General features: G+C 46.6%; 2 protein-coding genes and 1 long non-coding RNA gene across 8 annotated transcripts; all 3 read left to right on the top strand.

The window, feature by feature from the left end:
• The first annotated feature begins 30,083 nt into the window (after positions 1 to 30,083).
• Positions 30,084 to 38,673, top strand: LOC123069809 (uncharacterized). 6 transcript variants are annotated; one of them, XR_006432995.1, is made up of 7 exons: positions 30,084 to 30,509; positions 31,363 to 32,636; positions 33,138 to 33,261; positions 34,261 to 34,437; positions 34,657 to 34,747; positions 36,812 to 36,939; positions 38,599 to 38,673. It is a non-coding gene; the product is annotated as an uncharacterized lncRNA (long non-coding RNA). The 6 variants fall into 6 exon arrangements; XR_006432993.1 differs by lacking the exon at positions 38,599 to 38,673 and adding an exon at positions 37,616 to 38,265; XR_006432991.1 differs by lacking the exon at positions 38,599 to 38,673 and adding an exon at positions 37,625 to 38,264.
• A 1,992-nt stretch (positions 38,674 to 40,665) lies between these two features.
• Positions 40,666 to 41,692, top strand: LOC123069810 (uncharacterized). Its single transcript, XM_044492746.1, has 2 exons — positions 40,666 to 41,131; positions 41,215 to 41,692. Exons 1-2 carry the CDS (start codon positions 40,895 to 40,897, stop codon positions 41,608 to 41,610), a joined length of 633 nt encoding a protein of 210 aa, XP_044348681.1. The 5' UTR covers positions 40,666 to 40,894; the 3' UTR covers positions 41,611 to 41,692.
• LOC123067494 (uncharacterized) lies at positions 41,558 to 49,645 on the top strand. The gene is made up of 5 exons (XM_044490270.1): positions 41,558 to 41,606; positions 41,685 to 42,177; positions 42,321 to 42,435; positions 42,515 to 42,746; positions 49,459 to 49,645. Exons 2-5 carry the CDS (start codon positions 41,743 to 41,745, stop codon positions 49,643 to 49,645), a joined length of 969 nt encoding a protein of 322 aa, XP_044346205.1. The 5' UTR covers positions 41,558 to 41,606; positions 41,685 to 41,742.
• The last annotated feature ends 22,444 nt before the right edge of the window (positions 49,646 to 72,089 follow it).

A 72,089-nucleotide genomic window follows, 5' to 3' on the forward strand; every position in this document is an offset into this window, starting at 1 on the left:
ATAACCCTCAGGCACAACAGGCAATTCATATCTAGGGGGAGAATCTTCATCATCACTTTCATCAATATTATCAGCTTCAATAATTTCATTCTCTCTAGCCCTAGCAAGTTGTTCATCAAGAAATTCACCTAATGGCACAGTAGTATCAAGCATAGAAGTAGTTTCATCATAAGTATCATGCATAGCGGAAGTGGCATCATCAATAACATGCGACATATCAGAATTAATAGCAGAAGCAGGTTTAGGTGTCGCAAGCTTACTGAAAACAGATGGAGAATCAAGTGCAGAGCTACATGGCAGTTCCTTACCTCCCCTCGTAGTTGAGGGAAAAATCTTAGTTCTTTCGTCTTTCAAGTTCCTCATAGTGATCAGTAGATATAAATCCCAAGTGACTCAAAGAATAGAGCTATGCTCCCGGCAACGGCGCCAGAAAATAGTCTTGATAACCCACAAGTATAGGGGATCGCAACAGTTTTCGAGGGTAGAGTATTCAACCCAAATTTATTGATTCGACACAAGGGGAGCCAAGAATAATCTCAAGTATTAGCAGTTGAGTTGTCAATTCAACCACACCTAGGTAACTTAATATCTGTAGGGAAGTATTTAGTAGCAAAGTAGTATGGAAGTAACGGTAACAGTGGCAAAAGTAACAGTAGCAGTTTTGTAGTAATTGTAGAAGTGGCAACGGTAAAGTAACTAAGCAAAGAGTAATATATGAAAAGCTCGTAGGCATTGGATCAGTGATGGATAATTATGTCGGATGCGATTCCTCATGTAATAGTTATAACATAGGGTGACACAGAACTAGCTCCAGTTCATCATTGTAATGTAGGCATGTATTCCGAATATAGTCATACGTGCTTATGGAAAAGAACTTGCATGACATCTTTTGTCCTACCCTCTCGTGGCAGCGGGGTCCTATTGGAAACTAAGGGATATTAATGCCTCCTTTTAATAGAGTACCGAATCAAAGCATTAACACTTAGTGAATACATGAACTCCTCAAATTACGGTCATCGGCGGTAAGTATCCCGATTATTGTCACTTCGGGGTTAACGGATCATAACACATAATAGGTGACTATAGACTTGCAAGATAGGATCAAGAACTCACATATATTCGTGAAAACATAATAGGTTCAGATCTGAAATCATGGCACTCGGGCCCTAGTGACAAGCATTAAGCACAGCAAAGTCATAGCAACATCTATCTCAGAACATAGTGGATACTAGGGATAAAACCCTAACAAAACTAACTCGATTACATGGTAAATCTCATCCAACCCATCACCATCCGGCAAGCTTACGATGGAATTACTCACGCACGGCGATGAGCGTCATGAAATTGGTGATGGAGGATGGTTGATGATGACAACGGCGATGGATTCCCCTCTCCGGAGCCCGAACGAACTCCAGATCGGCCCTCCCGAGAGAGTTTAGGGCTTGGCGGCGGCTCTGTATCGTAAAACGCGATGAATCCTTCTTTCTAATTTTTTTCTCCCCGAACGTGAATATATGGAGTTGGAGTTGACGTCAGTGGAGCTCCAGGGGGCCCACGAGGCAGGGGGCGCGCCCTAGGGGGGGCACCCCCACCCTCGCGGACAGGGTGTGGGGCCCCCTGATGTTGATTCTTTATTAATTCCAAAAAGTTGCTCCCTGGATTTTCAAGTCATTTCGGGAACTTTTATTTCTGCACAAAAATAACACCATGCCAGTTCTGCTGAAAACAACGCCAGTCCGGGTTAGTTCCATTCAAATCATGCAAGTTAGAGTCCAAAACAAGGGCAAAAGTGTTTGAAAAAGTAGATACGATGGATACGTATTAGTGAACTACTCCCTCCTCGTTATGGTGACCACCGGGATGATGAAGATGGCCTCCGGTGATGATTTCCCCCTTCGGAAGGGTGCTAGAGAAGGGCTCCAGATGAGATCTCTTCAGTACAGAGACTTGCCGCGGCGGAGCGGAAGTTCTAGGTTTCTTTCTAGGATTTTTGGTATTTATAGGAATTTTTGGCATTGGTTCCACGTAAAGGGGGCCCATGAGGGGGTGACGAGCCCGCCCCATGTGCCCTGCGCGGGGGGGGTGGCCGCGCCCCCCAGGATTTTTGCTTCCTTATGAGGCTTCTGGTCCTTCCTCGAAGCTTCGGTGGTCTCTTTTGGTCCACAAAAAATCACCATAAATTTTCAGCCCATCACGAGAACTTCTATTTCTGCACAAAAAACAACACCACGGTAGTTCTGTTGAAAACAACATCGGTCTGGATTAGTTCCATTCAAATCATACCAAACAATATAAAATTGTTGTAAACATGGCATGAATACTTGGTAAATTATAGATATGTTGGAGATGTATCAGCATCCCAAGCTTAATTCCTGCTCGTCCTCGAGTAGGTAAATGATAAAAGAAATAATTTATGAAGTCTGAATGCTAGCATGATGCATAAATTTGATCAATGATAATTTAAATCACCTTTTCTAGCATCATAAACAACAACTCTTCCTCATAAAACTCATCATGATAAAGTAGCAATCAATTCACATGTTATGGTTCAAACAATGTATTCTCTTGAAATTTAACAACCTATGTTCTTAGTCACCAAACAATCGCAATTCAACTTATGTTCAACAAAGTCTAAGTAAGAGCTCCACATACTCAGTTATCATATAGCCTTCTTTGATTGCTAGTACTAAAAGCATATTTTTAGAACAAATAGTATTCATCAAACACAAAGAAAGATAGGGGCTTAATGTTTTGTCTCCCAACTCATTTATCATAGAGATAATTGTCAGCAATAATAATTCATGATCAAATATATTTCAATGGCCATATGTGCCTGGATTTTTCCCCAACGCATGATGCTTGACAATTAAAGAATAATTGAGGTTGAAATGAGAATGAACACTTATTGACTAAAAGTAAAAGCAGAAAATTAAAAGATAGGCCCTTCGTAGAGGGAAGCAGAGGGTGCATGCATTTTTGAATTTTTTTGATGCGCAAGACCTTAATGCAAAGGAACGTCACATTATATTGCCCCTTGTGATAGCAACCTTTAGTATGCAATCTGTTGATTTTATTTCTTTACCATCACAAGTTCATACAACGCTTATTTTCCCTTGCAATAAAAGGTTATACATATTTTAGGAGCAATTTTTATTGCTTTTTGCACCTATGACAACTTACTTAAAGGATCTCATTCAATCCATAGGTAGATATGGTGGACACTCATGGCAAGAAACTGGGTTTAAGGGTTTTTGGATGCACAAGTAGTATCTCTACTTAGTACGAATTTTTGGCTGACAAAAGATCCTAAGAAAGCACCACATGTTGGAGGATCCATAACAATATAACTTCATGCAAATATACCCAAACATAACTCATTACGTTGTCTTCCTTGTCCAACTTCAAATAATTTGCTCAAGTTTGAAAATAATTAATGGGTATTCACAATCATAAAAGATGTCCAACATAATATATTTATATGTGAAAGTTCTCTTCCTGATATTAATCATTGATGAATTTCTTGTATGACCGATATTGCGATTGTCAAGCTTCAATAGATTTTACTTTCTAAACCCAATGTGAAACTACTACTAGGCATAATACAAGCATATGAAGCACATTGATACGTCCATTTTGCATCATGCTTTTATATTAATATTTATTGCATTATGGGTTGTTACTACACATTATGTCATAATACTTATGCCTTTTCTCACTTATTTTATAAGGGTTACACGAAGAGGGAGAATGCCGGCAGTTGGAATTCTGGGCTGGAAAAGGAACAAATATTAGAGACCTATTCTGCACAACTCCAAAAGTCCTGAAACTCCATGAAAGTCAATTTTGGAATATATTAAAAATATTGGGCGAAGAAAGCACCAGAGGGGGGCCACCCACTAGCCACGAGGGTGGAGGGCGCGCCCTACCCCCTAGGCGCGCCCCCTGCCTCGTGGGCCACCTGGCAGGCCCCCGATGCCCATCTTCTGCTATATGGTATCTTTTTCCCTGGAAAAAATCATAAGGAAGCTTTCGGGACGAAGCGCCACCATCTCGAGGCGGAACCTGGGCAGGACCAATCTAGGGCTTCGGTGGAGCTGTTCTGCCGGAGAAACATCCCCCCAGGAGGGGGAAATCATCGCCATCATCATCACCATTTATCCTCTCATCGAGAGGGGGTCAATCTCCATCAACATCTTCGCCAGCACCATCTCCTCTAAAAACCTAGTTCCTCTCTTGTATCCGATCTTTGTCTCAAAACCTCAGATTGGTACACGTGGGTTGCTAGTAGTGTTGATTACTCCTTGTAGTTGATGCTAGTTGGTTTATTCGGTGAAAGATCATATGTTCAGATCCTTAATGACATTCAATACCCCTCTGATTATGAACATGAATATGATTTGTGTGTACTTACGTTTGTTCTTGAGGACATTGGAGAAGTCTTGTTATAAGTAATCATGTGAATTTTGTATTCGTTCGATATTTTGATGAGATGTATGTTGGAAATATGCCCTAGAGGCAATAATAAATTATTTATTATTATTATATTTCCTTGTTCATGATAATCGTTTATTATCCATGCTATAATTGTATTGATAGGAAACTCAGATACATGTGTGGGTACATAGACAACACCATGTCCCTAGTAAGCCTCTAGTTGACTAGCTCGTTGATCAATAGATGGTTACGGTTTCTTGACCATGGACATTGGATGTCGTTGATAACGGGATCACCTCATTAGGAGAATGATGTGATGGACAATACCCAATCCTAAGACTAGCACAAAGATCGTGTAGTTCGTATGCTAAAGCTTTTCTAATGTCAAGTATCATTTCCTTAGACCATGAGATTGTGCAACTCCCGGATACCGTAGGAATGCTTTGGGTGTACCAAACATCACAACATAACTGGGTGGCTATAAAGGTGCACTACGGGTATCTCCGAAAGTGTCTGTTGGGTTGGCCGAATCGAGACTGGGATTTGTCACTCCGTGTAACAGAGAAGTATCTCTGGGGCCACTCGGTAGGACATCATCATAATGTGCACAATGTGACCAAGGGGTTGTTCATGGGATGATGTGTTATGGAATGAGTAAAGAGACTTGCCGGTAACGAGATTGAACAAGGTATCGGGATATCGACGATCGAATCTCGGGCAAGTACTATACCGCTAGACAAAGGGAATTGAATACGGGATTGATTGAATCCTCGACATCGTGGTTCATCCGATGAGATCATCGTGGAACATGTGGGAGACAACAAGGGTATCCAGATCCCGCTGTTGGTTATTGGCCGGAGAGTTGTCTCGGTCATGTCTGCATGATTCCCGAACCCGTAGGGTCTACACACTTAAGGTTTGGTGACGCTAGAGTTGTTATGGGAATTGGTGTGCAGTTACTGAATGTTGTTCGGAGTCCCGGATGAGATCCCGGACGTCACGAGGAGTTCCGAAATGGTCCGTAGGTAAAGATTTATATATGGGAAGTCCTATTTTGGCCACCGGAAAATGTTCGGGATTTTTCGATATTGTACCGGGAAGGTTCTAGAAGGTTCCGGAGTGGGGCCCACCAACATGGGGGGACCCACATGAACGTGGGTAGTGGGGGCAAGGCCCCACACCCTTGGTCAAGGCGCACCAAGATCCCCCCTTAGAAGGAATAAGATCATATCCCGAAGGGATAAGATCAAGATCCCTAAAAAGGGGGGATAACAATCGGTGTGGAAGGAAATGATGGGATTTCTTTCCTCCCACCTTTGCCAACGCCCCCATGGACTTGGAGGGCAAGAAACCAGCCCCCTCCACCCCTATATATAGTGGGGAGGCGCATGGGAGCTTCACCCTTGCCCCTGGCACAGCCCTCTCCCTCCCCAACACCTCCTCCTCCGTAGTAGTGCTTGGCGAAGCCCTGCCGGAGAACTGCAAGCTCCACCACCACGCCGTCGTGCTGCCAGAGCTCTCCCTCAACTTCTCCTCTCCCCTTGCTGGATCAAGAAGGAGGAGACGTCCCTGGGCTATACGTGTGTTGAACGCGAAGGTGCCGCCCGTTCGGCACTAGGATCCCCGGTGATTTGGATCACGATGAGTACGACTCCTTCAACCCCGTTCTCTTGAACGCTTCCGCTTAGCGATCTACAAGGGTATGTAGATGCACTCCCCTCTCTCTCATTGCTAGTTTCTCCATAGATAGATCTTGGTGACTCGTAGGAAAATTTTGAATTTCTGCTGCGTTCCCCAACAGTGGTATCAGAGCTAGGTCTATTGCGTACATTCTTTACACGAGTAGAACACAAAGTAGTTGTGGGCGTCGATTTTGTTCAATATGTTTACCGTTACTAGTCCAATCTTGATTCAGCGGCATTGTGGGATGAAGCAGCCTGGACCGACCTTACACGTACACTTACGTGAGAGAGGTTCTACCGACTGACATGCACTTGTTGCATAAGGTGGCTAGCGGGTGCCAGTCTCTCCCACTTTAGTCGGATCGGATTCGATGAAAAGGGTCCTTATGAAGGGTAAATAGCGATTGACATATCACGTTGTGGTTTTTGCGTAGGTAAGAAACGTTCTTGCTAGAAAGCCATAGCAGCCACGTAAAACATGCAAACAACAATTAGAGGACGTCTAACTTGTTTTTGCAGGGTATGCTATGTGATGTGATATGGCGAAAAAGAATGTGATGAATGATATGTGATGTATGAGATTGATCATGTTCTTGTAATAGGAATCACGACTTGCATGTCGATGAGTATGACAACCGGCAGGAGCCATAGGAGTTGTCTTTATTTATTGTATGACCTGCGTGTCACTGAACAACGCCATGTAATTACTTTACTTTATTGCTAACCGGTAGCCATAGTAGTAGAAGTAATGAGTTGGCGAGACAACTTCATGGAGACACGATGATGGAGATCATGGTGTCATGTCGGTGACGATGATGATCATGGAGCCCCGAAGATGGAGATCAAAAGGAGCAAAATGATATTGGCCATATCATGTCACTATTTGATTGCATGTGATGTTTATCATGTTTATGCATCTTATTTGCTTAGAACAACGGTAGTAAATAAGATGATCCCTCATAATAATTTCAAGAAAGTGTTTCCCCTAACTGTGCACCGTTGCGAAAGTTTGTCGTTTCGAAGCACCACGTGATGATCGGGTGTGATAGATTCTAACGTTCACATACAACGGGTGTAAGCCAGATTTACACACGCAAAACACTTAGGTTAACTTGACGAGCCTAGCATGTACAGACATGGCCTCGGAACACAAGAGACCGAAAGGTCGAGCATGAGTCGTATAGTAGATACGATCAACATGAAGATGTTCACCGATGATGACTAGTCCGTCTCACGTGATGATCGGACACGGCCTAGTTGACTCGGATCATGTAATCACTTAGATGACTAGAGGGATGTCTATCTGAGTGGGAGTTCATAAGATGAACTTAATTATCCTGAACATAGTCAAAAGATTCTTGAAAATTATGTCGTAGCTCGCGCTTTAGTTCTACTGTTTTAGATATGTTCCTAGAGAAAATTTCGTTGAAAGTTGATAGTAGCAATTATGCGGACTGGGTCCGTGAACTGAGGATTGTCCTCGTTGCTTCGTAGAAGTCTTATGTCCTTAATGCACCGCTCGGTGTGCTGGACCTCGAACATAGTCTGTGGATGTTGCGAACATCTGACATACACATTTTGATAACTACGTGATAGTTCAGTTAAATGGTTTAGAGTAGAGGCACCAAAGACGTTTTCGAAACATCGTGGAACATATGAGATGTTTCGAGGGCTGAAATTGGGATTTCAGGCTCGTGCCCACGTCAAGAGGTATGAGACCTCCGACGATTTTCTTAGCCTGCAAACTAAGGGCGAAAAGCTCAATTGTTGAGCTTGTGCTCAGATTGTTTGAGTACAACAATCACTTGAATCGAGTGGGAGTTGATCTTCCAGATGAGATAGTGATGTTTCTCCAAAGTCATTGTCACCAAGCTGCTAGAGCTTCGTGATGAACTATAACATATCAGGGATAGATATGATGATCCTTGAGATATTCGCGATGTTTGACACCACTAAAGTAGAAATCAAGAAGGAGCATCAATTGTTGATGGTTGGTGAAACCACTAGTTTCAAGAAGCGCAAGGGCTAGAAGGGATACTTCATGAAACGGCAGATCAGTTGCTGCTCTAGTGAAGAAACCCAAGGTTGAACCCAAACCCGATACTAAGTGCTTCTGTGATAAGGGGAACAGTCACTAGAGCGGAATTACCCTAGATACTTGGTAGATGAGAAGGCTGGCAAGGTCGACGGAAGTATATTGGATATACATTATGTTAATGTGTATTTTACTAGTACTCCTAGTAGCACCAGGGTATTAGATACCGGTTCGGTTGCTAAGTGTTAGTAACTCGAAATAAAAGCTACGGAATAAACGGAGACTAGCTAAAGGTGAGCTGACGATATGTGTTGGAAGTGTTTCCAAGGTTGATGTGATCAAGCATCGCACGCTCCCTCTACCATCGAGATTGGTGTTAAACATAAATAATTGTTATTTGGTGTTTGCGTTGAGCATAGACATGATTGGATTATGTCTATCGCAATACGGTTATTCATTTAAGGAGAATAATGGTTACTCTGTTTATTTGAATAATACCTTCAATGGTCTTGCACCTAAACTGAATGGTTTATTGAATCTCGATCGTAGTGATACACATGTTCATGCCAAAAGATATAAGATAGTAATGATAGTACCACTTTCTTGTGGCACTGCCATGTAAGTCATATTGGTGTAAAACGCATGAAGAAGCTCCATGTTGATGGATCTTTGGACTCACTCGTTTTTGAAAAGTTTGAGACATGCGAACCATGTCTATTGGTGTATACGCATGAAGAAACTCCATGCAGATGGATCGTTTGGACTCACTTGATTTTGAATCACTTGAGATATGCAAATCATACCACATGGGCAAGATGACTGAAGAGCCTCATTTCCAGTAAGATGGAACAAGACAACAACTTGTTGGAAGTAGCACATTTTGATGTGTGCAGTCCAATGAGTGCTGAGGCATGCAGTGAATATCATTATGTTCTTACTTCACAGATGATTCAAGTAGATGTTGAGTATATTTACTTGATGAAACACAAGTATGAATTATTGAATGGTTCAAGTAATTTCAGAGTGAAGTTGAAGATCATCGTGACAAGAGGATAAAATGTCTATGATATGATCATGGAGATGAGTATCTGAGTTACGAGCTTTGACACGCAACTAAGACATTGTGGAAATTGTTTCACAGTTAATACCGCCTGAAACACCATAGCGTGATGGTGTGTCCGAACATCATAGTTGCACCCTATTGGATATGGTGCGTACCATGATGTCTCTTATCGAATTACCACTATCGTTCATGGGTTAGGCATTAGAGACAACCACACTCACTTTAATAGGGCACCACGTAATTCCGTTGAGACGACACCGTTTGAACTATGGTTTGGAGAAACCTAAGTTGTCATTTCTTAAAAGTTTGGGGCTACGACGCTTATGTGAAAAGTTTCAGGTTGATAAGCTCGAACCCAAAGCGGATAAAATGCATCTTCATAGGACACCCAAAATAGTTGGGTATACCTCCTAATTCAGATCCGAAAGCAATAGGGATTGTTTCTTGAATCGGGTCCTTTCTCGAGGAAAAGTTTCTCTTGAAAGAATTGAGTGGTAGGATGGTGGAGACTTGATGAGGTTATTAAACCGTCACTTCAACTAGTGTGTAGCAGGGCACAGGAAGCCGTTCCTATGGCGCCTGCACCAATTGAAGTGGAAGCTGATGATAGTGATCATGAAACTTCGGATCAAGTCACTACCAAACCTCGTAGGTCAACAAGGATGCGTACTGCTTCAGAGTGGTACGTAATCCTGTCTTGGAAGTCTTGTTGCTAGACAACAATGAACCTACGAGCTATGGAGAAGCGATGGTGGGCCTGGATTCCGATGAATGGCTCGAGGCCATAAAAATCCAAGAGAGGATCCATGTGTGAAAACAAAGTGTAGACTTTGGCAGAACTACTTGATGGTCGTAAGGCTATTGGGTGCAGATGGATTTTAAAAGGAAGACGGACAATGATGGTAAGTATCGCCATTAAGAAAGCTCGACTTGTCGTTAAGATGTTTTCCGACAAGTTCAAGGAGTTGACTACGATGAGACTTTCTCACTCGTAGCGATGCTAAGAGTCTGTTGGGATTATATTAGCAATTACTGCGTGATTTATGAAATCTTGCAGATAGGATGTCAAATCATTGTTTCCTCGACGATATCCTTGAGGAAAGGTTGTATGTGATACAACCAGAAGGTTTTGTCAATCCTGAAGAACGCTAACAAATATGCAAAGCTCCAGCAATCCTTCTAAGGACTGGAGTAAGCATCTCGGAGTTGGAATGTACGCTTTGATGAGATGATCAAAGATTTTAGGTTTATACAAAGTTTATGAGAAACTTGTATTTCCAAAGAAGTGAGTGGGAGCACTATAGAATTTCTGATGAGTATATGTTGTTGACATATTGTTGATCAGGAATGATGTAGAATTTCTGGAATGCATATAGGGTTATTTGAAAACTGTTTTTCAATGGAAAACCTAGATTAAGCTACTTGAACATTGAGCATCAAGATCTATGAGGATAGATCAAAAACGCTAAATGGTACTTTCAAATGAGCACATACCTTGACATGATCTTGAAGGTGTTCAAGGTGGATCAGTCAAAGAAGGAGTTCTTGCCTGAGTTGTAAGGTATGAAGTTAAGAGTTAAAGCTCGACCACGGCAGAAGAGAGAGAAAGGACGAATGTCGTCCCCTATGCTTCAGACGTAGGCTCTATAGTATGCTATGCTTTGTACCGCACCGGAAGTGTGGCTTGCCATGAGTCAGTCAAGGGGTACAAGAATGATCCAGGAATGGATCATTGGACAGCGGTCAAAATTGTCCTTGGAGTAAATAAGGACATGTTTCTCGATTATGGAGGTGATAAAGAGTTCGGCGTAAAGGGTTACGTCGATGCAATCTTTAACACCTATCCGAGTGACTCTGAGTAGCAAACCGGATACGTATAGTGGAGCAACCATTTGCAATAGCTTCAAGTGGAGCGTGGAAGCAGCAGTTACAATATGACCTAGAGATTTGCGAAGTACATATGGATCTGAATGTTACAGATCCGTTGACTAAAACCTCTCTCACAAGCAAAACATTATCAAACCCCAGAACTCATTGAGTCTTAATCACATGATGATGTGAACTAGTTTAGTGACACTAGTAAACTCTTTGGATGTTGGTTACATGGCGATGTGACCTGTCAATGTTAATCACATGGCGATGTGAACTAGATTATTGACTCTAGTGCAAGTGGGAGACTGTTGGAAATATGCCCTAGAGGCAATAATAAATTGGTTATTATTATTATATTTCCTTGTTCATGATAATCGTTTATTATCCATGCTATAATTGTATTGATAGGAAACTCAGATACATGTGTGGGTACATAGACAACACCATGTCCCTAGTAAGCCTCTAGTTGACTAGCTCGTTGATCAATAGATGGTTACGGTTTCCTGACCATGGACATTGGATGTCGTTGATAACGGGATCACATCATTAGGAGAATGATGTGATGGACAAGACCCAATCCTAAGCCTAGCACAAAGATCGTGTAGTTCGTATGCTAAAGCTTTTCTAATGTCAAGTATCATTTCCTTAGACCATGAGATTGTGCAACTCCCGGATACCGTAGGAATGCTTTAGGTGTACCAAACATCACAACGTAACTGGGTGGCTATAAAGGTGCACTACAGGTATCTCCGAAAGTGTCTGTTGGGTTGGCACGAATCAAGACTGGGATTTGTCACTCCGTGTAACGGAGAAGTATCTCTGGGCCCACTCGGTAGGACATCATCATAATGTGCACAATGTGACCAAGGGTTGATCACGGGATGATGTGTTACGGAACGAGTAAAGAGACTTGCCGGTAACGAGATTGAACAAGGTATTGGGATATCGATGATCGAATCTTGGGCAAGTACTATACCGCTAGACAAAGGGAATTGAATACGGGATTGATTGAATCCTCAACATCGTGGTTCATCCGATGAGATCATCGTGGAACATGTGGGAGCCAACATGGGTATCCAGATCCGCTGTTGGTTATTGGCCGGAGAGTTGTCTCGGTCATGTCTGCATGATTCCCGAACCCGTAGGGTCTACACACTTAAGGTTTGGTGACGCTAGAGTTGTTATGGGAATTGGTGTGCAGTTACCGAATGTTGTTCGGAGTCCCTGATGAGATCTCGGACGTCACGAGGAGTTCCGGAATGGTCCGGAGGTAAAGATTTATATATGGGAAGTCCTATTTTGGCCACCGGAAAATGTTTGGGATTTTTCGGTATTGTACCGGGAAGGTTCTAGAAGGTTCCGGAGTGGGGCCCACCAGCATGGGGGGACCCACATGAACGTGGGTAGTGGGGGCAAGGCCCCACACCCTTGGTCAAGGTGCACCAAGATCCCCCCTTAGAAGGAATAAGATCATATCCCGAAGGGATAAGATCAAGATCCCTAAAAAGGGGGGATAGCAATCGGTGGGGAAGGAAATGATGGGATTTCTTTCCTCCCACCTTTGCCAACGCCCCAATGGACTTGGAGGGCAAGAAACCAGCCCCCTCCACCCCTATATATAGTGGGGAGGCGCATGGGAGCTTCACCCTTGCCCCTGGCGCAGCCCTCTCCCTCCCCAACACCTCATCCTCCGTAGTAGTGCTTGGCGAAGCCCTGCCGGAGAACTGCAAGCTCCACCACCATGCTGTCGTGCTGCCGGAGCTCTCCCTCAACTTCTCCTCTCCCCTTTCTGGATCAAGAAGGAGGAGACGTCCCCGGGCTGTACGTGTGTTGAACGCGGAGGTGCCGTCCGTTCGGCACTAGGATCCCCGGTGATTTGGATCACGATGAGTACGACTCCTTCAACCCCGTTCTCTTGAACGCTTCCGCTTAGCGATCTACAAGGGTATGTAGATGCACTCCCCTCTCTCTCGTTGCTAGTTTCTCCATAGATAGATCTTGGTGACTCGTAGGAAAATTTTGAATTTCTGCTACGTTCCCCAACAATGTATGTTGTCTCTCCCTTAGTGGTGTTATGTGAACGTCGACTACATGACACTTCACCATGATTTGGGCCCAGGGGAAGGCATTGGGGAGTAATAAGTAGATGATGGGTTGCTAGAGTGACAGAAGCTTAAACCCTAGTTTATGCGTTGCTTCGTAAGGGGCTAATTTGGATACATATGTTTCATGCTATGGTTAGGTTTGCCTTAATTCTTCTTTTGTAGTTGCGGATGCTTGCGAGAGAGGTTAATCATAAGTGGGATGCTTGTCCAAGGAAGGGAAATACCCAAGCACCGGTCCACCCACATATCAAATTATCAAAGTAGCGAATGCGAATCATATGAGGATGATGAAAACTAGCTTGACAGTAATTCCCATGTGTCCTCAGGAGCGCTTTGCTTTATATAAGAGTTTGTTCAGGCTTGTCCTTTGCTATAAAAAGGATTGGGCCACCTTTCTGCACCTTATTTACTTATGTTACTTTTTACGCGTTACGAATTATCTTACCACAAAACTATCTGTTACTGATCATCTCAGTTCTTGCAGAGAATACCTTACTGAAAAACACTTGTCATTTCCTTCTGCTCCTCGTTGGGTTCGACACTCTTACTTATCAAAAGGACTACCATAGATACCCTATACTTGTGGGTCATCAAGACTCTTTTGTGGCGCCATTGCTGGGGAGTGAAGCGCCTTTGGTAAGTGTAATTTGGTAAGGAAACATTTATATAGTGTGCTGAAATTTAGAGTCACTTGTTACTATGGAAAATAATCCTTTGAGCGGCTTGTTCGGGGTATCTTCACCCCGACCAGAAGAGCAAAGAGTTTCTCCTCAACCTACTGAACCTACTGAAAATATATACTTTGAAATTCCTTTGGGTATGATAGAGAAACTGCTAGCTAATCCTTATATAGGAGATGGATCATTACATCCCGATATGCACCTAATCTATGTGGATGAAGTTTGTGGATTATTTAAGCTTGCAGGTATGCCGGAGGATGTTGTCAAGAATAAGGTATTCCCTTTATCTTTGAAGGGAAAGGCATTGACATGGTTTAGGCTATGTGATGATATTGGATCATGGAACTAGAACCGATTGAAATTGGAATTTCATCAGAAGTTTTATCCTATGCATCTGGTTCATCGTGATCGTAATTATATATATAATTTTTGGCCTCGTGAAGGAGAAAGTATCGCTCAAGCTTGGGGGAGGCTTAAGTCAATGTTATATTCATGCCCCAATCGTGAGCTCTCAAGAGAAATTATTATTCAAAAATTTTATGCTCGGCTTTCTCTCAAATAATCGCTCCATGCTCGATACTTTTTGTACCGGTTCTTTTATGATGAAGACTATTGAATTCAAATGGGATTTATTGGAAAGAATTAAATGCAACTCTGAATATTGGGAGCTCGACGAAGGTAAGGAGTCAGGTATAACACCTAAGTTTGATTGTGTTAAATTTTTTATGGATAGCGATGCTTTTCGTGAATTTAGCACTAAATTTGGACTTGACTCTGAGATAGTAGCTTCTTTCTGTGTATCTTTTGCTACTCATGTTGATCTCCCTTAGGAGAAGTGGTTTACATATCATCCTCCCATTGAAGTAAAACTAGGAGAACCTATTAAACTTGAAGAAAAAGCAATTACTTATAATGTTGATCCTATTATTCCTGCTGCTTATATTAAGAAACCACCTTTTCCTGTTAGAATAAAGGTTCATGCTAAAGCTTTAACTGTGGTTCATAAGAGCAATGCTACAACACCTACACCCCCTGAACAAATTAAAGTTGAACCTAGTATTCTATGGTTAAAGATCTCTTGGTCGATAATATTGATGGGCATGTTATTTATTTCTGTGATGAAGCTACTAGAATTGCTAGACCCGATACTAAAAATAAACATAGACCTGTTGTTGGCATGCCTGTTGTTTCTGTTAAAATAGGAGATCATTATTATCATGGCTTATGTGATATGGGTGCTAGTGTGAGTGCAATACCTCATTCCATATACAAAGAAATTATGCATGATATTGCACCTGCTGAAATAGAAGGTATTGATGTTACTATTAAGCTTGTCAATAGAGACACTATTTCACCAATTGGGATTGTTAGAGATGTTGAAGTCTTGTGTGGGAAAATTAAATATCCTACTGATTTTCTTGTTCTTGGTTCCCCACAAGATGACTTTTGTCCCATTATATTTGGTAGACCCTTCTTGAATAATGTTAATGCTAAGATAGACTGCGAAAAGGATATTGTTACTGTTGGTTTAGGGAACATGTCTCATGATTTTAATTTTGCTAAATTTCGTAGACAACCCCATGACAAAGAATTTCCTAGTAAAGATGAAATTATTGGTCCTGCTTCTATTGTCGTGCCTCCTAATGACCCTTTAGAACAATATTTGCTCGACCATGAAAATGATATGTTTATGAATGAAAGAAGGTAAATAGATGAAGTATTCTTTAAGAAAGGACCTATTTTGAAACACAACTTGCCTGTTGAAATCCTTGGGGATCCTCCTCCACCCAAGGGAGATCCCGTGTTTGAGCTTAAACAATTACCTGATATTCTTAAATATGCTTATCTTGATGAAAAGAAGATATATCTTGTTATTAATAGTGCTAACCTTTCAGAGCATCAAGAAGACAAATTATTGAAAACTCTAAAGAAGCACCGTGCTGCTATTGGATATATTCTTGATGATCTTAAGGGCATTAGTCCCACTCTATGCCAGCACAAAATAAAATTGGAGAAAGATGCTAAACCAGTTGTTGATCATCAACGGCGGTTAAACCCTAAGATGAAAAAAGTGGTAAGAAATGAAATACTAAAGCTTCTAGAGGCAGATATAATTTATCATGTTGCTGATATTCAGTGGGTAAGTCCTGTCCATTGTGTCCCTAAGAAGGGAGGTATTACTATTGTTCCCAATGATAAGGATGAATTGATCCCACAAAGAATTGTTACAGGTTATAGAATGGTAATTGATTTCCGCAAATTAAATAAAGCTACTAGAAAAGATCATTACCCTCTACCTTTTATTGATCAAATGCTAGAAATATTACCCAAATATACACATTTTTGCTTTCTAGATGGTTATTATGGTTTCTCTCAAATACCTGTGTCACAAGAGGATCAGGAAAATACCACTTTTACTTGCCCTTTTGGTACCTTTGCCTATAGACGGATGCCTTTTGGTTTATGTAATGCACGTGCTACCTTTCAGAGATGTATGACTGCTATATTCTCTGACTTTTGTGAAAAGATTGTTGAGGTTTTCATGGATGATTTATCCGTTTACGGAACTTCTCTTGATGATTGCTTAAGCAACCTTGATCGAGTTTTGCAGAGATGTGAAGAAACTAATCTTGTCTTGAATTGGGAGAAGTGCCACTTTATGGTTAATGAAGGTATTGTCTTGGGGCATAAAATTTCTGAAAGAGGTATTGAAGTTGATAAATCTAAGTAGATGCTATTGAAAAGATGTGATACGTCCATTTTGCATCATGCTTTTATATCGATATTTATTGCATTATGGGCTGTTATTACACGTTATGTCACAATACTTCTGCCTATTCTCTCTTATTTTACAAGGTTTACATGAAGAGGGAGAATGTCGGCAGCTAGAATTCTAGGCTGGAAAAGGAGCAAATATTAGAGACCTATTCTGCACAACTCCAGAAGTTCTGAAACTCCACGAAAGTCATTTTTGGAACTAATAAAAAATATTGAGCGGAAGAAATACCAGAGGGGGGCCACCCACCGTCCAAGAGGGTGGGGGGCGCCCCCCTGCCTCGTGGGCCCCCTGGCAGCCCTCCGGTGACCATCTTCTGCTATATGAAGGGTTTTACCCTGGAAAAAATCACGAGCAAGCTTACGGGACGAAACACCGCCGCCACGAGGCGGAACCTTGGCGGAACCAATCTAGGGCTCCGGTGGAGCTGTTCTGCTTGGGAAACATCTCTCCGGGAGGGGGAAATCATCACTGTTGTCATCACCATCGATCCTCTTATCGGGAGGGGGTCAATCTCCATAAACATCTTCACCAGCACCATCTCCTCTCAAACCCTAGTTCATCTCTTGTATCCAATCTTTGTACCCAAACTTCAGATTGGTACCTGTGGGTTGCTAGTAGTGTTGATTACTCCTTGTAGTTGACGCTAGTTGGTTTATTCGGTGGAAGATCATAAGTTTAGATCCTTAATGCATATTAATACCCCTCTGATTATGAACATGAATATGCTTTGTGAGTAGTTACATTTGTTCCTGAGGACATGTATGAAGTCTTGCTATTAGTAGTCATGTGAATTTGGTATTCGTTCGATATTTTGATGAAATGTATGTTGTCTCTCCTCTAGTGGTGTTATGTGAACGTCGACTACACGACACTTCACCATTATTTGGGCCTAGAGGAAGGCATTGGGAAGTAATAAGTGGATGATGGGTTGCTAGAGTGACAGAAGCTTAAACCCTAGTTTATGCTTGCTTCGTAAGGGGCTGATTTGGATCCACATGTTTCATGCTATGGTTAGGTTTACCTTAATACTCCTTTTGTAGTTGCGGATGCTTGCAATAGGGGTTAATCATAAGTGGGATGCTTGTCCAAGAAAGGACAGTACCCAAGCACCGGTCCACCCACATATCAAATTATCAAAGTAACGAACGCGAAGCATATGAGCGTGATGAAAACTAGCTTGACGATAATTCCCATGTGTCCTCGGGAGCGCTTTTTTTATATAAGATATTGTCCAGGCTTGTCCTTTGCTACAAAAAGGATTGGGCCACCTTGTTGCACCTTATTTATTTTCATTGCTTGCTACCCGTTACAAATTACCTTATCACAAAACTATGTGTTCCCGATAATTTCAGTGCTTGCAGAGAATACCTTATAGAAAACCGCTTGTCATTTCCTTCTGCTCCTCGTTGGATTCGACACTCTTACTTATCGAAAGGACTACGATAGATCCCCTACACTTTTGGGTCATCAAGATGCCGTATCCTAAAGATATCAAAGGTATAAGAAGTTTCCTTGGTCATGCTGGTTTTTATAGGAGGTTTATTAAAGACGTCTCTAAAATTTCTAGGCCTCTAAGTAATCTCTTGCAAAAAGATGTTCCTTGTGTCTTTGATGATGAGTGTGTAGAAGCATTTGAAATACTTAAGAAAGCCTTGATTTCTGCACCTATTGTTCAGCACCTGATTGGAATTTACCCTTTGAAATTATGTGTGATGCTAGTGATTATGCTGTAGGTGTTGTTCTAGGACAAAGAGTTGATAAGAAATTAAATGTTATCCAATATGCTAGTAAAACTCTATACAGTGCCCAGAGAAATTATGCTACTATTGGAAAAGAATTTTAAGCAGTTGTGTTCGCTTGTGATAAGTTCAAACCTTATATTGTTGATTCCAAAGTAACTGTTCACACTGATCATGCTGCTATTAAATACCTTATGGAAAAGACAGATGCTAAACCTAGACTTATTAGATGGGTTCTCTTGCTACAAGAATTTGATTTGCATATTATTGATAGAAAGGGAGCTGAGAACCCTATTGCAGACAACTTGTCTAGGTTAGAAAATGTTCTTGATGACCCACTACCTATTGATGATAGATTTCCCGATGAAAAATTAGCTGTCATAAATGCTTCTCGTACTGCTCCATGGTATGCTGATTATGCTAATTACATTATCGCTAAATTTATACCACCTAATTTCACATACCAGCAAAAGAAAAAGTTTTTCTATGATTTAAGACATTACTTTTGGGATGACCCACATCTTTATAAAGAAGGAGTAGATGGTGTTATTAGAAGTTGTGTACCTGAGCATGAACAGGAATAGATCCTACGCAAGTGTCACTCTGAGGCTTACGGAGGACACCACGCTGGAGATAGAACTGCAAATAAGGTATTGCAATCCGGTTTTTATTGGCCTACTCTTTTTAAAGATGCCGTAAGTTTGTATTGTCTTGTGATGAATGCCAAAGAATTGGTAATATTAGTAGACGTCAAGAAATGCATATGAACTATTCACTTGTTATTGAACCATTTGATGTTTCGTGCTTTGATTATATGGGACCTTTTCCTTCCTCTAATGGGTATACACATATTTTAGTTGATGTTGATTATGTTACTAAGTGGGTAGAAGCTATTCCAACTAGCAGTGCAGATCATAACACTTCTATTAAGATGTTTAAAGAAGTTATTTTTCCAAGGTTTGGAGTCCCTAGATATTTAATGACTGATGGTGGTTCACATTTTAGTCATGGCGCTTTTTGTAAAATCCTTGCTAAGTATGATGTTAATCATAGAGTTGCATCTCCATACCACCCTCAGTCTAGTGGTCAAGTAGAATTAAGTAATAGAGAGATTAAATTGATCTTGCAAAAGACTATTAATAGATCTATAAAGAATTGTGTAACACCCTGAGAATGATGCTAAAGTGATCTCCCCTTTAATGATGCCATGTCATCATGTTTTTCAAACTAATTTGCCACTTGATGAAAATCAAAGCCAAATTCCATTTGAAATACAATCAAATATTTACTTCTTCTGTCATGCAAACAAAAATGTTGGTGATGTTGCAAATAATCCCCAAGTATTTTTCTTGGAGAAGTCAACTCTGGTTGGATCACTAAGATGCCCCTAGAAATATTATAAGTGGTCGAGCAACAAAAAAATTGACCTTTTCAAAATAAACAATTATTTATTTAACTCCTTTTGCCCCCACACTTTTTGTCCTAGCTCAAATTATTCTCTGGTAATTGTGTGACAAATTCCATGTGCAACAAAAATGGGTTGAAAGCTTATTCAAATAGAAAATAATAGCTATCCTTTTTTTTCACAGAAATGTAAAACTGAAATTGCTCTATGCATTTTTGGCCCACTATGAAGAAGAAAGTAGAGGCCTAGCCCAACCTCCCAAGCGTCCTCTTCCTTACGCTACAGTGGAGGCAGGGGGTGGCCGTGGCGGCCATCCCACGGCCAGGGCCACGTGCCGGCCATCGCCGACCTCCCCGGTGCACTACAAAACGCCGTTGCAGGCCCCCTTGACCGAACCCTAATCCCCTCTTTCTTCCTCCATCTCTTTATCTCGATCTGAAGTGCGCCCGAGCGTCGCCGTCCCCATGTCGTCGTCAATGTCGCGACCACCAGCCTCCCCTCGTCGCGCCAAGAGGTCCAGGAGAACCGTCGCGGTCTACTTCGTCTACCCCGAGCACTGAATCGAGCAAGGACGGCCCGTACACTCGCCATCGACCTCATCTTCAACGCGTACATCACCGGCGTCCGGCGTCGATTGCCGCCGCTCCGGTCCACCTCTGGCCTCCCCAACCTCGCCTTCGTGCTCACTATGAGCTCCTCCCTCGATTCCCCTGTTTTGCCCCGTCGTCGCCGTATGTTTCCTGCGCTTGCGGAGGCCGCCATGGCCGAAGCATCGCGTCCGCGCACGCGCCTGCATGCCCCTACCGCGTATGTATGCCCGTGCCCGCCAGCGCATGCCTGCTGCAGCCCGTGCCCTCGTTCGCCCCTGGCTGTGTCCGTCCGCGTGTGCGTGCACCCGCCGTACCCTGGCTGAGCGCCCGCGCCGTTCGCGCCTCCCGCGCTCGCTCAGCTACTTCTTGCTGCTGCTGCGCTGTTGTTGCTGCTCGACTACTGCTGCTACTACTTGCTGTCGTGATGCCCTGCTCCCACTAGCTGCTGTTGCTAGGTACTGCTACCGCCGGTTGCTGCTGCTACAGGCCATGGCCACTGCCAATGCCATGGCCTTGTGTGGTGTGCGTGCGTGTATTCTGGGTATGAGGCCGGCCCTATCCAGATTAGTTAGTACTAATTAGATTAGTTTAGGGCTACTGCTTCTTATGTTAAATAGCCTAATGTGTTTGTGACAGGTGGTCCCTCACACTAAATCCCCCTTTAGTCAAAATAGTAGTCAATGACAAGTAGGCCCCACGGCCACTATTCACACTTTGACTAGGTCAAACATTGATTGTGGACTTGCTGACTGTGTATGCTGACTCAGCCACTGGACCCCACCTGTCATTCTAATAGGCTAGATGTGTGTGTGTATAAAAAGTAATACACTGTTTAAATTCGAATTTAGATATATTCCAGAAATCCAGAAAATGTTTTAAAACTTTAAAAAATCATAGAAAATAAACAGTATCTCGGATGAAAAAGATTTATACATGAAAGTTACTCAGAATGACGTGACGAATCCGAATACGCGGTCCATTTATCTGGCACATGCCCCTAACATGCTGAACACAGAACATTCCCCCTCCGGTCATCTGTCTGACATGGGTCCGGAACCGGGAAAACATTCCCGGTTGAATTCCCCGTTCACCTATATCGTGTAGCCATACGTTAGGCCACACCCGGCACATCATTTTGCCATGTTATGCTTTGTAATGCTATGTTTGCTTTATATTTATTGTTTCTTCCCCCTCTTCTCTCCGGTAGACCCCGAGATCGATGCTGCCCCTGTGATCGACTACATCGACGACGACTGTTCTTCCCTTTCAGGCAAGCCCCCCCCCCTTGATCATCCCGATATTGCCCATTCCATCCTCTCATGCTTGCATTAGATTTTGCTACTGTTATTGATTGCTCCTATTCTGATGCATAGCCTGCTTTTGTAACCTGCTTATCCTAAACTGCTTAGTCTAGGTTGGTTAGTGATCCATCAGTGACCCCACCTTGTCCTTGTTGCCCCTGCTTCATCATCGAAGACCCGATCAATGGGATCGAAGACCAGGCCCCGGCACCGCACATCACTTCCCCTTAGTTGCTCGACACTACTGGGTACTATCGAGTGCCGAGGGTGAGACCTCATTAGCACTTATGATGTTAACCCGGTAGTGTAGTTATTCAGTCATGGTCATCAAGGGTGATTTCGCCTTAACCACTTCCGATAAGACTCTGTCGTGCAACCCCTCAAGTGTGAACCTCGAGGGTGGATCCTCTTACGTTCACCTTGATGATTACATCGAGTGGAATCCGCCGGGGGTGATTCCTCGGGTTTTCCCCTTGATATTTGGACACACGGATACTTGGACTCTATAACTATTACTTGGAAAGACGGGTCGACCCTGAGGGGTACCCGCGAGTGATGTGGAGACGGGTTGACCCGGAGGGTGCCCGCGAGATAATTACGAGGCGTGGCCGGGAATTCCTAGCCCTTGCCGCAAGTCCTTGAGATGGGGCAACGGGTTCACATCTTTCGTGAGTCTCTGCTTGTTACCGCGCGGTCCTAATCCACTACGATTTGGATATTTGATCCGAGGGGCCTCTGGACTGATAGCACTAACCATCATGTGGGCATAGTATGGGCGTTCTGCATCGTATGCATCAACCGAAGCTTAATAGACATCAACGACTGAGCGGCACGCACCGGGTTGGACTGGTAAGCACCTGCCTTTTTGAAGGAGGTAGCTAGGTCTGCTCACCGGCCGCGTACGCAACGTGCAGGAGTTCCCTGGGCGATGGCCCATGACCCCTGGGGGCATAGGTTTAGTCCGGCATGCTGACCTCTCTATTAAGCCTAGGTCGGGTTGCGGCGTATTGTTTGGCCGAGACCGGGCATGACCCAGGAAAGTGTGTCCGGGCGGAGTTAATCGAGCATGGTGGGTAAGTTGGTGCACCCCTGCAGGGAAGAAAACATCTATCGATAGCCTATCCTATGGTAACGGACACTTGAAGTTGTATCCCGATCGATACAACTAGAACTGGATACTCATGATGAGAAATGGATAGTATGGCTCTGGGATTGTTTTCTTGTAGGGAGTCGAGAAAGGATCTCTAGCCGAGGTTGATGTCACTACTACTACTTTACCTTATGCTACTCTTATCTCTTCTGATGCTGCAAGATGCTTGGAGCTGCTTGAAGATGCTAGTCTTCGATAGGCTAGGATTTCCCCTTCTCTTCTGGCATTCTGCAGTCCAGTCCACAGATATAGCCCATTTCATTGATACCGATGCATATGTAGTGCAAATCCTTACTTGCGAGTACTTTGGATGAGTACTCGCGGTTGCTTTTCTCCCCCTTTTCCCCCTTTCTTATTCTTTCTGGTTGATGCAACCAGATGTCGGAGCCCAGAAGCCAGATGCCACCGTCGATGCCTACTACTACGTGGAGACCGCCAACAATCAGGAGTAGTTAGGAGGCTCCCAGGCAGGAGGCCTTGCCTTTTCGATCGTTGTTGCTTTTGTGCTAGCCTTCTTAAGGCAAACTTGTCTAACTTATGTCTGTACTCAGATATTGTTGCTTCCGCTGACTCTTGTGTATTCGAGCCCTCGAGGCCCCTCGCTTGTAATATAAATCTTGTATTATTTTAATTTGTGTCTAGAGTTGTGTTGTGATATCTTCCTGTGAGTCCTTGATCTTTATCATACACATTTGCATGTATGATTAGTGTATGATTGAATCGAGGGCATCACAAGTTGGTATCAGAGCTGACTGCCTGTAGCTAGCCCCCTTTCCAGCTCCTTGGCCGAAGTTGAGTCTAGTCACTACAAAACTTTTACTAACATGGCTGTGTGTCTTATGGGCCCACGTCGCCATTGGGTGGTATTAGGATCTTTTATTCCTCGCCTATACTCTGGGACTCTGTTCTCTCTTCTATTCGGGTTAAATGATTTTACTAACTACATTAGGTTCTTGTAACGACTTTCCCCGGAGAGCCCCTTCATTCCAGATGGTTGCCTGCTTCACCAGAAGAATTCGAAGATATTCTCCGACCTACTCCCGAGAACTTGTGTTGATTTCTTTTGCAATCCCTTAACACCGTTGAATCCTTAGGGATAACTATGTACCCTCGCTGTTCATACTTTCATCCCTAGTTGTTCTTGTTATTACAAGATACCCGAAAGTATTGTTTGACTTTTGAGAATCCTTTTTCTGACTGCCATGCAACTCTTTTTCGCCTGAATAACCCTACAAATAATTCCTCACACTTATCAGGAGTTCAGTCATCCCTAGTTGATCATATGTCTCACAAAATTCTTCGAATGCAATTCGATCTCCTGAAGATCCTCTGCAGCCTAGTGCTCCCGAAAGTCTTGTCTGCCTGCATTATGGTTAAATCCATATGTCCAGCAATATTCATTAACATCCTTTGTCATTGTCTTCCCGAGCCTATTGATTCATTATGTTGCGATTGCTCGCTATCATCAGCCGAACCCTGAAATTTGACCTTCCTGCTCATGCATCATTCTAGACATGGCTGGATCTCGGCCAATCATGTTGTAATTGATTTTCCACCTAGTTCCCTTCAACTTGAACGTCAAATTATTCAGCTGTTTCTATAATCTAATGCCTTTACATTCTTCCCCTCTTCTGATTGAGTACTGATACTCGCATCAGATCCATTGAGGACCGCTGAATCCTTTATTGGATTATTATCCGGCAATGTCCTTCATATTCAAAATCTCGTGTGCTCCTCCCCTGATACATATTGCCTTCTATAAATGGTATCCTTTCCTTTTGTCAACCATGCTTTACTTTCGAGCTTGTGTTAGTTACTACTGAAGCTTGTGGTATATGTTCCTAAGATGCCCTGATGGGTTGAACCTATGCCTTCCCTACACCGTATGGACTCGAAAGTTTTCACGAGTCATACTCTTCTAGTGTTATGACAATTAAATTTTCAACACTACAACTTATTTGAAAGCGAGAGGTGAATGGAAGGTTATGCATTGAAGAAGTGGGAGTCGACCTTGAACTTTGTGTTCATGCCCATGGACCCGATGTAGAATTTATCTTGGAAGCTTCTTGTAATAATAACTTTTTTCCTTGATATAATATCATCTGGTATCGGCGAATTGATCCTTCGCAACCGTGGATCCGACCATGATTGTTCTTCTTTGGTCCCAATTATTGGACAAGTTAAATCACTTGTCTTCTACAGGTCAATACACCTGCCCAACCTCTATTATGATCTACCTTCAAGTATTACCCCTGGTATCCCGAGGATATCATGCCATTGCACTACATCTTATGAACTTTTGATGGAGTACTACCTTACCCTGTCTTTGTCACTTCAAGGGTTCTGGGTTGTTTGTCAATCGAGAACACCGATAAGTGAATTGATTTTGCACTTCGATTCAATAACTCTAAGTAATTTTCGTTGCTTACGAGTTTAATAGTCCTTCAAGTCATTCCTAGCCTGATCGGCTATATCATTATCGTGTTCAATTTTAACTATGCTACCTGGTCCTTCTTCCCGGAACAATTTTTGACGATGAGCTAAGCCTACGCCGATCTTCCTCGTCATATCATTTCACCTTGAACAACAAGCTTTATTTCGAGTTTGTGTTGTACCCGTGGTTCCAATAACCTTTCGCTTCATCATTCCTCTGACTTGATGTCATCGCCGATCGATTACATCTTCATGAAATCTCTCGACAAATATGTCGTGATCATCATCAACATTATGAGCTCTTCCAGGTTATCAATCGAATTCATGATGAGAAATACCATCCTTGCCCCCTCGATGAACCGTTGCTGAGCCCGTGGGCCCCATCCTCATCTATTTCTTGATGAAACTGTATGACATACTTTATAAGTTGTTTCTGATGGATCATTTGTTTATCTAAAGTCTGAGCTTTACCTGGTGACCATGTCAGTGCTATCCTGAAGCATGACTGTGGTACTTCATTCATCAACAAAAACATTGGAAGCTTAATGCTAAATGTTTCCTTATCAACTATCCAAACACCATTGCATGGGTAACATCATGATTTCCCCCCTTTTCCCTAGTTGGTTAACTACTTGCAGTCCTGTCATGATTATCCCACTCTGCTTGCTCCTGGGAAGGAGATACACCTAATACTTGTGTATACACCGTTTCCTTTCCATTGTTCTGTTTAAATCTAATAATCACTTTTCCTTTTCATTGGTTTGTTTAATCCTTCTTGTGATCTATATGGTATAAGTAGTAATAATTCCCTGCTTATGTAAATACCTCGATGTACAAATTTGTCAATAAGACCCTGTTACTATTGTTGATGACATTCCGGTAACCACCGATGGATGAGAACTTTGCCTATTGGTCCGCGTCATTTCCGCGAGCAGGAAAACGGTTCTCTTCGTCCCTTGCCCTTGGTACCGACGTTGTTGCCGACATAACTGACATGTTATCCTCTGACCTGCCTTGCTATCATGATCGTGCAAGATATCAGCGCCCTTTCACTATTAACCGACATGGTGGGCCCATAACCCACAGTTCCACATGATTGAAACCTGACTCTCGTGTACACCCTTGTTACCAAGTTATTCCTCACGCATGGCTTCGTAGGTAATTCACGAGCCACCTTTCGAGGGATCATCAATTCTGGTATCAGGCACAATACTTGTTCTCGTTGCTCTGAAACCCTTTCACGCTCTGTTTCAGGCATCGAACGATTGCCTATCTGCTTGAAACTTATTATTGTGCCTTCTTATTTTGCTCTCGATGTTTTTCTTAAGTTCAATTCAAGAGTTACCTTCCGCCACCTCCTGTGGGTTATCTCCCGGATAAGCACCCTTGTAGAGGTTCATTCTTCCGAAGCTACCCCTTATCCTTTTCGTAAGTACGACAGGATTCCCGAAGAAAAGATGACGACTTCATCATGATGACCTGAAGCAGAGGAATGAGGACATCAATGTAATGGACCGACCTCTTCGAGAAGAGCAACCAAGACCGAAAAGATCCGTTAGAAATTCGTAAATAGAACTTTCCCCCCTACTCCACCTCTTGAATCTCGGGACGAGATTTCTTGTAGTGGAGGAGATTTGTAACACCCCGAAAATCATGCTACAGTGATATCCCCTTTAATGATGTCATGTCATCATGTTTTTCAAACTAATTTGCCACTTGATGAAAATCAAAGCCAAATTCCATTTGAAATACAAGTCAAATATTTACTTCTTCTGTCATGCAAACAAAAATGTTGGTGATGTTGCAAATAATCCCCAAGTATTTTTCTTGGAGAAATCAACTCTGGTTGGATCACTAAGATGCCCCTAGAAATATTATAAGTGGTCGAGCAACAAATAAATTGACCTTTTCAAAATAAACAATTATTTATTTAACTCCTTTTGCACCCAGACTTTTTGTCCTAGCTCAAATTATTCTCTTGTAATTTTGTGAAAAATTCCATGGGCAACAAAAATGGTTTGAAAGCTTATTCAAATAGAAAATAGTAGCTATCCTTTTTTTTCACAGAAATGTAAAACTAAAATTGCTCTATGCATTTTTGGCCCACTATGTAGAAGAAAGTAGAGGCCCAGCCCAACCTCCCAAGCGTCTCCTTCCTTACTCTACAATGGAGGCAGGGGGTGGCCGTGGCGGCCATCCCACGGCCAGGGCCACGTGCCGGCCATCACCGACCTCCCCGGTGCACTACAAAACGCCGCCGCACGCCCCCTTGACCGAACCCTAATCCCCTCTTTCTTCCTCCATCTCTTTATCTCGATCTGAAGCGCACCCGAGCGCCACCGTCCCCATGTCGTCGTCGATGTTGCGGCCACCAGCCTCCCCTCGTCGCGCCAAGAGGTCCAGGAGAACCGTAGTGGTCTACTTCGTCTACCCCGAGCACTGAATCGAGCAAGGACGGCTCGTACACTCGCCATCGACCTCATCTTCAACGCGTACATCACCGGCGTCCGGCGTCGATTGCCGCCGCTCTGGTCCACCTCCGGCCTCCCCGACCTCGCCTTCGTGCTGACTGTGAGCTCCTCCCCGATTCCCCTGTTTTGCCCCGTCGATCCGTCGCCGTATGTTTCCTGCGCTCGCTGAGGCCGCCATGGCCGAAGCATCGCGTCCGCGCACGCACCCGTATGCCCCTACCGCCTATGTACGCCCATGCCCGCCGTCGCATGCCTGCTGCAGCCCGCGCCCTCATTCGCCCCTGGCTGTATTCGTCCGCGCATGCGTGCACCCGCCGCACCCTGGCCGAGCGCCCGCGCCGCTCGTGCCTCCCGCGCTCGCCCAGCTACTTCTTGCTGCTGCAGCGCTGCTGTTGCTGCTCGGCTACTGCCGCTACTACTTGCTGTCGTGATTCCCTGCTCCCACTAGTCGGTGCTGCATTACACTACTGCTGCTAGGTACTACTACCGCCGGTTGCTGTTGCTACAGGCCATGGCAGTGGCCATGGCCTTGTGTGGTGTGCGTGCGTGTATTCTGGGTATGAGGCCAGCCCTATCCAGATTAGTTAGTACTAATCTCTACTCCTAATAATGCAATAGTCTCTACTCCTAATGAAGCAGTTGGTAGTCTCGCTTTCAGATTTTTTTTCGTCCCACCTCACCCGGTTTTTTGGTACTTCTTTGATACTTCTTCCCACCTCCCACCCGTTTCATTTCGTTGGTTTTTTTTGTCCCTCCCCTACCCCACCGGTTTAGTTTCGCGTTACCCTCTCACACAACGAAAAAAATCTTAACGGATCATAACTTTCCATGCGTCACCCTCCCATCAATGCAATTTGATTTAGGAAACATATAATAAATTTTAAGGAAACAAATAACAGACTTTAAAGAAAAATCCAATTTTAAGGAAACAAATCAATCGATCCATCCAAATCAAACGATCCATCTCATCAATGCAATTTGCTTTAGAAAACATATAATGGATGTGAAGGAAACAAATAATAGACTATCTAAATCAATCGATCCATCCCATCAATGCAATTTGATTTAGAAAACATATAATAAATTTTAAGGAAACAAAATAACAGACTTTAAAAAAAATCCAATTTTAAGGAAACAAATCAATCGATCCATCCAAATTAAACGATCCATCTCATCAATGCAATTTGCTTTAGGAAACATATAATGGATGTGAAGGAAACAAATAATAGACTATCCAAATCAATCGATCCATCCCATCAATGCAATTTGATTTAGGAAACATATAATAAATTTTAAGAAAACAAATAACAGACTTTAAAGAAAAATCCAATTAACTAATCTCTACACTAATCTCTACTCTTAAAGGCCCCTCGATTGATTTTTGTCCCTCGCTTCCTTTCCCAGCACTTACACAATGGAAGGAATTATAATTCACCTATTTGTTCTCCTATATATCCGTGAAGGCAACACAACATAAAGCGGTGAAAAAAACACTCACCTCGCACGTCCCCCTGCCTGCAATCCCGAAACGCCGCCATCGCTCCAGGCTCCAGCCTCCGCCGTCCTACATCTTGCCCCTCTCCAACCTCAGAGACCTCCGCCACCGCCGCCATCTCGGAACCCCAGTTCAGGGTAGGACTCAGAGAGGGTGTGGCTGTGGACGACGCTGCCGCCGTCGCAGAACCCTAGGGCAGGGCGTGGTCGCGTTGCGGGCAGCGCGAGCGGCCGTGCGTCTCCCCCGTCAGGCTGTCCTCGGCAGGAACTCGGGACCTCCTCCTGACAGAGCTAAGGCCCTCCGAGGTCCAAGTCGCTGTGCGGCGTGCACAGTAATCTCCCCGGCCTACTCTGTCTTCACGTCAATGCTCATGTGCTCCGACCCTCCCCGACCCCTCCCAGCAAGCAGCAGAGTCTCTCGGGTTCGAGCTCCACCGGGCCGCCGGCGGCGGCGTCCATGTTCGTTGGGCGGAGCACAACGCTAGGTTTGAAATTCACCATGATGCTACTGATGAGGCTCTCCTTCTCCTTTGTTTCGTCTGGGTTTTTTCGTCCCCCCTCCCACCACCCCATCTCGTCTGGGTTTGAAATCAATAAGAGCAGCACAAAGTCTAGGTTCCTGTCTCGGTGGCAGACGGAAGGAGAAGAAGGATTGATATGTATGAGAATATTAATATTGAACTCTTAAAGTTAATGTGGCCCCGTTGCAACGCACGGGCGTTCTTCTAGTTACTCCTAATACTGTAGTTGGTAGTCTCCGTCGGTCAATTTTTATCCCACCACTTTCGTCCGGTTTTTTTCTAGGTTAACCTTCGTATATTTTTTTTCACCCACCTCCGACCATCCCGTACAAAACAAAAAAAAACATACGCCACCATCCGTCTCTCGATCCACCCGATGCGGCCGCCCTATCTCCCTCGTCTAGCGATGTAGCGCCGCCCCAATCTCCTCGCTCCGCTGCCGCCGCCCCAATCTCCCCGCTCCGCCCCCGCCGCCCCCCGCCTTCCACTATCACTCGCTCAGCCACCTCCACCCTCCTCTACATCGCAGGAGGAAAGCGCTCGAGCAGGTGAGGAGGGAGTCGGTGCGGCAGGGCGCGGCGCTGGACGAGCTGAGGCGGCGGCTCGAGCGGCGGCGGGCGCGTGCGGACGAGCTCCTCGTCGCCAGGCAGAGGGCCGATGAGGGCGTCGAGTGCCGCAAGGAGCAGATGCAGGCGCAGATCGAGCGGGTGCTGTCGCTCTCCAGGGCCCTCGCCGCCGCGCACCGGCAAGTGCAGGTACCTGCTTGCCCGCCCGTTTCTTCCTCTTAACGCGAGACTGGAATCCTTTGGCTATTGTGGCTGCGTGCGTTTGGTCCAATAGCATCTGTGTATGTGTTGCGCTGTGTGCGTGTGTGCTCTGCGTTAGTGATGGGATGGGCGTGCTCTGTGTGTGGCTTGCTAGCTTAGCTTGTGTGCGTGCGTGCGTGTTCTCCGCCCATTGATGCTTGTATGAACTCAGCGTGTTTATGCGTGCTGCTTGCTGCTTGCTGGCTGCCGATGGATGCTTGTTGCGTGTGCATGCATGTGTGTGGTGTTTGCTGAATCAAGCAACAACGACACATGTTGCTTTCTAATTTTGGTGCCTGAATATATCATGCGAACAGGAGGCATTAGAGACAGCTTATTGAGATGTACTCCCTCTCATGAGAGTAATAACCAAGTACCACTGAAGAGACAAAAATACGTATTATTATGCAATAGCTAATTTCCTTAGCATGTACTCCCTCCGTCCGAAATACTTGTCATCCAAATAAATAAAAAGGGATGTATCTAGATGTATTTTAGTTCTAGATACATCCTTTTTTGTCCATTTTAATGACAGGTATTTTCGGACGGAGGGAGTACTGTTTATAGACAACCATTGCTTGGTTATGCGCTTCTTTTCTATTGGTTGATTATGGACTACATCACTCACTTCTAAATTACAAACTGGATATCATGTTCAACATAAGATTCCATGTTCAAATTTATAGGTGGTTCATCCACTTTTTAATGTTAATTGGTGATAAGAGCAGCCTCACAGTTCAAGACACATCATATAATTATTCTGTATGAACTACCCTAAGACTAATCATATGTACACTTGCAGGGGCGGCTAGCTTTGTTGATGCATATGCCGACATGATAAACAAGATATGCATGCATATTTTTAATTTTATTTGGAGATAAGATAAATATGCGATACTAATTGCTAAGTCGAGGAAGCATGTGATTTCGATGTTGATACTGATTCTCAAGAAGGTGTGTAGGTTCTCCTTGATACTGTTTTTTTCCTACATTGTCGCATGCTTGAAAAACAATCCTTGCGTTTAGCCAATAGTGTGTAGGTTCTCCTCGATACTGATTCTCATACTTGCAGTGTTGGATACTTTGCTTAACTCGAAACTGGAACATGAAACACTGATGCAGGTTTCATGATGGAACTAGAAAGGCCCTTCTGAAGGTATGAGAACATCTACAAACCAATATTGTGCAATAGTATATACTCGTTGATGTGTTGGGGATGATGAGATTTTTGTAACCAACAGTCTCTGAGCTAACATCGAAACATAAGATGTATACTCACGCTGGACCATTAAAAAATATTAGATTTCCCTACATTTCTGTCATCGAGCATCAGAACTACTATTTCAAATTCATTGGCATTTGGTGCTATGTTCTGCACCATATCATAACTATTTCCCTATGTTCTGCATTTGAAAACTATATAAAGCCAAATAACTATGAACACACCCTTGGAATAAATGTGAAAGGAGAATTTGCGGTCTTACTGGAAAAAAATGAAACATTAGCTAGGATTTGTTGGTTAGATTCATGTTGCTCCATCCATTTACTATCAGTTCCTTCCATATATTGCTTCCATCAGAACATGTTGACCTGATTGTCCATGGTTACACTCATCTTCAAATGGCACAACATGTTTTGCTGCCACATCTTCTCTTACCATATGATGAATAGGTACTATGTTCCATCCCTCTCTTATTTCACACTGCATTAACAATGTTTTTTCAGTGTGTCGATTTGCCTAACTATGCCTTATTGATTACTGATTTTGTTACTAATGTGTACACAAACCCTGCCTAATTAATTTAGTCCACTATATCTAACCATATGAAGTGTGAAAGTTGATTCTGACTACTTGCCTGGTGGTGTGGTACATTACCTCTTTTTTTAAATTATGAGAGCGGAACGACAACATTGGCGTGGACGACTCGGAGCTCAACCCCGTCAAGGGTCGCGAGCAGGAGCGGCTTTCTTTTCCTCACAAAGATGACCAAGGTCCAAGGGCGCCGTCGACCACTTTGTCATTGTCGTCGAAGAGTCCAAGCTTGTCCCCGCATCGGTTGCATTGGTGCCGATCAGGTGCTAATCTGAATCCTTGTCCAATTGCAAGTGGCCTATAAAAAACCCTGGGTTGAATGCACATTACCATCACACCGCCATGTAATTTTTGTTGGTACACAATCATGTTGCTGCAGTTCTATTTATAGACTTTTTGGCCATTTTGTCTTTCTGTTTGTCCATGGTCAGATCATGTTTTTAAGCTTGATTGTTATGAGTCAGTAAGGTGAGAATGAGCGGTAATGGTTTAACTAATCATCCCATCATGTTTTTAGTATCATAATTTATTTATGCTAATTCTTTCAACATTATTGCCGTTGATGATTTTAAAAGGTAAAGAGAAATGTTAAAGAATTCATCTTCTGCTATGGCACACAACCCCGCCGGCTCCGTGGATGTCTACGCAGTCATCGTTCTTAACCGCTGTCTAGCGCCACTACCCTGCAGCTTCTGTGACCTCTGTTGGCCTCATCAAGGTTCCTTCACCCTCCAGCTGCTCACGTGCTTCTCTGTTCATCGCAGGTCCAGGTCTGCGCGGTTGGGGCGTCAATCACATGTTTTTCCATTGATTGCTACAGATTTTGAGAGAACACTATTGTCCACGTTATATCGTATACTTCCAAATTATAAAGCGTTCTTGTTATATGTAAGTTCCCTATTATCCACACAATCCAAGCAGTGGTTCAGGACTACAGAGAAAGGAAGCACCAATAACTTGTTTTTTCATTTCTTTTTGGTGATAAAACTGGATTTTTCTTTTCTATGATCATGTGTCGATGCCTTTGTCTCTATCAAATATTAGGGGTAATGAATTTTCATGTGCTGGATCAACATGCAGATCCTGCCCATCTTGAAGTCATAAATCCAGTGAAGTCAATTTCAGTATATTCAGGACATAGCCAGTAGCTTAGCAATTTCCACGAGTATGTTTTGTTTACAATAAAGTTGTGTGCAAAATGTATATGCTACATTATGCATGATGCTCTCTTTTATCAAAGTATATACATGTGTCTATTTTGTCATCCTGTTGCAATGCACGGGGACCTTCGATTTGATTCAGTTTTGTGTTCTACTACAAATAGGGAAATGTGGACGCTGGATATCCATTTCTTAGGTGTCAATCTGGTACTTAGGATGTATAGCCTAGGCACGTAATCTGATTTATAGCCTAGGCACTTTTCTTTAAGCATAGTTACCTATTCGATGGTGACCAAACAATATGTGTCTTACCACTATTTGAGATGGTCCCTTAAACAGCCCGCAATAGCTGACCAAGTACCACCAATGTTGTTTCTGCATGTGTGAGGCCATAAGTCATATCCCCAAATTATTGTGGTTGTGATTTATCAATGACACAGTATGTGTAGAAACTTTTTTGGTCTAAATGAGAAGAACAAAAGTGTCGGGGATGTTTCTGACCGTTTCTTTTACCTAGCTTCTGATTTCTATTATCAGAAACACATTTTTTGGACCTACAGGAAAAGATCTGTAAATAGAGGATTTGTCGAAGCTTTTTGAGTCCCCGATGCATATTAAATACAGTAGTGTTTATGCATGATAACATCTGGAAAATTGCTCCAAAATAACATTTAAAACATGTAAAAGAAGAAGAAAATCAATTCTGAATTCTAAAATCATCCTTCAGTGTATGCAGCAAATCGCTTCCTTTATGATCTGATTAAAATCGCCGGATTTAACATGACGCATGCAAGGATATACTAAAACTATCACACCAAAGGCGAGGATCCTTGATCTCCACCATAGCGATGAAGCCAGTGTCGGAGTCGCCGTCTTCGCCAAGGATAGTCACAATGACGGAAAGGTATAATAACAAAGTAATTATTTTAGAAAATAATTTTGATGATTTTTAGTTATATTGGATAATATTTAGTGGTTTCACTACCAATATAGAAAACCGGTACCAGTTGTACGTTTCCAGCCATGTCTATTTTAATTGCTATTATTTTTGTCCCCGCATCTGTTGGCCTCATCAGGGTTCCTTCACCCTCCAGCTGCTCACGTGCTTCTCTGTTTGTCGCAGGTCCAGGTCTGCGCGGTTGGGGCGTCAATCACGTGTTCAACGGCATGTCAGAGCAACTCTCTGGCCAGAGCCCTGACTATGTGCGCTTCAGGTAATGCAATCCACCAGATATGTATGTTCACGTTTGTCAGTTGGGTTACACTAGGAGCAGGGGATGCGCACAAGAATTTTCCTGCCCATGTGGTTGCCGGTCTTCTGGATTGGTTTGGCTGCTATAAAAAAATGTAGAACCAGTTCCACCAAAATCGATACTAGGCTACTAGCGGTACCATTGTCTTTGTCAATTTTGTACCTGCCATAGTAAGATGACCCCTATTCTTAAGAATACATAATAGATGATATTGTAGTGTTATGAGATTAGCTTTTACTTCTTTCCATGGATTGCTACAGATTTTGGGAGAACACTGTTGTCCACGTTATATCATATACTTCCAAATTATAAAGCGTTCTTGTTGTATGTAAGTTACCTATTATCCACAGAATACAAGTAGTGGTTCAGAACTACAGATATTCATCGTTATTTCTCCAGTAAGATATCCCCCTTCGTTAATACTGCCCTATTCCTTTTCCCTTTTTCACGAAAGTGGAAGGAGTGATGAAGAACTGAAACATAGTAACAGTGGGTGTTTTTTATAGGAACAAACTGAAGAATTTGACATTAACATAATTGTAGTACTAATTCAGGTGTCACCTAATTGTCCATGGTTACACTCATTTTCAAATGGCACAACTTGTCTTGCTGCCACATCTTCAAAATCGTTAATAGGCTACGTACTAGCAGTACCATTGTATTTGTCAGTTTTGTACCTAGCAAAGTAAGATGGCCCCTATTCTTAAGAATACATACCTGAGAATATTGTAGTGTTAGGAGATTAGCTTTTACTTTTTTCCATTGATTGCTACAGATTTTGAGAGAACACTGTTGTCCACGTTATATCGTATACTTCCAAATTATAAAGAGTTCTTGTTATATGTAAGTTCCCTATTATCCACACAATCCAAGCAGTGGTTCAGGACTACAGAGAAAGGAAGCACCAATAACTTGTTTTTTCATTTCTTTTTGGTGATAAAACTGGAATTTTCTTTTCTATGATCATGTGTCGATGCCTTTGTCTCTATCAAATATTAGGGGTAATGAATTTTCCTGTGCTGGATCAACATGCAGATCCTGCCCATCTTGAAGTCATAAATCTAGTGAAGTCAATTTCAGTATATTCAGGACATAGCCAGTAGCTTAGCAATTTCCACGAGTATGTTTTGTTTACAATAAAGTTGTGTGCAAAATGTATATGCTACATTATGCATGATGCTCTCTTTTATCAAAGTATATCCATGTGTCTATTTTGACATCCCGTTGCAATGCACGGGGACCTCCGATTTGATTCAGTTTTATGCTCTACTACAAATAGGGAAATGTGGACGCTGGATATCCATTTCTTAGGTGTCAATCTGGTACTTAAGATGTATAACCTAGGCACGTAATCTGATTTATAGCCTAGGCACTTTTCTTTAAGCATAGTTACCTATTCGATGGTGACCAAACAATATGTGTCTTACCACTATTTGAGATGGTCCCTTAAACTGCCCGCAGTAGCTGACCAAGTACCACCAATGTTGTTTCTGCATGTGTGAGGCCATAAGTCATATCCCCAAATTATTGTGGTTGTGATTTATCATGGACACAATATGTGTAGAAACTTTTTTGGTCTAAATGAGAAGAACAAAAGTGTCGGGGATGTTGTTTGACCGTTTCTTTTACCTAGCTTCTGATTTCTATTATCAGAAACACATTTTTTGGACCTACATATTTTAGGACCGTGGTGCGAGTATTAAAGGAATGTATAAATGCATGGGCAATATGTTGCTATTTCATGACATATGTGCTTATTAATTGAACATTCTGATATATTACGTGCACCTTTTAAGTTTTATTATTAGTTTCCATGCTATACTGTGTTGATGTCTCATGATTTAATTAATATTTCTTTGAGCTATATATTATTGTTTTGGCACCACTGTTGTTGAATATGTGATAGTGAAAAGTTATATTGTGTCTTCCCTTGATTTTGTTATTTCTTTTCAATTGAGAGAAACAAAGGTACAAGGGAAATTATATTATGTCTTCTCCTGATATCGTGTTTGATGCTGCTGCTAGAGTCTGGCCACAGCGCCTGTTCACATAAATCATCATATTGGCAGCCTGGAATATTTGGAAACAAAGAAATAGATGCTACTTTGAGGGTACGAAGCCTTCTGTTCAGGACTGGCTCAGGATGTTCAAAGGTGATCTGAGGCTTCTCATGCATAGGGTTATCCCTGACTTCTCTGTTTTTTAGATTTACATACTATCTTTATGTGTGTTTTGTTATTGTTTCTCTTTTGTTCTAGGTCTACTTTCACCATGTCAATATTTGTACACTTTGCGACTTATATATATATACTAGGCAAAGAAAAGAAGGAGCCTCTCCTGCTGTTTTCTCTATTAAAAAAATATTTATCTCAAAGTACACTAGAAATGTATAGAAACCCAAAAGCGCTACTTGCTCTGTTCATGAAATACATATCTTGTAACCATAGTGTGGGATATGCATGGGTTTAACCCACTCAACTATATCGAAGACTTGAAATTTTTCTTCTCCCGTTCCAATTCACATGCTGCAAGCCGAGGTTGGCTTTTCCTTATTTCTATGAGGTGTCGTAGTTCTTCTATTTTAATTAACCGCATTATCATAAATACAAAGAATCTCATCTGTTTTAGGTGCGTATCAAAGAAAGAAGCATGTGATACGATTCTAGCTATTTTTCTTTGCAAGGGTGATTTTAATCCTGAGGTAGGAGGGTTCATACAAGTGGAACTATCATCTCTCATGCTATGCTTAGAAAATAAAAATGAGAGCAATTAGCAATTATTAATGTATAACATTGCAAAATTGTATGGAAAATTTATTTATTTTGTCAGAACTTTTAGGTGGGTGTGGATGGAGAATGTTGGAAGACATTAAAAGGTAGGATGATGGGAATGCCTATGGCAATTTGGCAAACTTGGAGAAAACAGATGCAATTTTGAGTTAATGTAGAGCTGAAGGCAAGTTGCTCGTATTCATCTGTTTGGCCAGGAGTTAGGGATGATGGGACTCAACAATTAAATAGATTTGGAGTGAACACAGATTTGGAGTAGGGTGACAACATAGGAAAGTTTTATTTTTGAGACAAACATAGGAAAGTAATAACATAATGTTCGAAGAGATGAGTTTAGGGGCTCGTGATAGATTCATTTGTTGCCGGTGGCAACGCACGTGCGTTTTACTAGTTAGATTAGTTTAGGGATGCTACTTCTTATGTTAAATAGCCTAATGTGTTTGTGACAGGTGGTACCTTGCACTAAATCCCCCTTTAGTTAAAATAGTAGTCAATGACAAGTAGGCCCCACGACCACTATTCACACTTTAACCAGGTCAAACATTGATTGTGGACTTGCTGACTGTGTATGCTGACTCGGCCACTGGACCCCACCTGTCATTCTAATAGGCTAGATGTGTTTGTGTATAAAAAGTAATACACTGTTTAAATTCAAATTTAGATATATTCTAGAAATCCATAAAATGTTTTAAAACTTTGAAAATTCATAGAAAATAAACAGTATCTCGGATGAAAGAAAAAGATTTATACATGAAATTTACTCAGAACGGCGTGATGAATCCAAATACGCAGTCCGTTTATCTGTCACATGCCCCTAACATGTTGAACATGGAACATTCTCCCTCTGGTCATCTGTCTGACACAGGTCCGGAACCGGGAAAACATTCCCGGTTGAATTCCCCCTTCACCTATATTTGTAGCCATATGTTAGGCCACACCCGACACATCATTTTGCCATGTTATGCTTTGTAATGCTGTGTTTGCTTTATATTTATTATTTCTTCCCCCTCTTCTCTTCGGTAGACCCCAAGACCGATGTTGTCCCTGTGATCGACTACGTCGACGACGACCCTTCTTCCCTTTCAGCAGAGCTTCCAGGCAAGCCCCCCCTTTGATCATCCCGATATCACCCATTCCATTTTCTCATGCTTGCATTAGATTTTGCTACTGTTATTATTTGCTCCTATTCTGATGCATAGCATGCTTTTGTAACCTGCTTATTGTTACCTTACCTTCTTATCCTAAACTGCTTAGTATAGGTTGGTTAGTGATCCATCAGTGACCCCACCTTGTCCTTGTTGCCCCTGCTTCATCATCGAAGACTCGATCAATGGGATCGAAGACCAGGCCCCGGCACCGCACATCACTTCCCCTTAGTTGCTCGACACTACTGGGTTACTATCGAGTGCCGAGGGTGAGACATCATCAGCACTTCTGATGTTAACCCGGTAGTGTAGTTATTTGGTCGTGGTCATTGAGGGTGATTCTGCCTTAACCACTTTTGATAAGACTCTGTCGTGCAACCCCTCAAGTGTGAACCTCGAGGGTGGATCCTCTTACGTTCACCTTGATGATTACATCGAGTGGAATCCGCCGGGGGTGATTCCTCGGGGTTTCCCCTTGATGTTTGGACACACAGATACTTGGACTCTACAACTATTACTTGGAAAGGCGGGTCGACCCTAAGGGTACCTGTCGGTGTCAAAACCGGCGGATCTCGGGTAGGGGGTCCCGAACTGTGCGTCTAAGGCTAATGGTAACAGGAGGCAGGGGACACGATGTTTTACCCAGGTTCGGGCCCTCTCGATGGAGGTAATACCCTACTTCCTGCTTGATTGATATTGATGATATGAGTATTACAAGAGTAGATTTACCACGGGATCATAGAGGCTAAACCCTAGAAGCTAGCCTATGATTCTGATTGTCGTTGTCCTACGGACTAAACCTTCCGGTTTATATAGACACCGGAGGGGGCTAGGGTTACATAGAGTCGGTTACAAAGAAGGAGATCTAAGATCCGGATCACCAAGCTTGTCTTCCACGCAAAGGAGAGTCCCATTCGGACACGGAACGAAGTCTTGAGTCTTGTATCTTCACGGCCCAACAGTCCGGCCAAAGTATATAGTCCGGCTGTCCGGATACCCCCTTATCTAGGACTCCCTCAGTAGCCCCTGAACCAGGCTTCAATGATGATGAGTCCGGCATGCAGATTGTCTTTGGCATTGCAAGGCGGGTTCCATCTCCGAATACTCCAAAGTAGATTAAGGATCGTGTCCGGCTCTGTAAGATAACTTCTGCATTACACCATAGAGAGAACAATATTCCACAAATATAATCTGCTGACAACTTTAGATAATGTGACATCACACCATGGTCAAGTCATTATTCGAACCATTTTCCCACAACCAGCCACCGCACATATTGCGAGGCGGTTTCCTTGGCACGTCTCGTCGAAGCAAAGATCATGTCCCCTTATCACGGGATCCTCATCAATATGGGTATGGGTAACTCAACCGTAGCGCTTGGAAAATAAGCGATTTCCTCAGGCAAGTGGGGAGGCGCACTGTTTTCACCACCTCTATAAAGGGATAAGGATCTCCCATTTTTACCCACGCCTTTCTTCCTCCTTTGCTCATCCATTCTCGCACCCTTGAGCTCCAACGCCCTAGTTCTCGCCTTCTCTGCACATCCAAACATGTCCGGAGCGGGAGGCAGGTGGGTGGCCTTCACCATCAAGGAGGAACACATCACGAAGCTCCGGGCGACCGGATACTTGGCCACAGATATCGCGCACCAGCTCCCGGATGCAGGGCAGATTATCCCGACTCCAGGACCCCACGAGAGGGTCATGTTCCTCTCCCACTTCGTCCGCGGACTGGGATTCCCCCTCCACCCATTTGTCTGCGGGGTCATGTTCTATTACGGGCTGGATTTTCATGATCTGGCCCCTAACTTCATCCTCAACATCTCGGCGTTTATCGTCGTGTGCGAGGCCTTTCTCCGCATCAGGCCCCACTTTGGCCTGTGGCTAAAGATCTTCAATGTAAAGCCAAACATAGTGGTCGGCCAGCAGGCGGAGTGCGGTGGCGCCATGGTGGGCAAGATGCCCAACGTCACTTGGCTTGAAGGCTCCTTTGCGGAAACCGTGAAGGGGTGGCAATCGGGATGGTTTTATATCATCGAGCCGCGCGATGCCAACTGTGTGGCGGCCCCGGGATTCCGATCCGGCATCCCTGTGCGGCTCACTTCCTGGAAGAGGAAGGGCCTTGACTGGGGCGCATCCGCGGAGCTAACCGGACTCTAGAATTGTGTCAAAAACATGATAACCAAGAAAATCAAGCTGGTCAATGTGGTCCAGGTCATGCTATTTCGCCGGATTCTCCCGTGTCAGAGATGGGCATTCAACCTGTGGGAGTTCGACGCGCCCAACACCAGACACTGCAAGAGCTCTTTGACACGACGCACAAAGACGCCTGAAAGGTGTTGTTCAAGGCCAGCGAAGTTCCCCCCCACATCCGAGGATCGCGGACTCAGCGCCAGGCGCCAGGCCAATGCGGTAAGCATTCTACATCTCACAAGATGTGCCTTTCCTCAGTATATTCATGGGAGAAACTCATGCCACTGTGCTGATTTTGACAGGAATATGTGGCGACGGCGGAGCGGATCGACTGTCCGGCTCCGTTGCCCGAGGACCCAGCAGACGAACTCCCGACGGAGATGCTGGCTCCGGCACCCTATCAGGTGCCGGAGAAGAAGGCCAAGAAAAAGGCCATGGGGACCAGAAGAAGTTCCCGGCGCAACGTGGTGCCGGACTCATCGTCCGAAGACACCGAGGCGCACTACTCCAACGACAACGAGGAGGAGGAGGAAAACCCTCTCCCCGAAAACAAGGGGGGGGGGAAGAAGAGGAAAGCCACCCTTTCAGGGGAGGCCGAAGGGTCCAAGAAGGGACGGACCCTTCCTCCGGACCACTCCACCACTGCCGCCTATAGCGAGGAGTGGCTACCCAGGGGCAAGCCCCTGGCAAGATCGTAAGTATCTGGACTCCGTAATACTTTTAGTGCGACTTAGCTTCATAGTTTGTTATAACGCCGAACACACATATGCAGTCCGGCCAGGTCCCATCCCGAGGTTTCTTCTTCGGATGGGTCTCTCAACGATTCAGCAATGAATTCGCTCCCGACGGCCACCTCCCCTCGGCCAGCGGATGACACGGAGGTGCAGTCCCAAAGGGTACCAGAGCAGGGGGAGGCGGCTCTGGAGACGCCCCAAGGCGAAATTCCAGATGCCGGGCACATGGGGAGTAAGATCCCCATGGATTATGCTGACGAGAGCCGCAGCAAGCTGGGCTCCCAGCCGGACACTGCACCGGAACCTCCAAAGGTTCCGGATTCGGGTGCACAACCCCTCGCTAGGGAGGGCGAGCCGGCCGTGCCGATGACCTCCGTTGCGCCAGAGGCGTCAGATAGTTTGCTGGAAGTGCTTCGCGGCGCTTCCATGGGTGAAGAGCACCATACTCTTATGAGTGCGGTGATTCAGAAGGTTCGGTCTGCCAAAAGAGGATTGACCGAAGCCCGCACCAGCCTCCTGACAGGCTTTGAGGTAAGTAATCAGAAGTGTGAGAAATTATCACCCAATAGACAATAGCCCCTGATACTCTGTTTGGTGTTCGAAAAGGAAAGCCAAACGGAGGGCCAACTTTAAACCGCAGGAATCTAACAGTATGTGTCTATGTGAATAAGCAGGCGGTGCTGCTTGCCGCTGCTGCCTGGACAACAGAGGTCGCCGGACTCGAACGGGACCTGAAGCAGGCCGAAGAGGAGCTCGGCCTCACGAAGAGGCAGCTCGAAGAGAACAAAGGTAAGTGATACCCCGTTCATGTGTCATATAGAGGGGAAAAATTGGTGATGCTAACAAAAAGCCTCATCATTTGTAATAGGGGCCGCGACCGAAGTGGCGGCTGTGAAGAAAGCGCTATCCGAGGCCGAAGGTAAGGCAGCCATGGAGGCATTGAGCGTGAAAAGCAAGATGTTAGGGTGGGCGAGGTACAACAAGAGCTCCAGGAGTTTGGCAAGAAGTTCGAGTCCTTGGAGCGTGACTTCAAGACGAAAGAGTCCGAGCTTGCGAAGGCCCTTCAGAGCGCAAAAGATGCCAGGGCCGAAGCCCAAAAGGCCCAGCAGGAAATCCAGGCGGCCAAGAAGATAGAAGCGGGTAAGGCATTCATTATGCAAAGCAAGCATGTGGAGGAGACATTTCTTTTACTTACCTGAATTCGGAGCTCTCCAGGGGCATTCGCAGATCTGCCATGTAGCATATCGGATGCCACGGAGTTCTACCGTGTCGAAGAGGGAAGCTCAACGGAGAAGCTGTTCTGGTCCCAGTATGCTGGAGCCGAACACCCAATGCCTCTGAGTGACCAACTGAAGCAGTTGGTTGAGCTCCACAGGGCGACCAAAGTGGCCATGAAGGACTTCATAGTCCGGATGTGGCCTGGTGAGCCCCTGCCCGACAGCTACTTCGGCCTTATAAAGCGGACGGTGAATGCCTGTCCGCGGCTCGAAGTTATCAAGCAATCCGTTTGTATTGAGGGTGCCCGCCGGGCCTTTGCCCGTGCGAAGATGCATTGGGCCAAGCTGGATGCGGAGAAGCTGGTGAAGGATGGACCGCTGGAGGGCAAGGCGCATCACTACCCCGAGAAATATTATGATGGCGTTATGAAAGACGCTCGCCTCGTGCCCGATGAATGTACCAAGGACGCGATCTTTGAGTGAATGTACTCATGTTGTCTTTGTAATATGAAAACTAGTTCGTTTGCACTATATGGCGCTTTGTTGATTTAAAATATTACCTTCCGTGCGGCTGTTTATAAATTTTTGAAAGTAGGCCAGTCGTTGGCTTCTGCTCCCACGTAACTAGTACTGGGGTGTTCATGGAAAACACAAACATTTTTTATCCAAATTTTTGGTCCTTGAAGGAGGTGTTCGGCACAGCGAACAAGGCAATCGGACTATGCAGCTTTATAACTCTCACTTAGCCATAGAAGTCTACAATTTTAAATTTCGGCGAAGGCCCTAGAATTCGGAAAACCGAACTGGGGCACTATACACGCCTAAATCGGACAAGGCCGATTCCTCGCCTGAAGCGGAGAAAATCTTTAGGGATTTAAGACCTGTCAAACAGCGACCAGCTCTCGCCTCATCATGACAGTCAGTTTTCGGCTTTCTCTACTGAGGTGCTCGTCCGGAAGAACTGGGACACAATCGCAGTAGTTCTCCCTGCGCTACCTTAGCCGATATAACGAAACGTAAGGTACCAAAACAAGGGAGCCTGGTAAACCCAACTATTGACCCAAGACATGATTCGGAGCTGATGCATATAATGCTATAAGTTTGGGGTGCTGCACTATCGAAAGTGTTCGAACTTATCTTGCCGTATTATGGGGCACCATAAGAAGCCCCTGGCAAACTGAACGTACCAAAGTGTACGGATGCGATATTAAATAAACATTTTTAGGGAAAATGTGAAGATAGGAATGATAAGCTGACGCTATATATTATTTCCCATTGTTAACTAATACGTCCAAGTGTATATGTACAATTAATGCGTTAAGCAGAAGCAAATAGGACTATTTGACATGTCCTATCCAAGGGCGGGCCGCATGTGGGTATGTAAAACAGGTATAACGATCATTGACAGATACCACCTGAGTATTCCCTGTGTGCGCAAAGCCTTTTGCCTCCTTGGTTTTCCCTCCTGTGATGAGCCCGATGATCTGGTTCTCTGAAGGGGATGTCCGAAAGATGGTCCTGAAAGAAAAAGAAGGTTATTTAAAGTATGCGGGTCTTGTCGCGGTTGGACTGCACTGTGGACCGCATCACCGTTGCGCCTCCGCCTATGCCCATGGTATTTTAAGTGCGTAATTGTGTACGCGCGGCACAAATGCTGCCTAGATGGGGCTAGGACGGAGGCCGGACTGCTAGTCATGCTCTTGGTGTGCCTGGCGATCCTGTTGCAGAGTACTCCAGACTCGCTTGACGGAGCTCGGGGTTGTTGTCGCCGAATTGGCTGTCTGCCGGAGAAGGCTGCTTTGTACTTCTGCCGCGAGGGCGCAGTGTGCTCTTCTGTATGGAGAGAGCGGTCTGTGTTTCCATTGACTGTTATAACCCTGCGAGGTCCTGACATCTTGAGCTTTAGGTATGCATAGTGTGGTACCGCATTGAATCGAGTGAATGTGGTTCGTCCGAGCAGTGCATGATAGCCACTACGGAAAGGGACGATATCAAAGATTAACTCCTCACTTCGGAAGTTATCCGGGGATCCGAAGACCACTTCCAGTGTTATGAAGCCCGTACAACGGGCCTCTACTCCAGGAATTACACCTTTGAAGGTGGTTTTGGTGGGCTTGATCCTTGAAGGATCAATGCCCATTTTGCGCACTGTGTCCTGGTAAAGCAGGTTCAGGCTACTGCCTCCGTCCATAAGGACTCGCGTAAGGTTGAATCCGTCGATGATTGGGTCAAGGACCAATGCGGCTGAACCGCCGTGACGGATGCTTGTAGGGTGATCCCTACGATCAAAAGTGATCGGACAGGCTGACCATGGGTTGAACTTTGGGGCGACTGGCTCCATCACATAGACGTCCCTTAGTGCTCGCTTTCGTTCCCGTTTGGGAATGTGGGTGGCATAGATCATATTTACCGTTTTCACCTCGGGAGGAAATTTCTTCTGTCCCCCCGTGTTCGGACGCCGGGGTTCCTCATCATTGTCGCTGGGTAGCCCCTTGTCCTTGTTTTCGGCATTTATCTTGTCGGCCTGTTTGAACACCTAGCAACCTCTGTTAGTGTGGTTGGCTGGCTTATCAGGGGTGCCATGAATTTGGCACGAGCGATCAAGTATGCGGTCCAGACTGGCGGTCCCGGATTGTTTCTTTTGAACGGCTTTTTCCGCTGACCGGATTTTGAGCCATTGAATCCGGCGTTAACTGCCATGTCTTCAGTGTTGTCACCATTGTTCCGACGCTTATGTCTGTTGCACCGTGGCTTGCCGTTATTGTCGCGGACATCTGAAGTGCCGGAGTTTACTTGCGTGGTGCTACTGCGAGCCAAGCAGCTGTCCTCGCCCGCGCAAAAGTGGGTCATGAGTGTCGTGAGGGCCGCCATGGACTTCGGTTTTTCCTGGCCGAGGTGTCGGGCGAGCCACTCGTCGCGGATATTATGCTTAAAGGCCGCCAAGGCTTCGGCGTCCGGACAGTTGACAATTTGGTTCTTTTTAGTTAGGAACCGAGTCCAGAACTTCCTGGCTGACTCTCCGGGCTGTTGTGTAATGTGACTCAAGTCATCAGCATCCGGTGGTCGCATGTAAGTGCCTTGGAAGTTGTCGAGGAACGCGTCCTCCAAGTTTTCCCAACAGCCGATGGAATTTGCCGGCAGGCTATTCAGCCAGTGTCGGGCTGGTCCTTTGAGTTTAAGGGGAAGATACTTGATGGCATGTAGATCTTCATCGCGGGCCATGTGAATGTGGAGAAGGAAATCTTCGATCCATACCACGGGATCTGTTGTGCCGTCGTATGATTGGATGTTTACGGGTTTAAACCCTTATGGGAATTCGTGATCCATTACTTCGTCAGTGAAGCATAGGGGGTGTGCGGCGCCTCTATGCCGGGCTATATTGCTGCGCAGTTTGAATAAGTTTGGTCGGCTATGTTCGGCTCGGACGGACTTGTTGATAGTGTATCCGGCATGACGATCATCGTCATGTGTTGGGGCGTGCCCCCGCGATCCGTAGATTGATCTTGGTTGTCCTGCCGTGTTTTCCAGTGTGTCTTGCAGGTCCTGCCTATTGCTCCGGGCCGTAGTGTATTGGCGTGAGGATGCGGGCTGGTATTCGGGCTGATACGCCGTTTTATCCCGGCCACGAGGTGGCCGGTCAGCCTCGTCCTGTGCTGGTAGTGTGGGCCTTAGGGCCTCCTCCTCGAGTTGAGGTAGCAACTTGTTTTTTGGGTAACCTTTGGGGTGGCGCTCGAGTCCGTATTCCTCGGCTGCCAGGACCTCGGTCCATCTGTCTGTGAGCAGATCTTGATCAGCTTGGAGCTACTGCTTCTTCTTTTTCAGGCTTCTTGTAGTGGGTATAAGCCGGCGCTTGAAGCGCTCCTTCTCTACGCGATCCTCAGTGTGACGCCCCCGATTCAATCGTACACTAATCATGCACGCAAATGTGTACGATCAAGATCAGGGACTCACGGGTAGATATCACAACACAACTCTACAAATAAAATAAGTCATACAAGCATCATAATACAAGCCAGGGGCCTCGAGGGCTCGAATACAAGTGCTCGATCATAGACGAGTCAGCGGAAGCAACAATATCTGAGTACAGACATAAGTTAAACAAGTTTGCCTTAAGAAGGCTAGCACAAACTGGGATACAGATCGAAAGAGGCGCAGGCCTCCTGCCTGGGATCCTCCTAACTACTCCTGGACGTCGTCAGCGGGCTGCACGTAGTAATAGGCACCTCCGGTGTAGTAGGGTCGTCGACTCCGGTGGCGTCTGGCTTCTGGACTCCAGCATCTGGTTGCAAGCAAGGAGCTACACTACATATGCATGGGTATATGTGTAAAGGGCCATATCGGTGGACTGAACTGCAGAATCCCAGAATAAGAGGGGGATAACTAATCCTGTCAAAGACTACGCTTCTGGCGGCCTCCGTCTTGCAGCATGTAGAAGAGAGTAGATTGAAGTCCTCCAAGTAGCATCTCCAAGTAGCATCTCCAAGTAGCATCTCCAGTAGCATCTTCAGTAGCATCTCCAGTAGCATCTTCAGTAGCATCTTCAGTAGCATCGCATAGCATAATCCTACCCGGCGATCCTCCCCTCGTCGCCCTGTGGAAAAGCGATCACCGGGTTGTCTGTGGAACTTGGAAGGGTGTGTTTTATTAAGTATCCGGTTTTAGTTGTCATAAGGTCAAGGTACAACTCCAAGTCGTCCTGTTATCGAAGATCACGGCTATTCGAATAGATTAACTTCCCTGCAGGGGTGCACCAACTTACCCAGCACGCTTGATTCCATTTGGCCGGACACACTTTCCTGGGTCATGCCCGGCCGCGGAAGATCAACACGTCGCAGCCCCACCTAGGCTCAACAGAGAGGCCAGCACGCCGGTCTAAACCTAAGCGCACAGGGGTCTGGGCCCATCGCCCATAGCACACCTGCACGTTGCGTACGCGGCCGAAAGCAGACCTAGCCTAGTGGCGTTCCAGTCCAATTCGGCGCGCGCCGCTCCGTCGCTGACGTCTGAAGTGCTTCGGCTGATACCACGACGTCGGGATACCCATAACTACTCCCGCGTAGATGGTTAGTGCGTATAAGCTCGTAGCCAACTCAGATCAAATACCAAGATCTCGTTAAGCGTGTTAAGTATCCGCGAACGCCGAACAGGGCCAGGCCCACCTCTCTCCTAGGTGGTCTCAACCTGCCCTGTCGCTCCGCCTCAAAGATCCACTCGCGGGTGCTCCACCAGCCGACCCGACTTTAGTCTCCACATGTATCATGTATAAAGTATAGTATATACCCGTGATCACCTCTCGAGTGATCACGGCCCGATAGTATAGCACGGCAGACGGACAAGAATGTAAGGCCACAGATGGAATACTAGCACCCTATACTAAGCATATAGGATTGCAGGTAAAGGTAACAACAGTGGTAACAAGGACAGGCTATGCATCAGGATAGGTATAACAGAAAGCAGTAACATGCTACACTACTCTAATGCAAGCAGTATAGAGTAGAATAGGCGATATCTGGTGATCAAGGGGGGGGGGGCTTGCCTGGTTGCTCTGGCAAGAGAGAGAGGTCGTCAACTCCGTAGTCGAACTGGTCAGCAGTAGCGTCGGTCTCGTAGTCTACCGGACAGAAGAGGGGGAAGAAATAATGAATACAGAGCAAACAAAGCATCACAAAATATAACAAGGCAATACGCGGTGTTTGGTGTGCCCTAACGCGGTAGTAGGTGATACCGACGAAGGGGGGAAACATCCGGGAAAGTATTCCCGATGTTTCGCGTTTTCGGACAGATGAACCGGAGGGGGAAAGTTGCGAGTTCGATAAGTTAGGGATGTGTGGCGGACGAACGGACTGCGTATCCGGAATCGTCTCGTCGTTCTGAGCAACTTTCATGTTGAAAATATTTTAATCCGAGTTACGGATTAAAAGATATGATTTTCTAAAAAATTTATTAATTTCTGAAATTTAATTAATTATTTAATTAATTCGAAGAACAGGTTAATGACATCTGCATGATGTCATGCTGACATCAGCAGTCAACAGAGTTGACTTGGTCAACCTGACGTGTGGGTCCAGGGGGACCCACCTGTCATTCTCTGTTTAGGTTAATTACAGATTAATTAATTTAATTACTATTTAATTAACCTAACTAGTTAATTAAATTAATTAAACCGGATTAATTAACTTAATTAATTCATTAGATAATTAATTACTTAATAATTATTAATAATATTTATTTTAATTAATTTTTTTAATCCTTTTTTTTGTGTAAAACGTTATGGGGCGTGGGGCCCCCTAGATAGTGGCCCGGGGGGCCTTAGCGGGCACAGGGCGGTGCGGGCGCCCGAACGGGCGCGTGCCCGTGGGGGAGCTGCGACCCATGGGCGAAGGGGCAGGCACATGGTGGCCTTGGCCTCGACTGGAGCAGTGTCGAGGCGGGGCTAGGCGGGGCTGTGCGGGAAGGCCGAGCGGCGGCCGTTGGTGGCCAGTGGAGGGGCGACGAGCAGGCTGTAGCAGGGCGCGGGTGTTCGGCGCGGTGAGCAGGGGGGCGGAGGGAGGCCGGTGGGGTTCCTCACCCGTGTTGCAGAGAAAGCCCGGTGCAGGGCGAACGCGACGGCGGGGAGCGGTGGAGCCGAGGAGGCGTTCCGGCGGGGTCCGACGACGGCGCGTGGCGATGCGGGGCCGGCGTCGAGCACGTCGGGCGGCGGGGAGGAGATGAGGAGGCGGTCGACAAAGCGGCGTTCCAGGTGGCGTGGCGACGGACGAGGGCGAGATGGAGGCGACGGGTGACGGCATCGGGCGGGGGTCCGTCGAGGAGAAGGCGAGGGGGAGGGGTGGCGGTGCTCGGCGCCGCTGGGTGGCGAGGACGAGGCGACAGGGTCCGAGCGCCGTGGGGAGGTTCGTCCCCCCGATCCCGATCTGGATCGGGGAAGGGAAGAGGGGCGTGCGGTCGTGGGGAGGGGGAGAGAGGAGTGGGGCGAGTGGGAGTGGGGGTTAGGGTTTCTAGGGTGTGGGTGGCCTATAGGCCAGGGGCGGCCGGCTGGGCCGTGGGGCGGGCCAGCCCGTTCGGGAGGCTGAGGCCAGCTGGGCCATTTGGCCCAGCGGGGGGGGGGTGCCCTGTTTTCTGTTTTTCTTTTTTATATATATTTTCTTGTCTCTTTTTATTTGTAGTTTCTTTTATTTCCAGTTTTATAAAATTACCACTAGTGCCTAATTTGTATTTACCAATAAACTACTACAAGATTAATTCTTAACCCATAATAAAATAGTGTTAGCATTTTATAAATTCAATAGGCATTTGTTTAATTGTTTTTCAGTATTGTTTTAATTGTTTCAGGGCCTTTAAGCATTTTATCAAAGTTTGGTTTCTCCACCATAATTACCTATGTATTATTTGGTTCACTCAGGACATTTAAATTTTAATATTTGAAAACTTTTATTGTTTGCTTGATTTGAATTTGAAATTCGAACTAGGTTCCGAACTAACGCGAGTTTATCCGTAGTAACCGAGATGACGTGGCATCTGTGACGCCCGGGAAATTAAGCTATAGTGATCCTCTGCTAGTGATGCCATGTCACCTCAATTATAGTTGCTAATCTTGAGTTAGTTCAAAACCGGTCCAAAATTCAAAATTCAAATTAATGATAACAATAAAAGTTTTCAAAAATTAAAACTAAAAAGTTCGGTGGTTGTCAAATATTACATCGGTAATTATGGTGGAGTGCACACATTTTTATAAAGTGTCTGAATATTTTAAAATGAATTAAAACAGAAAAAGAAAAATAAGAAAAGAAAATAAAAACAAACCGAATAAATAAAGGGAGGGGAGAAAACCCCACTGGCCCAACTGGGCCAAGCCCCTACCTGGCCCAGCCGGCCACCCCCTGGCCCGGCCCAACCCCCTCACTCCCTTATCCCCCCCGGTCGGCAGGAAACCCTAGCCGCACCCATCCCCCCCCGATCCCCTCCTCCTCCCTCCCCGCGCCGATCCGGATCGGCACCGGCCGATCCCGTCGCCCCCCTCGTCGCCGTCGGCCGCCTCCCCGCCCTCCTGCCTAACCGGTCGACCCCGACCGCCCCCGAGCAGCTTTCCGAGACCCTGCGCCCCCCTCGTGAGCTCTCCCCTCGACCCCTGCTCTCCCCTCGTCCCCCTCCCGAACGTCGCCGCCTCCCCGTCGTCGGCTCCGGCCGCCCCCCCACGCACCGGCCCTCCCTCTTCCTTCCCCCGCCACGGAGCACGGGAACGTGCTCCCCGGCCTCCCTCTCCCTTCTCCTCGCCCGGGCCTCGGCCCCGGCGAGCATGCCGCACCCGAGCTCCCCTCCGTCGCGGATCCCGTCGCCGGCGCCCCCCTCGGTGACCAAATGGTCACGGGGCCGAGCCCGTGGTGCTCAGCGCGCCCCGCAAGCACCCCCCGGCCCCCGTAGCGCGCCCCCGTCGGGGCCCGAACCACCCCGCCGCCTCCGCCGCTCGCCGGCGCCGATTCCGGCCGCGCCACTGCCACCATTGGACGCGCCGTCCTCCCCGCTTCCGAACGCACCGCCCACGCCCCTTTTTGGCCACCGAATGACGAAGTCCGGCGAGGTCCGGCGCCCCCTCCGCCGCGGACGCCCACCGGGGCTCCCCAACGCCGGCCGCCGACGTGGCCGCCCGGGGCCACCGCCTGGGCCACTGACTGGTGGGCCCAGGGCCCCCTCCCCGCCGCCCTGATTGACTCGGTCAGCTGGGCTGACCGGTCCACCCCCTGCCTATGACATGGGGGCCCCACCCCCAGGACGTTTTTAAAATAAAAGAAAAGGGAAAAGGAATTTAGATAAATATAATTAATAAAAATAATAATGAATAAAATTAATTAATTAATTAATTAATTAATTAAGTAAATAATTAATTTAATTAATCCTGATTAATTAAACCTAATGACTAATTAACCTAATTAACTACTGTTAATTAAACTTAACTAAGATAATTAGTTAACAGAGTATGACGAACGGGACCCACATGTTCGGGTTGACCTAGTCAACCCTGTTGACTGCTGACGTCAGCATGGCATCATGCTGACGTCATAATTCCATTTTTCGAATTAAATAATTAATTGATTAAATTCCAGAAATTAATAAAATCTTTAAAAAATCATATCTTTTAATCCGTAACTCGGATTAAAATATTTTCAACATGAAAGTTGCTCAGAACGACGGGACGAATTCGGATACGCAGTCCGTTCGTCCGCCACACCCCCCTAACCTATCGAACCCGCAACTTTCCCCCTCCGGCTCCTCTGCCCGAAAACACGAAACACCGGGAATACTTTCCCGGATGATTCCCCCCTTAACCAGTACCACCTCATACCACATTAGGGCACGCCTAGCATCGCTTCTTGGCATGTCATGCATCGATATGCATCTGTTTACTTGGTATTCATTGTTTCTTCCCCCTCTTCTCTCCGGTAGACTACGAGACCGACGCTGCTGCTGCCCAGCTCGACTACGGAGTTGACGACCCCTCTCTCTTGCCAGAGCAACCAGGCAAGCCCCCCCTTTGATCACCAGATATCGCCTACTCTTCTCTATACTGCTTGCATTAGAGTAGTGTAGCATGTTACTGCTTTCTGTTAATCCTATTCTGATGCATAGCCTGTCATTGCTGCTACAGTCATTGATACCTTACCCGCAATCCTAAATGCTTAGTATAGGATGCTAGTGTTCCATCAGTGGCCCTACACTCTTGTCCGTCTGCCATGCTATACTACTGGGCTGTGATCACTTCGGGAGGTGATCACGAGCATATACTATATACTTTACACTGTTACATTACCTGTGATATTGTTCGGAGTTGGGGGCTGAAGGGGCAGGTGGCTCCATCCCGGTAGAGGTGGGCCTGGGTTCCCGACGGCCCCCGACTGTTACTTGGTGGCGGAGCGACAGGGCAGGTTGAGACCACCTAGGAGACAGGTGGGCCTGGCCCTGTTCGGCGTTCGCGGATATTTAACACGCTTAACGAGATCTTGGTATTTGATCTGAGTTGGCTACGAGCCTATACGCACTAACCATCTACGCGGGAGTAGTTATGGGTATCCCGACGTCGTGGTATCAGCCGAAGCACTTCAGACGTCAGCGACGGAGCGGCGCGCGCCGAATTGGACTGGAACGCCACTAGGCTAGGTCTGCTTTCAGCCGCGTACGCAACGTGCAGGTGTGCTATGGGCGATGGGCCCAGACCCCTGTGCGCTTAGGTTTAGACCGGCATGCTGGCCTCTCTGTTGAGCCTAGGTGGGGCTGCGACGTGTTGATCTTCCGCGGCCGGGCATGACCCAGGAAAGTGTGTCCGGCCAAATGGGATCAAGCGTGTTGGGTAAGTTGGTGCACCCCTGCAGGGAAGTTAATCTATTCGAATAGCCGTGATCTTCGGTAACAGGACGACTTGGAGTTGTACCTTGACCTTATGACAACTAGAACCGGATACTTAATAAAACACACCCTTCCAAGTTCCACAGACAACCCGGTGATCGCTTTTCCACAGGGCGACGAGGGGAGGATCGCCGGGTAGGGTTATGCTATGCGATGCTACTGGAGATGCTACTTGGAGATGCTATTTGGAGATGCTACTTGGAGATGCTACTTGGAGGACTTCAATCTACCCTCTTCTACATGCTGTAAGGCGGAGGCTGCCAGAAGCGTAGTCTTCGACAGGATTAGCTATCCCCCTCTTATTCTGGCATTCTGCAGTTCAGTCCACCGATATGGCCTCCTTACACATATACCCATGCATATGTAGTGTAGCTTCTTGCTTGCGAGTACTTTGGATGAGTACTCACGGTTGCTTTTCTCCCTCTTTTCCCCCTTTCCCTTCTACCTGGTTGTCGCAACCAGATGCTGGAGCCCTGAAGCCAGACGCCACCATCGACGACGACCCCCTACTACACCGGAGGTGCCTACTACTACGTGCAGCCCGCTGACGACGACCAGGAGTAGTTAGGAGGATCCCAGGCAGGAGGCCTGCGCCTCTTTCGATCTGTATCCCAGTTTGTGCTAGCCTTCTTAAGGCAAACTTGTTTAACTTATGTCTGTACTCAGATATTGTTGCTTCCGCTGACTCGTCTATGATCGAGCACTTGTATTCGAGCCCTCGAGGCCCCTGGCTTGTATTATGATGCTTGTATGACTTATTTTATTTGTAGAGTTGTGTTGTGATATCTTCCCGTGAGTCCCTGATCTTGATCATACACATTTGCGTGCATGATTAGTGTACGATTGAATCGGGGGCGAGCAGTGCATGATAGCCGAATTGGCTGTCTGCCGGAGAAGGCTGCTTTGTACTTCTGCCGCGAGGGTCGCAGTGTGCTCTTCTGTATGGAGAGAGCGGTCTGTGTTTCTGTTGACTGTTATAACCCTGCGAGGTCCTGACATCTTGAGCTTGAGGTATGCATAGTGTGGTACCGCATTGAATCGAGTGAATGTGGTTCGTCCGAGCAGTGCATGATAGCCACTACGGAAAGGGACGATATCAAAGATTAACTCCTCACTTCGGAAGTTATCCGGGGATCCGAAGACCACTTCTAGTGTTATGGAGCCCGTACAACGGGCCTCTACTCCAGGAATTACACCTTTGAAGGTGGTTTTGGTGGGCTTGATCCTTGAAGGATCAATGCCCATTTTGCGCACTGTGTCCTGGTAAAGCAGGTTCAGGCTACTGCCTCCGTCCATAAGGACCCGCGTAAGATTGAATCCGTCGATGATTGGGTCAAGGACCAATGCGGCTGAACCGCCGTGACGGATGCTTGTAGGGTGATCCCTACGATCAAAAGTGATCGGACAGGCTGACCATGGGTTGAACTTTGGGGCGACTGGCTCCATCACATAGACACGTCCCTTAGTGCTCGCTTTCGTTCCCGTTTGGGAATGTGGGTGGCATAGATCATATTTACCGTTTTCACCTCGGGAGGAAATTTCTTCTGTCCCCCCGTGTTCGGACGCCGAGGTTCCTCATCATTGTCGCTGGGTAGCCCCTTGTCCTTGTTTTCGGCATTTATCTTGTCGGCCTGTTTGAACACCTAGCAATCTCTGTTAGTGTGGTTGGCTGGCTTATCAGGGGTGCCATGAATTTGGCACGAGCGATCAAGTATGCGGTCCAGACTGGCGGTCCCGGATTGTTTCTTTTGAACGGCTTTTTTCGCTGACCGGATTTTGAGCCATTGAATCCGGCGTTAACTGCCATGTCTTCAGTGTTGTCACCATTGTTCCGACGCTTATGTCTGTTGCACCGTGGCTTGCCGTTATTGTCGCGGATATCTGAAGTGCCGGAGTTTACTGGCGTGGTGCTACTGCGAGCCAAGCAGCTGTCCTCGCCCGCGCAAAAGTGGGTCATGAGTGTCGTGAGGGCCGCCATGGACTTTGGTTTTTCCTGGCCGAGGTGTCGGGCGAGCCACTCGTCGCGGATATTATGCTTAAAGGCCGCCAAGGCTTCGGCGTCCGGACAGTTGACAATTTGGTTCTTTTTAGTTAGGAACCGAGTCCAGAACTTCCTGGCTGACTCTCCGGGCTGTTGTGTAATGTGACTCAAGTCATCAGCATCCGGTGGTCGCATGTAAGTGCCTTGGAAGTTGTCGAGGAACGCGTCCTCCAAGTTTTCCCAACAGCCGATGGAATTTGTCGGCAGGCTATTCAGCCAGTGTCGGGCTGGTCCTTTGAGTTTAAGGGGAAGATACTTGATGGCATGTAGATCTTCATCGCGGGCCATGTGAATGTGGAGAAGGAAATCTTCGATCCATACCACGGGGTCTGTTGTGCCGTCGTATGATTGGATGTTTACGGGTTTAAACCCTTATGGGAATTCGTGATCCATTACTTCGTCAGTGAAGCATAGGGGGTGTGCGGCGCCTCTGTGCCGGGCTATATTGCTGCGCAGTTTGAATAAGTTTGGTCGGCTATGTTCGGCCCGGCCGGACTTGTTGATAGTGTATCCGGCATGACGATCATCGTCATGTGTTGGGGCGTGCCCCCGCGATCCGTAGATTGATCTTGGCTGTCCTGCCGTGTTTTCCAGTATGTCTTGCAGGTCCTGCCTATTGCTCCGGGCCGTAGTGTATTGGCGTGGGGATGCGGGCTGGTATTCGGGCTGATACGCCGTTTTATCCCGGCCACGAGGTGGCCGGTCAGCCTCGTCCTGTGCTGGTAGTGTGGGCCTTAGGGCCTCCTCCTCGAGTTGAGGTAGCAACTTGTTTTTTGGGTAACCTTTGGGGTGGCGCTCGAGTCCGTATTCCTCGGCTGCCAGGACCTCGGTCCATCTGTCTGTGAGCAGATCTTGATCAGCTTGGAGCTACTGCTTCTTCTTTTTCAGGCTTCTTGCAGTGGGTATAAGCCGGCGCTTGAAGCGCTCCTTCTCTACGGGATCCTCAGTGTGACGCCCCCGATTCAATCGTACACTAATCATGCACGCAAATGTGTACGATCAAGATCAGGGACTCACGGGTAGATATCACAACACAACTCTACAAATAAAATAAGTCATACAAGCATCATAATACAAGCCAGGGGCCTCGAGGGCTCGAATACAAGTGCTCGATCATAGACGAGTCAGCGGAAGCAACAATATCTGAGTACAGACATAAGTTAAACAAGTTTGCCTTAAGAAGGCTAGCACAAACTGGGATACAGATCGAAAGAGGCGCAGGCCTCCTGCCTGGGATCCTCCTAACTACTCCTGGACGTCGTCAGCGGGCTGTACGTAGTAGTAGGCACCTCCGGTGTAGTAGGGGTCGTCGACTCCGGTGGCGTCTGGCTTCTGGACTCCAGCATCTGGTTGCGACAACCAGAAGGAAAGGAAAGGGGAAAAAGGGGAGAAGAGCAACCGTGAGTACTCATCCAAAGTACTCGCAAGCAAGGAGCTACACTACATATGCATGGGTATATGTGTAAAGGGCCATATCGGTGGACTGAACTGCAGAATGCCAGAATAAGAGGGGGATAACTGATCCTGTCAAAGACTACGCTTCTGGCGGCCTCCGTCTTGCAGCATGTAGAAGAGAGTAGATTGAAGTCCTCCAAGTAGCATCTCCAAGTAGCATCTCCAAGTAGCATCTCCAGTAGCATCTTCGGTAGCATCTCTAGTAGCATCTTCAGTAGCATCGTCAGTAGCATCGCATAGCATAATCCTACCCGGCGATTCTCCCCTCGTCGCCCTGTGGAAAAGCGATCACCGGGTTGTCTGTGGAACTTGGAAGGGTGTGTTTTATTAAGTATCCGGTTCTAGTTGTCATAAGGTCAAGGTACAACTCCAAGTCGTCCTGTTACCGAAGAGCACGGCTATTCGAATAGATTAACTTCCCTGCAGGGGTGCACCAACTTACCCAGCACGCTTGATCCCATTTGGCCGGACACACTTTCCTGGGTCATTCCCGGCCGCGGAAGATCAACACGTCGCAGCCCCACCTAGGCTCAACAGAGAGGCCAGCACGCCGGTCTAAACCTAAGCGCACAGGGGTCTGGGCCCATCGCCCATAGCACACCTGCACGTTGCGTACGCGGCCGAAAGCAGACCTAGCCTAGTGGCGTTCCAGTCCAATTCGGCGAGCGCCGCTCCGTCGCTGACGTCTGAAGTGCTTCGGCTGATACCACGACGTCGGGATACCCATAACTACTCCCGAGTAGATGGTTAGTGCGTATAAGCTCGTAGCCAACTCAGATCAAATACCAAGATCTCGTTAAGCGTGTTAAGTATCCGCGAACGCCGAACAGGGCCAGGCCCACCTCTCTCCTAGGTGGTCTCAACCTGCCCTGTCGCTCCGCCTCAAAGATCCACTCGCGGGTGCTCCACCAGCCGACCCGACTTTAGTCTTCACATGTATCATGTATAAAGTATAGTATATACCCGTGATCACCTCCCGAGTGATCACGGCCCGATAGTATAGCACGGCAGACGAAGAAGAATGTAGGGCCACAGATGGAATACTAGCACCCTATACTAAGCATATAGGATTGCAGGTAAAGGTAACAACAGTGGTAACAAGGACAGGCTATGCATCAGGATAGGTATAACAGAAAGCATTAACATGCTACACTACTCTAATGCAAGCAGTATAGAGTAGAATAGGCGATATCTGGTGATCAAGGGGGGGGGGGCTTGCCTGGTTGCTCTGGCAAGAGAGAGAGGTCGTCAACTCCGTAGTCGAACTGGTCAGCAGCAGCGTCGGTCTCGTAGTCTACCGGACAGAAGAGGGGGAAGAAATAATGAATATAGAGCAAACAAAGCATCACAAAATACAACAAGGCAATACGCGGTGTTTGGTGTGCCCTAACGCGGTAGTAGGTGATACCGACGAAGGGGGGAAACATCCGGGAAAGTATTCCCGGTGTTTCGCGTTTTCGGACAGATGAACCGGAGGGGGAAATGTCAGGACCCCGACTCGATGTCACATCGATCTAGCCGGTAACACCTCATATCACTTTGCGGCCTCACGCACGGTATCCCCACGGGTGTCGCCTTACCTTTGCCCGGGACCGTTTGCGCCTTTTGGCTCACGTATATGATAGTGTCGCTAGCATCCATATGATAAAGAGCCCGGGCTGACATGACTAGTCGTAAACCCAAAGTGGCACAGACTTACAGGGACAGGCATCCATGACCCAGCTTCGAACGTGTCGGTCATCAGCAAGTGGGTCCGGGCTGTAGCACTGGGCTAGCAGGACTCCGGTAAACCGGGCTGTAGCGGGCTAACAGGACTCCGGTACTCAAAGCGTGACATTTCCCCGAAGGGACAGACACAGGAACGAAGAAGGACACATGCCGGCCAGCCTAAGTGTTCCAGAGCAGTAGCAAGCTACCATGGCTCAGCGGTAACACTAGGAGACATTTCCCGGTAAGAGAGGCTACTAAAGATAAACAACTAGATAGTCAGATCCCACACATACCAAGCATTTCAATCATACACACAATATGCTCGATATGTGCAAATACAACGAAGCATCACAACATGACTCTACGACACAAGTACTTTATTTAAGGCTCAGGGAGCCATACATAACATACACAAAGGTACGGGTCTCACGACCCAACATACAAGTCATACAGTCATACAAACCAGCAGCGGAAGTAACTTGTCTGAGTACAGACAACTAGTAAAATAAAAGAGGCTTGGAAAGCCTAGCTATACTACGTGGTCCTTCACAAGCTCAGGGTCACCACCTGGGTCTTTAGCCTACTCGTTGATGTCAACGTCTACATAGAACCCATCAGAAGGGGTTGCAGCGTCTTCTGTAAAAATGTAAATTATAGCAACATGAGTACAAAGGTACTCAGCAAGACTTACATCAGATCCTACATACATGCTTAGTATCAAGAAGGGTTGGTGGAGTTATTGCAGCAAGCCAGCTTTGACTCTTGGCTAGACTATCCTACGATACTCCAACTTGAAATGGTTTTGCGCACACGAGTCCACTACTCACCACTTCAATACACTACCGAGGATCCACCTCCGTCTTCCTACGGAAGAGCCATCCTCGGCACTCACACTTATCTTGAGGCTTTTAACAGTTTCCATTTACTTGTCTATGAACTGTATAGGCAACCAAGTAGTCCTTTACCGCGGACGCGGCTATTCGAATAGATCATGATAACCCTGCAGGGGTGTACTTCTTCATACATGTTTCCACCACTTAGCGTCTGCACACGACATGTGCTCGGCAGACTTCAAGCGAAAGCCGACGTGGGTGTAGACCACGACCTACCTAAACACTTAAGCCTCTAGTCCAGGTTTATCGCCTATTCAGGTTCCATCCGCAGGGAGTCCGGCCGAGGTTTCCCATACGGCCCCGAACGATGTGAACAGGGTTCCCGAGATACCTAACGGGTATTCGGTACACCCGGCCACGTACCTACCGCATCACAGCCCACCCCTACGGTCAGCGCTGTCCACGGCCTCCAGTAGGCTACAAACACCAGAAACTACTTGCAACTCCTGGACAGAGAGCTAGGGTGAATAAGAAGTCGAGCGGGGTCATATTTCAGGGCCCAATGCATGGTAGTAGCTGTATCTTAAATCACGCATACAGATCTCAGTGCTTAAGGTCGGCTTCAATGAAACAACCCACCATGTACTCCTACATGGCCTCTCATCGATACCTTTACCAAATCGTGTTCACCACACCACTCTCATTACCGACATAATCATTTCACTCTAGCCCATCACCCAGATGAACCAGACCTGACACGACTCTAAGCATAGCAGGCATAGCAAGGTAGGAACAACACATACATATGGCTCAATCAACTCCTACACATGCTAGTGGGTTTCATCTAGTTACTGTGGCAATGACAGGTCATGCAGAGGAAATGGGTTCAACTACCGTAGCACACAGCAGTTTGAATCGCGTTGTCTTAATGCAGTAAAAGAGAGCAGGAGCGAGAACATGGGATTGTATCGATATGATCAAATGGTTGGTTGCTTGCCTGATGGTTCGATGCACTGATACGGTTCTTCGTTAGGGTAATCACGGTACTCCTCGGAGGCAGAACCTGTCGCAAAGGACACCGATACACAACCATCACCAAACAATGTGCAACAATATGATGCATGCATGAAACATGGCAATATGAGTGTGTTGGGCTAATGCAACTAAAACCAGAAGGGTTTGAGCAAATTTGAATCAAGGATTCAAATTTCAAATTCAAATATGGCCTTTTAAAGTGCTTTTCCTTGTTCTGCTTAAAACATCAATTTAACTTGTTTAATCATGCATGAAAATAGTACAGATGGATAGATTGGATTTTTCTGATCATTTTTCATATATAATTTGTCCAATTTGGAGTTACAGAATAAAAGTTATGAATTTTTGAAGTTTAAATTATATTCTGGAATTTCCTGATTTAAATTAAATCCAGAAATTATAGTTATTGCGCCAGCATGACGTCATCATGACGTCAGTGGTCAACTGCGGCTGGCTGAGGTCAAACCTGACGTGTGGGGTCCACACGTCAGTGACAGGGGGGTTAAACAGGGTTAAATTAATCCTAATTACTAATTAGTGGCGCTGGGGCCCACTGGTCAGTGTCAGGGGGTTAACTACAGTGGTTAGCGCTAATCCTAATTAGCTACAGGGCTGGGCCCACCTGTCAGGGACTCAGGGGGGTCCTGCCGTGGTCAAGGTGGGTCAAACCCACCGGCGACGTGACGCCGGCGAGGCCCGAGACGGCGGCGCGATGCGGGATCGCGCTACAGGGCACGGGCGAGGCCGTTCTTGGGCTCGTTGGAGAGCTCTTGCTCCCGCGCGTCGAACGGTGGTGGTGGCCGAGCCTGGGGTGGCCGGTACCGTCGACGGCGAGCTCGTGAGCGGCGGCCGGAGTTCGGGTGCGGTCGGAGTCGGCGTTGCAGGGTGTTTGGGGAGGCGTTGGTGCGTGCTGCGTGCTCCTAGTGAGGCGTGGAGCACGATAGTGTGCTCGGTTGGGCGCTACGGTGACCGTGGCCACGACGGCGACATCGCCGGCGGCGTGGAGCTCTCGGCCAAGGTGGGGCTAAGGCCTAGAGGTCGAAAGAGACCCGGGAAGAAGGGGGAAACGACTCGGGGGCTCACCGCGGTTGCAGTGGGCGTCGAAGCGGGCTCGGAGACGCGCTGGAGACGGCGAATTCGACGGCGATGATGGTCGGAGCCCGAAGAGGGGAACGGCGACGTGGCGGCGATGCAGGGCTTCCGGAGGCCCGTGGAGCGGTGGGGAGGAAGAGGGGGTTGTGGCGGAGCTTCTGAGCTAGTCGGGGGAGCGAGGGGTGGCCGGAGACGGCTGCTATGGTGAACGGCGGCGACGGTGGTGTTCGGCCGTGTGAGAGAGAGAGCGAGGGAGAGGAGGGGAGAGCCGAGGGAGAGTGAGAGAGAGCAGGGGGGAGGCGTGGCGTCGTCCGGGGCATCGAGCGAGGAGGGGAGGGCAGGCAAGCAGGGAGAGAGGTGGCGTGGCGCGGTGGCGCGCGCGCGCGCCGGCCACACTCCCCTCCCTCTGTCGAGGACGAAGACGACAGAGGAGGGAGGTGGGCTGGGCCGGCTGCTGGCTGGGCCGGCCAGCTGGCTGGGCTGCACAGGGAGGAGCCCAGGTAAGCTTCTCCCTTTCATTTTTTTCTGTTTTCTAATTTCTGACATTTGTTTTGATTTAAATAATATATTAAATCATTTATTTAACTTATGCCAATTTTTGCAGGGGCTAGATATATTATTCCAGAGCTCCTTTATAAATGGCATAATATTTGGACCATATTTCATATATATAGAAATATATTTCCAATGCAAATATTTATGCATTAATTCCAAATGCCCAAAATAAATGTCCATGAGCCACTAAAAATATTGGTTTGATTTTTATCTCTGTCCAATATTTTCAGAGAGCAACATGAGCATTTTCTTGGACCTTTTTGGAGAAATTTTTATTTGGGTCATTTTCAAAATGATTCTGAGGGTTTCACAAATCCCCATTTCAAGTTAAATGGAATTTTAAACATGATGCACACACTCTAATGCATGACTAGCTAGGGTGTGACAACTCACCCCCACTCAAAAGAATCTCGTCCCGAGATTTGGGTTCCTCCGGAAAGAAGGCGGGGTACTCGAGTCGAAGACGATCCTCCCTTTCCCAAGTTGCTTCATCCTCAGAATGGTGCGACCATTGTACTTTGAGGAACTTGATGTTCTGGCGTCGAGTGGTACGCTCGGCCTGATCGAGGATACGAATGGGGTACTCTCGATATGTAAGATTATCCTGGAGATCAAGCGTTTCGTGGTCCACTTCACGGATAGGATCCGAGAAGCAACGCCTGAGTTGAGAAACGTGGAAGACATCGTGGACTCTGGAGAGATGCGGAGGTAGTTCCAACTGGTAGGCAACTTCTCCTCGTTTGGCGAGAATGCGAAAAGGTCCAATGTAACGAGGAGCCAATTTGCCTTTGATACCGAAACGATGGGTTCCCTTCAGAGGGGTGACCCGAAGATAAGCCTTCTCGTCAACCTCGAAAGTCATAGCCTTATGTTTTCGGTCATATTGACTCTTTTGACGAGATTGGGCTGTTTTCAACTTTTCACGAACGATGCGAACTTGTTCTTCTGCTTCCTGAATCATATCCGGGCCAAAGAATTGTCTTTCCCCGGTCTCTGACCAGTTAAGGGGTGTTCGACACCGTCGTCCATAGAGAACTTCAAAAGGGGCTTTACCCAAGCTAGATTGATAGCTGTTGTTATAAGCGAATTCGGCAAATGGAAGGCACTTCTCCCAGTCCATTCCAAATGAGATAACAGAGGCTCGAAGCATGTCTTCTAGAATTTGGTTGACGCGTTCCACTTGACCACTCGACTGAGGGTGGAAGGCGGTGCTAAAGGAGAGACGGGTTCCCATAGCATTTTGGAAACTTTCCCAAAATCGAGAGGTGAAAAGACTTCCTCGATCCGAGTTGATTTCCAAAGGAACACCATGAAGAGACACTATACGGGAGATATATAAGTCTGCCAGCTGACTAGCGGTTATACTCTCACGAACAGGTAAGAAATGGGCTACTTTGGAAAGACGATCGACCACGACGAAAATAGCATTATTCCCTCTCTTGGTCCTGGGAAAACCGGTAATGAAATCCATACCAATTTTATCCCATTTCCATTCAGGAATAGCTAAGGGTTGAAGGGTGCCAGCAGGCCGTTGGTGCTCTGCTTTTACACGACGACAAACGTCGCAATTAGCAATATACTGAGCAATTTCTCTCTTCATCCTAGTCCACCAGAACCTCTGGCGTAGGTCCTGATACATCTTAGTACTACCGGGATGAATGGTGAGAGGAGATTCATGAGCCTCCTTAAGGATCAACTGCCGTAGATGCTGGTTCCTGGGAACCACTAGACGGTTCTCAAAGTACACAACACCATGATCATTTGTGGAGAAACAACTAGCACCTCCGCTAGCAATGTTCTCCTTGATCTTAGCTATTCCCTTATCTCGCTTCTGGGCAGCAATGATTTGATCCGTAAGAGTAGGTTTCGCCACCAAGGTGGAAAGAAATCCTTGAGGAACAATGTGAAGGTTAGGCTTCCGAAATTCCTCATGGAGAAGCGGTTGACTTTGTTGTAACATCAGATTGTTACAATAAGATTTACGACTTAGCGCATCAGCCATGACGTTGGCTTTCCCTGGGGTGTAGGTTATTCCTAAGTTGAAGTCTGTGATCAATTCAACCCAACGTCTTTGCCTGAGATTCAGATCCGGTTGGGTGAAAATGTACTTCAGACTTTGGTGATCAGTGAATATTTCGCAACGATTACCGAGGAGGTAATGTCGCCAGGTCTTAAGTGCATAGACTACGGCTGCAAGCTCTAGATCATGAGTAGGATAATTCTCCTCATGTGGGTGCAATTGCCGTGAAGCGTAGGCAATTACGTGTCGATCTTGCTTGACCGATTCAGGTGGAGTCCAATTAAGGACGGCTTGAACTCGCTCAGGGTTAACAGCAATACTTTTACCAGATATTACATGACCCAGATAGGTCACTTCTGACAACCAGAATTCACATTTAGAAAATTTGGCATAAAGGCGATGCTCTCGAAGTTTCTGCAACACTAGCCTTAGATGTTCGGCATGTTCTTCCTCGTTCTTGGAGTAGATGAGTATATCATCGAGGTAAACCACGACGAATTTATCCAAATACTCCATGAAGATTGAGTTCATTAACCGAGAAAAGGTGGCTGGAGCGTTGGTTAAACCGAAGGACATGACGGTGTACTCGTATTGGCCATAACGAGTAACAAAGGCCGTTTTAGGAATGTCCCCGTTTCTGATTTTGATTTGATGGTAGCCCAACCTCAAATCCATCTTGGAGAAGACTGAGGATCCAGCGAGCTGATCGTACAGGTCGTTGATCCTGGGAAGCGGATATTTGTTCTTGATTGTGACCAAATTGACAGGTCGGTAATCTACAACCATCCGGTCCGTACCATCCTTCTTCTTGACGAATAGGACGGGGCAAGCCCACGGAGAGGAGCTAGGTCGGATGAAACCCTTTTTCAAGGACTCATCGAGTTGTTTCTTAAGCTCGGCTAGTTCTAGGGGTGCCATCTTATAAGGTCTTCTAGCAATCGGAACGGTTCCTGGAATGAGGTCTATTACAAACTCAACATCCTGTCAGGTGGAACACCTGGCAATTCCTCTGGAAAGACACCCGGGAAGTCACGGACTACCGGAACGTCCTCAAGGTCTGGCAAAGGGCTGGCGTTAAGAGAATATAATTGTCGCTTGGCTATTCGGGTCAAGACATTGACTATCTTTCCCGAAGGATGGGTGAGTTGAACAGTCCTAGAGAAGCAATCGATTTGGGCATGATGAGCCGACATCCAGTCCATACCCAGAATGATATTAATATCTGAAGATTTAAGGGCTATCAAAGACGCGAGGAAAACAAGTCTGTCGACTTGGATTTCATTTCCATAACTTACCCTAGAGGTCTGCCATCTAGAACCAGGGGTAGAAATTTCCATAGTGGATGGCATGTCACAGAATGCAACGTTATGCAAACGAGCATAACTTTCGGATATAAAAGAATGAGACGCTCCTGTATCGAAAAGAACAGATGCCGGGTGGCAATTAACAAGAAGCGTACCAAGAACGACGTTGGGATCCTCTTGAGCTTCTTCGGCAGAGATACAGTTGACATGACCACGTGAAGCGGTAACCGGCTTGGCGTGGAATATTTTTCCTGTCGGCTTGCCACGGCCAACGGCTTTAGCAGACTGGTTGGGGTTGGTCTGGGGACACTCACGCATATAGTGACCAGATTCCCCACACTTGAAACAAGTCACGGAACTGGTACGTGGAGGAGCATTGTTAGTTGGACCCCCATAGGGCTTGGCTGGAGCAGACTGTTGAACGGGGCGAGGCGCCTGGAAGGATGGCCTCGGTGTGAACCTGGGTGGCAGGGCGGTGTTGGGTACCCACACGCGGCGCTTCTGAGGACCAGCACCGGATGAGGAACCCATGTCACGGCCATGCTTGCGTGTTGCGTCATAGTCAGTCTGACCAGTTTCAGCACTGATGGCTTTGTTGACAAGTTTCTGAAAAGATGTGCACTCATGCAGACGGAGGTCGCGGCGAAGCTCAGGACTAAGGCCCTTACGGAACCTTGCTTGCTTCTTGGCGTCAGTAGAAACTTCCTCAGTTGCATATCGTGCGAGATTACCAAACTCCCTGCTGTAAGCATCCACAGAAAGTCGGCCTTGGGTGAAACTGCAAAATTCTTCACGTTTACGGTCCATGAGACCCTCCGGAATGTGATGTTCACGGAAAGCCTCGCTGAACTCAGCCCAAGTAGTGACATGGCCCGCTGGGCGCATAGCTCCATAATTTTCCCACCATAGACTGGCGGGGCCTTCAAGATGATATGCAGCAAAGGTGACCTTGTCAGCCTCCGCTACCAGCGCGGAACGCAGTTTGTGAGCGATACTGCGAAGCCAGTCATCAGCGTCGAGAGGCTCGACGGAGTGGTGGAACGTGGGTGGATGCAATTTGATAAAATCACTGAGTGACACCACGTTAGTCCTCTGATGGTGTGCTGTGTTCTGTTCAATACGCTCCAACAAACGGTTGGTCTCCCGCTTGTTTCTCTCAGCTTCCATCATAACCTCGGCTAGGGAAGGGGGATGAGGCAGATTTTCATTCCTACCTTCACTGCCTTCGGCCTGCTCTTGAGAAGCGGGGTTAGCGCGCGTGTTGACCATCCTAGGTAAACAAGACAATGATTTAGTCAGGATGATAAGATTCTGACATAGGATAAAATGTAAGGAATAACTCGAAATGCAAGATGATCATCCATATGACATGGTAGATACAGAAACTGCTTCTTTATTCCATCGTCATACACACCATACAGGGTTTAGTACAAGACCAAACAAAGTACTATTACGGTGAAAAGAGGATTACATCTCATCGGAGGCATTCCAAGCTCCTATACATTATTTTTCTACACCTCCGGAAGGAGTACAAACTAGGTCATATCCCACGAGTCACGCGGGACGATAGACGACACAGCTAGTGCGAACTAGTGATACTACCACTAACTCAGACCGATCCGTAGTAGTCCTCGTAGAAGTCACCTCCATAGCCTGGAAGCTCAACATGATCATCCGGAAACAGACGATCTCGCGGAGCTTGTGGACCATAGGGGCTAGGATGAGGCCTTGGACCAACAGACGGTGGCCTGCGGGGACCGCGAGGTGGGGTGATGCCTCCTACATCACGCCAAACCATCACGTCTGGCAGAGCAGATCTCACAGGATAGAGATCGCGCATATCTGAATATCCAGCTTGCACCGCCGGTGCGAACCGAGTCAAAGTGGCCCAGTGGTCAGCACGGGTATTGAAGAGCTCTAACCTTAAGGCCCGATTTTCACGGTCCTTATCCTCGAGCATCTCAGCAGTGGTGCGAGTCCGTGAATCCTCCTGAGTGGGGTCAGCATAGATAGCCTGGAGATACCCTTGTGCTCCCGGAAGTGATCCTGGCATATACCGGAAATCAGAGTCCCGAAATAGACCAGATCTGACTCGCATAATGGTCATCATAGAGTAGGCGGCGTCCTGCACAGCCATCTCAATAGTAACCCCGAGTCCATAGGAGCAGTGAAGAGGCTCGGTGGATCCAGGATAAGATGGAAATATCCTGACAGTGCAGAGATACTGGCTTTGATTAAAGTCTCGGAATTGCTCTTCGACCGTGTACTCAGGATACCAGCGGTATCCAGCCTCAGTCATTACCCTGACCAACTTGGCAGTATGGCCGGGTACATCTAGGCATCGAGTCAGGCGAACCACTTGATTGAGGTCGCGAGTGGCCATCTGAAAGCACAATCATAATGCAAGGGCATTAGAATTTCTAGCAAAATTTCGGCAGCATAACAGCTGTAAATGCTCAAGAAGGATTTTGAGACATTTGACAAAGGATTTCGTACACACTCAACATCATCATATCAAAGTTCTGAATCCATTCTAACAACATAATGTGGTAGTAGAACTGAACTAGGCTTGTATCCATCAAACTTATAAGGTACTACTGATTAGTAACACGTGATCCTGATAGAGAGAATAGATCCTAATTCCTTAACCCCCGGTGGAAGAATGGACTGACTCAGATCAGAATGTCATAAGATAAAGGAGTAAAAAGAGCCTTACGTTCCATCCCACAAACAATTCCCCTACATATAACTAAAGAATTTCTAGACTCAACATCGACCAGTTTGGCTTGGAGAACCTACAGGCAGTCCGGCTCTGATGCCAACGCTGTCAGGACCCCGACTCGATGTCACATCGATCTAGCCGGTAACACCTCATATCACTTTGCGGCCTCACGCACGGTATCCCCACGGGTGTCGCCTTACCTTTGCCCGGGACCGTTTGCGCCTTTTGGCTCACGTATATGATAGTGTCGCTAGCATCCATATGATAAAGAGCCCGGGCTGACATGACTAGTCGTAAACCCAAAGTGGCACAGACTTACAGGGACAGGCATCCATGACCCAGCTTCGAACGTGTCGGTCATCAGCAAGTGGGTCCGGGCTGTAGCACTGGGCTAGCAGGACTCCGGTAAACCGGGCTGTAGCGGGCTAACAGGACTCCGGTACTCAAAGCGTGACATTTCCCCGAAGGGACAGACACAGGAACGAAGAAGGACACATGCCGGCCAGCCTAAGTGTTCCAGAGCAGTAGCAAGCTACCATGGCTCAGCGGTAACACTAGGAGACATTTCCCGGTAAGAGAGGCTACTAAAGATAAACAACTAGATAGTCAGATCCCACACATACCAAGCATTTCAATCATACACACAATATGCTCGATATGTGCAAATACAACGAAGCATCACAACATGACTCTACGACACAAGTACTTTATTTAAGGCTCAGGGAGCCATACATAACATACACAAAGGTACGGGTCTCACGACCCAACATACAAGTCATACAGTCATACAAACCAGCAGCGGAAGTAACTTGTCTGAGTACAGACAACTAGTAAAATAAAAGAGGCTTGGAAAGCCTAGCTATACTACGTGGTCCTTCACAAGCTCAGGGTCACCACCTGGGTCTTTAGCCTACTCGTTGATGTCAACGTCTACATAGAACCCATCAGAAGGGGTTGCAGCGTCTTCTGTAAAAATGTAAATTATAGCAACATGAGTACAAAGGTACTCAGCAAGACTTACATCAGATCCTACATACATGCTTAGTATCAAGAAGGGTTGGTGGAGTTATTGCAGCAAGCCAGCTTTGACTCTTGGCTAGACTATCCTACGATACTCCAACTTGAAATGGTTTTGCGCACACGAGTCCACTACTCACCAATTCAATACACTACCGAGGATCCACCTCCGTCTTCCTACGGAAGAGCCATCCTCGGCACTCACACTTATCTTGAGGCTTTTAACAGTTTCCATTTACTTGTCTATGAACTGTATAGGCAACCAAGTAGTCCTTTACCGCGGACGCGGCTATTCGAATAGATTATGATAACCCTGCAGGGGTGTACTTCTTCATACATGTTTCCACCACTTAGCGTCTGCACACGACATGTGCTCGGCAGACTTCAAGCGAAAGCCGACGTGGGTGTAGACCACGACCTACCTAAACACTTAAGCCTCTAGTCCAGGTTTATCGCCTATTCAGGTTCCATCCGCAGGGAGTCCGGCCGAGGTTTCCCATACGGCCCCGAACGATGTGAACAGGGTTCCCGAGATACCTAACGGGTATTCGGTACACCCGGCCACGTACCTACCGCATCACAGCCCACCCCTACGGTCAGCGCTGTCCACGGCCTCCAGTAGGCTACAAACACCAGAAACTACTTGCAACTCCTGGACAGAGAGCTAGGGTGAATAAGAAGTCGAGCGGGGTCATATTTCAGGGCCCAATGCATGGTAGTAGCTGTATCTTAAATCACGCATACAGATCTCAGTGCTTAAGGTCGGCTTCAATGAAACAACCCACCATGTACTCCTACATGGCCTCTCATCGATACCTTTACCAAATCGTGTTCACCACACCACTCTCATTACCGACATAATCATTTCACTCTAGCCCATCACCCAGATGAACCAGACCTGACACGACTCTAAGCATAGCAGGCATAGCAAGGTAGGAACAACACATACATATGGCTCAATCAACTCCTACACATGCTAGTGGGTTTCATCTAGTTACTGTGGCAATGACAGGTCATGCAGAGGAAATGGGTTCAACTACCGTAGCACACAGCAGTTTGAATCGCGTTGTCTTAATGCAGTAAAAGAGAGCAGGAGCGAGAACATGGGATTGTATCGATATGATCAAATGGTTGGTTGCTTGCCTGATGGTTCGATGCACTGATACGGTTCTTCGTTAGGGTAATCACGGTACTCCTCGGAGGCAGAACCTGTCGCAAAGGACACCGATACACAACCATCACCAAACAATGTGCAACAATATGATGCATGCATGAAACATGGCAATATGAGTGTGTTGGGCTAATGCAACTAAAACCAGAAGGGTTTGAGCAAATTTGAATCAAGGATTCAAATTTCAAATTCAAATATGGCCTTTTAAAGTGCTTTTCCTTGTTCTGCTTAAAACATCAATTTAACTTGTTTGATCATGCATGAAAATAGTACAGATGGATAGATTGGATTTTTCTGATCATTTTTCATATATAATTTGTCCAATTTGGAGTTACAGAATAAAAGTTATGAATTTTTGAAGTTTAAATTATATTCTGGAATTTCCTGATTTAAATTAAATCCAGAAATTATAGTTATTGCGCCAGCATGACGTCATCATGACGTCAGTGGTCAACTGCGGCTGGCTGAGGTCAAACCTGACGTGTGGGGTCCACACGTCAGTGACAGGGGGGTTAAACAGGGTTAAATTAATCCTAATTACTAATTAGTGGCGCTGGGGCCCACTGGTCAGTGTCAGGGGGTTAACTACAGTGGTTAGCGCTAATCCTAATTAGCTACAGGGCTGGGCCCACCTGTCAGGGACTCAGGGGGGTCCTGCCGTGGTCAAGGTGGGTCAAACCCACCGGCGACGTGACGCCGGCGAGGCCCGAGACGGCGGCGCGATGCGGGATCGCGCTACAGGGCACGGGCGAGGCCGTTCTTGGGCTCGTTGGAGAGCTCTTGCTCCCGCGCGTCGAACGGTGGTGGTGGCCGAGCCTGGGGTGGCCGGTACCGTCGACGGCGAGCTCGTGAGCGGCGGCCGGAGTTCGGGTGCGGTCGGAGTCGGCGTTGCAGGGTGTTTGGGGAGGCGTTGGTGCGTGCTGCGTGCTCCTAGTGAGGCGTGGAGCACGATAGTGTGCTCGGTTGGGCGCTACGGTGACCGTGGCCACGACGGCGACATCGCCGGCGGCGTGGAGCTCTCGGCCAAGGTGGGGCTAAGGCCTAGAGGTCGAAAGAGACCCGGGAAGAAGGGGGAAACGACTCGGGGGCTCACCGCGGTTGCAGTGGGCGTCGAAGCGGGCTCGGAGACGCGCTGGAGACGGCGAATTCGACGGCGATGATGGTCGGAGCCCGAAGAGGGGAACGGCGACGTGGCGGCGATGCAGGGCTTCCGGAGGCCCGTGGAGCGGTGGGGAGGAAGAGGGGGTTGTGGCGGAGCTTCTGAGCTAGTCGGGGGAGCGAGGGGTGGCCGGAGACGGCTGCTATGGTGAACGGCGGCGACGGTGGTGTTCGGCCGTGTGAGAGAGAGAGCGAGGGAGAGGAGGGGAGAGCCGAGGGAGAGTGAGAGAGAGCAGGGGGGAGGCGTGGCGTCGTCCGGGGCATCGAGCGAGGAGGGGAGGGCAGGCAAGCAGGGAGAGAGGTGGCGTGGCGCGGTGGCGCGCGCGCGCGCCGGCCACACTCCCCTCCCTCTGTCGAGGACGAAGACGACAGAGGAGGGAGGTGGGCTGGGCCGGCTGCTGGCTGGGCCGGCCAGCTGGATGGGCTGCACAGGGAGGAGCCCAGGTAAGCTTCTCCCTTTTATTTTTTTCTGTTTTCTAATTTCTGACATTTGTTTTGATTTAAATAATATATTAAATCATTTATTTAACTTATGCCAATTTTTGCAGGGGCTAGATATATTATTCCAGAGCTCCCTTATAAATGGCATAATATTTGGACCATATTTCATATATATAGAAATATATTTCCAATGCAAATATTTATGCATTAATTCCAAATGCCCAAAATAAATGTCCATGAGCCACTAAAAATATTGGTTTGATTTTTATCTCTGTCC

The sequence above is a fragment of the Triticum aestivum genome, chromosome 3B (genome assembly GCF_018294505.1).
Source record: "Triticum aestivum cultivar Chinese Spring chromosome 3B, IWGSC CS RefSeq v2.1, whole genome shotgun sequence".
Taxonomy (NCBI): domain Eukaryota; kingdom Viridiplantae; phylum Streptophyta; class Magnoliopsida; order Poales; family Poaceae; genus Triticum; species Triticum aestivum.

Bases quoted from the DNA above. Each gene is read 5' to 3' on its own strand.
- LOC123069810 (XM_044492746.1), top strand. From the start codon at position 40,895: ATGATAACCAAGAAAATCAAGCTGGTCAATGTGGTCCAGGTCATGCTA. The intron at 41,132-41,214 runs GTAAGCATTCTA...TGATTTTGACAG, and splicing joins CCAGGCGCCAGGCCAATGCG to GAATATGTGGCGACGGCGGA.
- LOC123067494 (XM_044490270.1), top strand. From the start codon at position 41,743: ATGAATTCGCTCCCGACGGCCACCTCCCCTCGGCCAGCGGATGACACG. The intron at 42,436-42,514 runs GTAAGTGATACC...CATTTGTAATAG, and splicing joins GCAGCTCGAAGAGAACAAAG to GGGCCGCGACCGAAGTGGCG. The intron at 42,747-49,458 runs GCCCAGCAGGAA...AGCCCGGTGCAG, and splicing joins CCAGGGCCGAAGCCCAAAAG to GGCGAACGCGACGGCGGGGA.